The sequence below is a fragment of the Balaenoptera borealis genome (assembly GCF_965194805.1).
Source record: "Balaenoptera borealis genome assembly, chromosome: 8".
In the NCBI taxonomy this organism is placed as follows: domain Eukaryota; kingdom Metazoa; phylum Chordata; class Mammalia; order Artiodactyla; family Balaenopteridae; genus Balaenoptera; species Balaenoptera borealis.
The window spans coordinates 11,575,129-11,647,217 of record NC_138865.1 but is presented as its reverse complement, the minus strand read 5'-3'; the positions used below and the strand labels follow the sequence as shown (position 1 = coordinate 11,647,217).

The window sequence follows — 72,089 nt, the reverse complement described above, 5'->3', positions numbered from 1 at the left end:
CTATAGAGAAAATGCAGTGGACTCTATTGATTTTTTAAGTATGGTTGACTTACAATATTATATTAGTTTCAGGTGTACAATATAGTGATTTGATATTTTTATAGATTATACTCCATATAAAGTTATTATAAAATATTGGCTATATTCACTGTGCTTTACATTACATCCTTGTATCTTATTTTCTACCTAGTAGTTTGTACCTCTTAATCCTCTTCCCCTATCTTGCCCCTCCCCCAACTCCTCTCCCCACTGGTAACCACTAGTTCATTCTCTGTATCTGTGAGTCTGTTTCTGTTTTGTTAAATTCGTTTGTCTGTTTTATTTTTTAGGTTTCACATATAAGTAGTAACATACAGTATTTGTCTTTGATTTATTTCAGGAAGCATAATACCCTCCAGGTCCATCCATGTTGTTGCAAGTGTCAAACTTTCACTCTTTTTATGGCTAAGTAGTATTCCATTGTGTGTATGTGTGTGTGTGTATATATATATATCACATCTTCTTTGTCCATTCATCTGTTGATATTGCTTAAGTTGCTTCCACATCTTGACTGTTGTAAATAACACTGCTATGAACATTGGGGTGCATATATCTTTTTGAATTAGTGTTTTCATTTCCTTTGGATATATACTCAGAAGCGGAATTGCTGGATCATATGGTAGTTCTATTTTTAATTTTTTTGAAGAAACAGAACCAAATTTCAACAATGAAGGTCACGGTATTCAAGAAACAGATCTGGTTATCCTAACTAGAAAAATTAACTCTGCAAAGGATATTTTATCCTTTCTCTTGCTACTTCCCTTGTCTAAATGCCCTTGAACTTTTCTCCCCTAATTCCATCCTGTTTCCAGGCCTGATTTAAATATCCCTCTTTAGTCTCCAGAATAACGCTATTGACATCAGTTCCTCCTCTCTTAAAAGTGACTGGCATTGAGCATCTATGTCAGAGGCTGAGCAGGGATTATCTCCAGTAGAAAACATTATGATCCTACATTGTTGTATCTACAGTAATTTCATGACTGTTGGTTTTGTATATGTATGTTATAACTTCTCCATTTCACTGGAAGCTTCTTAAGAGCAATAGGGAAACAACAGATAAGTTATTGTATTGCACAACTGCTGGCCTGTAAAAGATATTCCAAAAATGTTGTTAAATTTAATGAATGTTAAATGGAGAAATATCTACAGGTTGTCTTTTTGGTGCCCTGAGGTGGCTTCTCATTCATATTATGTCTATTATGAATATTTTAAAATCATCAAATGTCTTTTGATCCCAGACGGTCACTGAATAGACAGGAATAAAAACTCTATCAGCTTTGGGAGGTCAGGGGTGAAGTGGGGTGAGAGGAGGAGGAGAATGAACTCTCAATTGAGTTGAATCTAAAGGTTTAAGCATGTTTGAGAACATTGTTTTCCCTGACTTTCTATACTGTTTTCAACTGCAAGTTATTCCCATCTTAGCCCAACGATTTAACTAGGGATTCCTCAGACTATTTGGCCCATGATCAAATGAGGGCACAGTTCATTGAGAAGAGAAGATTTCAAGGGTATTTATTTCCTGGATGGATAAATTGTTTTCCACAAGCATCTAGCAAAGTGGTTGTGAAATGACCCCCTGCTTTGCTAAGCATCTGCTAACAGACTCAAAGCCAAAAGCACAGTGCTCGATTATATTATTTTGCTTATGTCATTTGAATGGTCAGGCCATAGCAATTTAGAATAGGGACTAGCTCCCCCATCCTACCTTGGGATTCCTAGATTCCTAAGCAACCTTCAAAGGTAGTAGTAGACGTCTTTGAGCCATTTTTAATGTTTTATAAAAACATAATGGATGAGACCCTTGAAAAGCGACATTCTAGAAATATTAATTCCATTGTTATTACAAATGAAGCTACCCCTGTCCCCTTCTTTGTGCCAAAACTGGTCTTTGGAGCCTCAGGAACTATGATTGAGCATGCAAGAAGAGATATGACAAGGTGCCTATACGTAGATGACACTTTTTAACAAACTGATTAAAAGTTTCGAATTATTTGAATTTTTTTAAACCTCAATGGAAACAACACATGTATTGGCAACATGACTCTAAAAGCTAACTCTAACAGTAAGGTTTTGTTGTTTTGGCTGGAATCACTGTCTCCAGCTAATTAGAAGCTGTGATTCTCTGTTCTAAATGTCTTCTTTTAAATATCTTATGTTAATGAAACCTATATTTTTAAATAGAAAAAAGTTACTTAAGATACAACACACAGTCCATTTCGCAGATCAAAACTTTCAAAATAATAGGACCAAAAGGAAAAAATATCATAGGGAGGAATCTTATGTGGTGAAAAGTCTGGAAACTAATGTAGAGTTTGTGTCTGGCATACAGTCAAGATTCAATTCATGTTTGTTGAACGAGAGAACTAAGAGACCAAACTCCTCATTAGGAGATTAAAAGAATGAAGTCCTAAATGTTAACCTACTTACAATCATACAACCAGCAGGAGGCAGGGCAAGTCTCAAAACCAGGTCTTCTATCTCCAGCAAAACACAGTGGATCATTTTTCAAGGAAACCATTAGGCGCGAGAAAGAAGGGACTTAGATAAATTTAGTTCAGCTTAACGTAGAAGTACAAACTCGTCAGCCTACTTTCTCCTTCAATAACAGGATGACAAAGACAATCAGTTTTTCTTCTCTTTTCTTTTTTTTTTACTTTAGGGGATATCTTTGATAGGAAGTGTGACTCTTTACCAAAGCCAAAGCTATTTGAGGGCCATTCCGCTAGATGGAGTCCAAATAATAATAGTAGATATCTTAGTCCATTTGGGCTGTAACAAAAGTAGCATAGACTGGGTGGCTTAAATAACAGAAATTTATTTCTCACAGGTCTGGAGTCAAGTTCTGAGAAGTCTGAGATCAAAACTGGAAGATTCGGTGCCTAATGAGGGCCCTCTTCCTGGTGTACAGACAGCTGTCTTTCTGCTGTGTTCTCCCATTGTGGAAGGGGCAAGGGAGCTCTCTGGGGTCTCTTTTATAAGAGCACTAATCCCATTCATCAGGGCTCCACCTTCATGGTGTAATCACCTCCCAAAGACCCCTCTTCCAAATACCATCACACTGAGGATTAGATTTCAACATATGAATTTGGGGGGAACATTAACATTCAGTCTATACCAGTTGGTTAATAAGCAGGACTAAAAAGAGTCATTCTTCTTATGCTTGTCACTTGGCCTTCGTACCCTGACTATCAGCCATCAGTATCTGCCATGCTGAGGATGAATGGACTGAAAAATGCCATGAGGACATTATCTCCATGAGAGGAACATCATTTTACTGTTCCACTATGCATATATATAATTTGATTAATCCATGACAAACGTGACACCAATGGCACCAAGTTCAAATGAGCCTTGATGAAAATCCAATGACTTATGCAGTGGAATCCTCTGCCAATAACATAAGATGCTGATAACTTCCTGTTGTTCATCAATTCCTCGTCTCCATCTCTGATTACTAATTAATGTGAAGATTGTTGTTCTCCCTGCTGAGAACACAGGATGCACATTTGCTAGAGGCTTCAGAACTATTCTAATAAGTTTCTGCTAATAGACAATAGCTATCTTAACATATTTAATTATATTTGCTATAAAAGCATGAGATGTGCAGTACTTAATGTGCACTATTTTAGCTTTTGCAAGCTTTCCCACGGAAAGCAACCAAAATTAAATGCCTATCACATCAATTAGTAATCACTTGTCAGATCCACCAAAAATGGTCTTTTTCTATAATGGTAGCCTGTTTCAGAACTCCTGCAGAGAGTTCCTATAAGACTATCTCCTTTCCCATCCTTTATTTCCTTCTGCAGAAAAAAGGCTTGTGGGGTTTTTTTTATATATATTTTTTACAGCAAATTAGCTTGCTTTCTCAATAACTGAATACTCATAACTGAGTTCCATAATAAAACAATTCTTGCTGTATGAAAGAACAAAGTCAAGGAAAAGAAAGAAAGAAACAAATGTGAGCAGAAATTAAAAGGAAGAGAGGTTGGATAAAGATCTGAACATTACAAAAGACAGTCCTGTGGATTATGCAATTCCATGTCTCAAATAGAACAGGCTGGAGAAAACCTAGTTAAAAGTAGCACTTTTCATGGGAAGGAGATCAAGATGGCAGAGTAGGAGGTCACTGAGCTCACTTCCCCCCATGAACACATCAAAAAATACATCTACATATGGAGCAATCTTGCTGAAAACTAACTGGAGACTGGCAGAAAGGCTCTTCTACAACCAAGGCTGTAAAGAAAGATACACAGGGACTCCAGTAGGAAGGGAGGAGAAGCAATCAGGTCAGGACCCATGGCCCTAGCAGGAGACGCAGAAGAGGAGGGGGATATCACCGGCTCAGGGATCCTCCCTGGAGAGTGAGGGATTCATGCCCCATATTGGGTACCCCAGCCCTGGGGTCTAACACCTGGAAGACGAGTCACCGTAGCTGGTTTGGAAACCAGTGGGACTTACAGGAGGGCTGTAAGAAACCAAGACTCTGCTTGTGAAGAGTACATACACACACACACACACACACTTGCTTACTCCCAGGAACGAGGCTGAGGAAGCAGATTGAAAACTGCCTGAGGCTCTGGCCACTTTCTTGTGACAGCCCCAGCACACACCCCAGCCTGCACTGGGTGCCTGCTCCAGCCCTCTGGCTCCAGAGAAACTACCCCCTAGGGTGAAGGCTGCCTTTGCCAAGGAAAGTGTGCACATTTTTTTTTTTATAGCATTTTTTTTTTTTAAATGGGGCAGAAGGAAAGAAGCTTTTTTATTTATTTATTTATTTTTGGCTGTGTTGGGTCTTCGTTTCTGTGCGAGGGCTTTCTCTAGTTGTGGCGAGTGGGGGCCACTCGTCATCGCGGTGCGTGGGCCTCTCACTATCAAGGCCTCTCTTGTTGCGGAGCACAGGCTCCAGACGCGCAGGCTCAGTAGTTGTGGCTCACGGGCCCAGTTGCTCCGCGGCATGTGGGATCCTCCCAGACCAGGGCCCGAACCCGTGTCCCCTGCACTAGCAGGCAGACTCTCAACCACTGCGCCACCAGGGAAGCCCAGTGTGCACATTTAAAGAGAACGGAGCCAGCTTGGACACAACCCTGCCTCTGAACAGGGTGAAGGCAGCCATTGCCATAGCACACAGAGCAGTGGATTGGGAGCTGCCTGGGGCTCTGACTGGCTTGCCAGAATCATCCCAGCCCACATCTCAGCCTGCACGGGGCACCCACTCCAGCCCCTCTTGCTCTGGCACAGCACTCCACTAGGGCGGAGGTGCCACTGCAGGGAAGAATGTACACACTTAGAGCAGAACCAACTTGGACCCAACCCTCAGGCCTTCTGCTCCAGCACCTTGGGACCCAACCCCACCCCTGATAGGGCAGTGATGCCACTGAGAGCAGAAGAAACTCCAGCTCACACCTGGCTCTGGCTCTAGTCCCTTCATCTCCAGCTATCCCACCCACCAAGGTGGTAACTGCCAGCACACCCAAGGGGAAGACATAAACCTTGCTCACTTCAGATCCAGCTCTCCCACCAAAGCCACTGGGCACACATAGACTGCACAGAGGTGCTCCCACACAATGATGCCCCTTCAAGACCAGGACAGGTAACTGATTCTCCTAATTTCATAGAGACAGAAATATTTATTTATAAGAAAGGAAAAATCCCACTAATAAAGGCAAATATATAGTGAAGACTGTGATCAACCACTTAAATAAGCTAGTATGAAGATAAAAGACAATAATTAGGGACTTCCTTGGTGGTGCAGTGGTTAAGAATCCACCTGCCAATGCAGGGGACACGGGTTCGATCCCTAGTCCAGGAAGATCCCACATGCTGTGGAGCAACTAAGCCCATGTGCCACAACTACTGAGCCTGCACTCTAGAGCCCACGAGCCACAACTACTGAGCCCGCGTGCCACAACTACTGAAGCCCACATACCTAGAGCCTGTGCTCTGCAACAAGAGAAGCCACCGCGATGAGAAGCCCACGCACCACAACGAAGAGTAGATCCCACTCACTGCAACTAGAGAAAGCCATGCGCAGCAACAAAGACCCAACGTGGCCAAAAAGAAACAAAATAAATAAATTTATTTTAAAAAGACAATACTTATAAAATCAATTATAACTACAATAAATAATTAAAGGATAAACATGAAGATGTAAAGTATGACACAAAACACAAAATGCGGGGGATGGGAGTAAAACATGTAGATCTTTTAGAATGTGTTTGAACTTAAACAACTACCAGTTTAAAACAAGTAGATATAGTTATAGGTCAACATATACGAACTCCATGGTAACCCCAAATAAAAGACCTGTAACAGATACACAAAAGCCAGAGACAAATGAACACAAGCACACTGCTAAAGAAAATCATCAAACCAAAAGGGAAGAAACTAAAAGAAGAAGAAAGAACAGAGAAGAACTACAAAAACAACCAGAAAACAAGTACCAAATGGCAATAAGTACATACCTATCAATAATCATTTTAAATGTCAATGAACTAAATGCCCCAATAAAAAGATATAGGGTGGCTGACTGGATAGAAAAAAAACAAGACCCATCTATACGCTACCTACAAGACACTCACTTCAGAGGTAAAGACAACACAAACTGAAAGTGAGTGAGGGGATGGCAAAAGATATTTTATGCAAATGGAAACAAAAAGAAACTAGGGTAACAATACTCAGAAACAAAGTCTATAACAAAAGACAAAGACGGACATTATATAATGCATTATATAATCATTATATAATGATAAAGGAATCAGTAAGAGGATATAACACTCATTAACATTTATACACCTAATATAGGTGCACCCAAATATATAAAGCAAATATTAACAGGTATAAAGGGAAAAATCGGTCAAAAAAGAGAAATTGACAATAATACTAACACCCCACTTACACCAATGGACAGACCATCAAGACAAAAAAATCAGTAAAGAAACGGTGGCCATGAATGACACATTAGACCAGTTTGACTTAATAGATATCAAACAAATGAATATAACAGAACAGAAACAGACTCACAGATAGAACAAACTAGTGGTTGCCAGGGGAGAGAGCAATGTAGGGAGGGGCAAGATTGGGGTATGGGATTAAGAGGTACAAACTACTGTGTATAAAATAAATAAGCAACAAGGATATATTGCACAGCACAGGAAATGTAGCCAATATTTTATAACTTTAAATGGAGTATAAAGTATAAGTATATTAAGTTATGATGTTTTATACCTGAAACTAATATAATGTTGTAAATAAACTATACTTTAATTAAAAATAAATAAAATTTTTAAAAGCATTTTTCACCAATTTTTTCTCAAAACATATTTTAGAGGCACTCTTATGGCACCTTAAAGTTTTGAGAAAACCCAAAGACAAGTTGAGCAGAAATAAAGTAAATAAGGCACATATATTGCCTTTCATGGACACAGTGAAATCAAATTAAATATATTGTTAACATAGAAATATTAATCCAAAATCAGGGAAATTGCTCTTTTCAGGTCATAAGTTTTATCGCAATATGCAGCAGGCAGTATGTAAAGCATTTAATATGCATTATCTGATTTAATGCTTACAATATCTTCCAATTAAATAAGGAAAGGTGCCCAAGGAGTCCCAGTGTGTAAGAAATGGAAGCAGGATTTGAACTCTGTACTATCTGATTTCCAAGGTTTTAACTTCTATGGTACATGAGCTACACTGATAAGCTTGTTCCCAAAGAAGGAATGAGTTTCCTAAAAGTAACTGACCTCTAAGAGGATGTGACATGATATGTTTACTTAGAAAACTTGGAAAGTATATTGGATAAAATTAAAGAAAACTTTTAAAACTCTAGAGTAATCATCATTCAGAGATAAATGTTAACATTGTTAATATTCTTCCAGTTTTCTATTTTAATGTCTATTGAATTAAAAGAATGGAACCACTGTCTGCTTTTAGACAAGAGCTTGCAAAAAAGAATGGTGCTTTGTCTCAGAGACTAATCAGCTACTTACAAGTGGCAATTTCTAAGCTTTAGCAGAGTTTTTGGATTTGCAAAGGGAAGTTTGGAAATGAGCTTAAGGTAAAAGACTGGAGAGAGTTGAGTTCTTCTGTACAAGAAAAAGAGGGAATTTATTTTGGTTGTTTTTGTTCCTGAGAAAAAGGAGGCAGAAAAGAAAAAAATGAGCAAAAGAGAGCAGAGAGGAACCAACTAATGGTGGAGTAGCCGAAAGACCTTTAAGAGCAGGAATGCTTAATTTTCCATTTTAACTCACCTGTGTTTTGTGATGCAGCTCTCTCCGTCTCCCCAAATTTGATACATAAGGGCTTCTTTGAGTGATTTTGTGTGAACTGCAAGGAAAGGGGCTAAATACCATGTGGGGTCAATGGTAAGGCCAATAAGAAATTGCACCAAAACATGGAGCGAGAATAAATGTTTAGAAGAGGCAACCACAAGCTCAAGGTGACCATGGAGCACAGGTTACCTAGAAATACACAGAAATGTTGTGAAAGGCATCATATTTCAAGAGGATATGAAACAGAATGGAGATTCAAGCTAATCTCATCTAGATTTTAAAATGCAGAATAACTGCTGAGTGTTATTCTTTGGAAAGAATAAACAGTTTTTTATATATCTGATACCATTTTAATCATTGACATTGTCTCTATATTTCACTACTATAAATAAGATTAAAACTACAGTGAGATATCACAACACACTTATCAGAATGGATAAAATGAAAAAGATGAACAATATTGAGTACTTTTTGAGGCTGTAGAAAAATGGAATTCCCAATAAGGGAATTGGTAATGGGTAAATTCCCATGGTAATGGGAATCTAAAATAATTTCTTTGAAAATTGTGATTCTAAATCTCCCCCTGTAACAGCCATTCCACTTCTGAGTACATACCCAAGAAAAAATAGTGCATTTAAAATTTAAAAGACTAGCACATCTATACAGGAATTTCTTCCCAGTATTTCTTGGGAAATGGCTTTTCCAATTCCAAGAAAATCAGTTGAGGGGAGTGACAACATCAAGATGGCAATATCAGAGTTTTCTCTCATCTTCCAACCAAAGAACACCTACTTTGACAATTACCCACAGATGAGTGAGTCTTTGTGGAAATCCAAGAGCCCAACAGAGAAGTTCCAGCACACTGTCAGAGAGGACAAAAGAATCCAAGACTGGACGCACTGAAGAGAGTAAGAGGAACAGTTTTATGTTACCTACATAACCCCTTCCACAAGTGGCACACTTCAGTCCTAGAGAGATTTATTGGCCAGTGATTATTTCCACAGGGGAAAATGAGAGTGTGCGAATGAACACCCAGTTGTGCAGGATGCTTCCAAGGAAGCCCACCTCTTTATCATCCTACTCAGAATACTGAGTCATGAATTGCTCAACTGAGGGGTGGTCAGTGGCTAGAAACAGAGCAGGGCTTGGAACAGAGTGTATCAAGGGGATGCAGATTCTATCAGGAAGCCCATCCATGAGTTGTGGGGGAACTTCACCTGCAGATCCTCCCACCTGGCCCGCAGGCACCCCCAATGCTCCACGTGTCTACCACACACACACATACATTGCCGTGGTCAGTTCCCTGTGTGCTCCTCCACAGTGGTGAGAGCTTAAGTCTTTGTAGAGAGCTAGTGAGCACAGCAGAAAGCCAGCCTGACTCTGCAAGACTGGGAGGAAGTACACAAACCTGAGAACTCAAAACTTCACTACTGAAAACAAACATAAGGCTGTCAGCACTCAGCCTGGCTTTGCACGCATACAACGTTAAGAATTCCCCCTCAAGAGGGAACAAGAAGTGTGGGACAGGTGTATCCATGGAAAAGTTCTGAGAAGGTATCTGAATCCCTAACAGGGATAACAGAAGGTATTTCTCTCCTGAAGCAAATCAATAAAGACTGGAGGAGGTGAGTGTTTCTTCAAATGCAAAGACAGCAATGTGAGACTGATAAGGAACATGAAAAATCAAAGAAACATGACACCAACAAAGCAACATAATAATTTTTCAATAACTGACCCCAAAGAAATGGAGATCTGGAATCTACCTGATAAGGAGTTCAAAATAGTTGTTTGAAGGAAGCTGTGAGCTGCAAGAAAACACAGAAAGATAATTCAAAGAAATCAGGAAAACTATAGGCAAATAAAATGAGGAGTATAACAGAGAGATAAAAATCATTAAAAGGAACCAAACAGAAATTCTAGAGCTGAAGAATACAATAACTGAAATGAAAAATGTAACATTAAACGCACCAACATTCGAATTATAGGGGTCCCAGAAGAAGAAGAGAAAAAGAAAGGGACTGAGAAAATATTTGAAGAGATTATAGGTAAAAACTTCCCTAATATGGGAAAGGAAATAGTCAGTCAAGTCCAGGAAGCTCAGAGAGTCCCATACAGGATCAATCCAAGGAGAAACACGCGAAGACACATATTAATCAAACTATCAAAAAGGATCTCATTCAGATACGATGGAGAAATTATAACCTTTACAGGCAAGCAAAAGCTAAGAGAATTCAGCACCACCAAACCAGCTTTACAACAGATGCTAAAGGAACTTCTCTAGGCAGGAAACACAAGAGAAGGAAAAGACCTACAATAATAAACCCAAAACAATTAAGAAAATGGTAATAGGAATATACATATTGATAACTACCTTAAATGTAAATGGATTAAATGCTGGCTGAATTGATACAAAAATGTAATACAGGACTTCCCTGGTGGCACAGTGGTTTAGAATCTGCCTGCCAATGCAGGGGACACGGGTTCGAGCCCTGGTCCGGGAAGATCCCACATGCCGCAGAGCAACAAAGCCCATGAGCCACAAAACTACTGAAGCCCGTGGGCCTAGAGCCTGTGCTCTGCACCAAGAGAAGTCACCGCAGTGAGAAGCCCATGCACCACAATGAAGAGTAGCCCCCGCTCACCTCAACTAGAGAAAGCCCGCGTGCAACAATGAAGACCCAACACAGCCAAAAGTAAAATTAATTAATTAATTTTTAAAAATGTAATACAGGAACATCAACAACAGACTGAATCAAGCAGAAAAAAAAATATGTGAAGCTGAAGACAGATCATTTGAAACTACCCAGTTAGAGGAGAACAAAGGAAAAGTCAATAAAAACGAGTGAAGTAAGCCTATGTGAATTACAGGACACCATTAGAGAAACAATCTACAGAATTATTGGAGAACCAGATGGGAAAGAGAGGGAGAAAAGGATAGAAAGCTTATTTAAAGAAATAATGAATAAGAACTTCACAAAGCAGGGGAGAGATTTGGATATCCAAGTTTATGAAGCTCATAGGTCCCCCCAAATTTCACAATATTATATGTTAATCACATCATAATAAAGCTTGAAAAAAATTAGTCAAGAAAAATAGGGCAATATATTATAATTCTCCTGCAAAAATTAAAGCTTCACAATAAACATAAACACATTGCTGACTGGAAGGGATTCACTGAATCAGATCTACAACAAGAACAGAAACAGGCAAGAACAGGAGTCAAAAGTTAAGGGCATCATTTCCTGGAACTACTACAGTAGTATGTAGCAGGAAATCTGTCATAATTCAATCAATCAGTCAGGCTTGTAGTTATTGCCATGTTAAAGTGTGTGTTCGTGGCCCTGTCTGCATCCTTGTAAATTAAATAAACATAAGTAAATGTATATTCATAGAATACTTTACAAATCCTATTAGTGGTGTTCCAAGAAACAAAAAATTTTGGAAGCAAAATAAATGCTGATATTGGCAATATTGACATGGAATTCTGTGTAGTGCTGTTAATCTTGCCAGGCCATCTGAATGTTAAACATTTCATATCGGACTTAGCAAAGTGAGGTCAGTGGTGACATTGACAAGAACATTGTTGGTGGGATAGCAGGGGGGGGAAACCTCAAATGGAGGCAGCCTTATTGAGGAATTGTAGCTGTGATTATGGGCAACTTTTTTTTTAGAGTTTGCTGGAAGGAGAGTCTAGAAAATGTATGGTATCTGGAAAGGTATGTGGGGAGAAGAAAATACACAGTATTCGCCTTCATCTCTTTCCTCCTTTCTAACACAATTCTGGTTTTGCTGAGGACCATACTCCTTGCACATCTCCAAAGATGGCCCTCATTAAGCTGACTCAGTCATGATAAGCCCATCATTCCTCTTGCCAGTGACTGGTTTAGGGACAAGAAGTCCTAAGCCATTGGAGGCTCATGAGAGTTGAGAAGAGGTATCCTGGCAGCTTCTGGGACAAAAGCTTCCTTACTCTTATTAAAGATCCACAGACAAGTCTCACACTAAAAAAAGACAAATGTCACAAACATAGCAAATTTATATCCAGAATTAACTAGGAACTTCTATACGTCAGGCAAAAAAAAAGGCAAACAACCCAAAATGTGGACAATCGATAAAAGAGATGAACAGGTAATTCATAGAAGAGGAAACACAAATAGTAAATATGTGAAAATATTCTCAACATCAGGGAATGCACATTAAGATGAAAAAAGACAACTTTCCCACCCTTCAGTCCGGCAAAAACTTTAAGTCTGACAATATCACGTATCACTGAGCAACAGTTACTTATGTTCTCATGTGAGGCTATAAGTAGGTACCATTAGTTTGTAGAAAAATTGGGCATTATCTTGTAAAGTTGAATTTGCATAACATATTACCCAAAATTCCATCCCTATGTAAATACTGAGACACTCTTGCACACATACAAAGGGAGATATATGCAAGAATGATCATAGCATTGTTCTTAGGTGCAATAAAACAAACAAAAGCAACCCAATGTCTATGAATAGAGAATAGATATACATTCTTGTATAATCACTACATAGAATTTGTATATGAGGGTAAGTGAAGGAGATACAGCTGTGTACTTTTATCTCAGATTAATGTTAAATGAAAACAACAAGTTTCTGAGGACAACGTACAGTATAATATCATTTTTATAACACTCAAGAACTAACAAATCTGAGTTACATCTTATTTAGCATATGAATATATGAATATGTAGTAAAAAATAAAAATAAATAAATAGCCAGGAAATGATAAAACAAATATCGATGCAGTATATTCCTCAGAAGGAAGAGGAAGACAGGGGCATTGGGGAGAAGAAGCATACTGATAACTTCAAGATTTCAGAATATTAGTAAATTTGCAGTTCTTATCATGGGCAATGGCATCATGGTTGTTTCTTTTTAATTATCCTGCATGACCTGCATATACATTATACATATTATTTATATATCCAAAATGTTACATAATTTCAAAATGTATTGAGAGAGATGGAAGAGCTGTATAAACATGAATGAATCATGTATCTATGATTGTAATCTGCAGCCTTCCTGAACACCTGGAAACCAGCCTTACATGGGAACTGACATGCTGATAGAATAAAAAGTGAAGGAAAAAATCTGAATGCTCCAGCTTTGAGTCTTAGATCAACCAACTCTAAAGCTCATCCTCCCTCTGGACTTGCATTTGTGTGAGTCAGTCAATTACCTTACAGTTTAAGCCATTTTGAATTTAAGCCAATTTTACATTTTTACAGCTGAAAGCTTCCTGGTACACTGTTCTTTGCCCTTTTTTTTACACTGAGTGTTTGTCTTTTCCTTATAAATAAAAGCATTCTTTTGTGTATCATTGACAGTAACCCTTCATCACAGGCTGTGAATAGGTTTTGGCTTTCACTTTGCTCTTAGTTTTTTGTGACATACTGGAACTTCCCATTTCTTTGCAGCCAAATCTATCAATCCTTACCCTGTGGTTTCTGCCTTTGCTTTTATGCTGAATAAGCTCCTCCCTCATAATCAAGAACCGAAATGTGGTTCTGACGTCAGTTCCTTCTGATTTCATATTTTTATGTTGACTGCTGAATTATTTACTCTATCTGGAATATGTCCTGCTGTATATGAGACAATGGGTGGTCTCATTTTGTGTTTAAAATTGTAAGCCAATGTTCTCAACACCATTTTTAAATAATCCACCATCTTCTCACTGATTAGCTCCTCGTTATGATTTGCAAAACTCTCTCACAAGTGGCTCTGTTTGGGGACTGTATGCTCCTTCCACTGATGTGCCTAATTACTGTACACTAACAACACACCAGTTTAATTATTGCAGATTTGCAGCATCTGTCCCCTGTTCAAATGGATGTCATCAAATCCTCAAGTTTCTTGCCTCAAAATATATTCCATATTTGGCAACCCTTTCCCACACTGCACTGCCATCATTCTAACCCCATTCTGACCTGGAATTCTCCAATCATCTTTTTTTTTTAAATAAATTTATTTATCTTATTTATTCATTATTTTTGGCTGCATTGGGTCTTCGTTGCTGCGTGTGGGCTTTTCTCAAGTTGGGGTGAACGGGTCTACTCTTCATCGTGGTGCACGGGCTTCTCATTGTGGTGGCTTCTCTTGTTGTGGAGCACGGGCTCTAGGCGCGCAGGCTCAGTAGTTGCAGCACACGGGCTCAGTAGCTGTGGCTCGCGGGCTCTAGAGGGCAGGCTCAGTGGTTGTGGTGCACCGGCTTAGTTGCTCCGCGGCATGTGGGATCTTCCTGTACCAGGGCTTGAACCCGTGTCCCCTCCTGCACTGGCAGGTGGATTCCTAGCCACTGCGTCACCAGGGAAGCCCTCCAATCATCTTCTGATTTATCTTTCTTTGTCCACTCTTGCCTTACTTTAGCCTCTCCAGCACGCTTCTTTTTCAAAACCTTAATCAGATGTCTCCCCCGCTATTCAAAACTCTCCAATTGCTTCCCAATGGCTTTCACACTTATGACAAAATCCCAAATCCTCCCTGTGAGTCAGTCAACTACCTTACAGTTTAGTTAGAACCACAAAACACTAACTAACCTGTCCCCTGCAGCCTCTTCAGCTTTCTTTCCTACCATCCTGCCTCTCTCTCTTCTGCATATTGGCCTTGGTGTTGCCACTGTGACCTCACTTTACTCCCTCCTTCAGGCTCGCTGATTCCTCCATCCACAGGGCCTTTCCCCCGATCTCTGCACAGCTCATTCCCTCACTTTATTCATGTCTTTGCTTGGACATATGTCTTCACAGGTACTTGCCTTCTGGAGGAGTGAATAAAAGGGACTCTGTGCTTTAATCCCATACCAGCACAATGTAACTCTGTCCTAGCATAAATCATGGTCTCACCTGCATCAGCCATGGGTGAACATGCCCATGGGATTGTGCATGAGGTCACAGAGTGTGAGTCTTCGTCTCTCTCACAGCAGACACCTTCGGCAGTGTCTGCTCAGCTTCCCCTTCTCTGAGCACGACTTACCCCAACACTTAGCACAACTCTGTTTGTACTACATGACATGGATCCCTGCCTCTAGTCACCTGGGCAAGTGCTGGCCTTATCTGGGAAAACCCAGCTGTTCTTCTAAGACCTAAGAGCCATAGTGAACCTTAGTGGGTCATTTGAATTGAGGACATGGAATCCTGCGAATCAAATGGAACCATCTGCCACCAGAGGAGCAGAGAAAGCCAATCATGCACAGTGCGGGGAGGTAGAGGAGGAGACTGCAAAAGGCAGCAGCTGTGAGAGACCCATTCAGACCTAGAGAAGCCAAGAAAGAGGCTTCCTTGCTTCTTGCTGACCTTTTTCCAGTCCCGTATGCAATAGACTCTGCTGACTTTCTTGTTCCTGGGCTCCAGAAGATACCCCAGAGCCTTTTAATGCAGCATCCCATGACTTTCTTTTTTTGCTTTTACACACTTGAGTGAGTTTCTAGGGTTTCTATTACATAAAGCCAAATGGACCTGGGTGACAAGTATATCTGTCCAGCTCCCTGGAGGAAAAGACAGCAATATCCAAATTGGGTAATTTGAGAAGGATTTCATCAAGGGACTACTTACAAATGCATGTTCAGGTTGTAGGGCAACCACTGGCAATAGTGCAGTACCTGGGGGGTGTATCCACTTCATGACCTCTAGGTCTGGAATAGTGACAGAAAGGAGAAATGGCCCCATGACAGGGGCTGTGACCTTTGATTTAGAGACAGAGCCAACCCTGGAGACGACATCACAGAGACGGAGCCAGAGGATCTGTACGCTGGCCTTCTTCCTCTCCCTCTCTCCCTTTCTCTCTCTCACCTCCTGCAGTTGCTCCCCATTGGCCAGACCCATCCAAAAGCCAAGAGCAAGAGAGCACTTCAGTGCAGGTCAGAGCAGGGTGGGGTGCAGAAGGGTTGGGGTAGGTGGAGGGGCAGAGGGAAATACCCAGTGTAGGGTATCCCCAGGCCAGAGCTCTTTCTATTGCACCATGTGCCTCTCACAATGATGATTGCCATGTTCACAGAATTCATCTTTCATTAACTCAACAAATATTTTTTAGTTGCTTCTACTTGCCCGATATTACACTGGGTGCCAAGAATACATTGACTTCAATGTATTCAGACCTGGTTCCTACTATAGGGTCCACTCTTACTCTGATATAGAACAACTATTTAAAACACAGAGTTTTGCTGCATTTCTGTGTGCTTGTACAAATGTCCTTAGGTCCTTTAGGTCTTACCTATATGTTTAGACACCATCTAAGGGCAATGGGTAGGTTGATACTATTTCTTTTTTTTTTTTTCAGCTTATTGAAGTATATCTGGCAAATCAAACTGTAAAATATTTAAAGCATACATCGTGATGATTTAATATACGTATACATTTTGACAGGATTCCTCCCATCCAGTTAATTAACATACCCAGCACCTCATGTATATATATATGTATATGTGTGTGTATATATATATATATATATATATATATCAGTATATGTATATATATATATATATATCAATAGATTTAAGATATACATTTAAGTTCTACTCTCCTAGCAAATTTCAGGTATACAGTACAGTGTTATCAGCTCTAGCTACCATGTTGTACATTAGATCCTCAGAGCTTATTCATTTTATAGCTGAAAAACTGTACTGTTTTACAAAACTCTCCCTATTTCCCCTGCCCTCCAGTGCCTGGCAACCACTTCTCTACCCTGTTTCTATGACTTTGACATTTTTTTTTAGTGTCCCCATACAAGAGATGTCATGCAGTATTTGCCTTTGTCTGGCTTATTTCACTTACCATGCCCTTAAGTTCCGTTCATGTTCCAAAGAGCAGTATTTCCTTCTTTCTTGTGGCTGAATAATATTTCATTATAGATGTATCTCACATCTTCTTTATCCATTCATCCACTGACAGACACTTAGGTTGTTTCCATATCTTAGCTATTAGGAACAATGCTGTAATGACCATGAGAATACAGATATCTTTTCAATATCTTGTTTTCATTTCCTTTGAATATATACTCAGAAGTGACATTACTGGGTCATATGGTAGTTCTATTTTTAATTTTTTGAGGAATCTCCATACTGTTTTCCATAGTGGTTCCACCAATTTACATTCCCATCAACAGTGCACAAAGATTCCCTTTTCTCCACATCTTCGCCATCACTTGTTATCTCTTGTCTTTTTGATGATAACTGTTCTAACAGGTGTGAGATGATATCCCATTGTGGTTTTGATTTGCGTTTCCCTCATGATTAGTGATGTTGAGCACCTTTCCACGTACATGTTAGCCATTTGTCGATCTTCTTTGGAAAAATGTCTATTCAGTTCCTCGGCTCATTTTTAAATCAGACTGTTTAGGGGTTTTTGTGTTTTTCTGTTTCTGAAATTTTATTACTGTTAATACACATTTTACAAACAGAAACCTTCTCACACCACACACAATTCCATAACCAAGTGTTTGAATTTTATCAAGCTTCTTTAACTATTTACACTGTTTTACCTCAACAAAAGTGCAACTCAAGAAATCTTGACAAGAAATTTTTACTTACAAGAATATATTTTTGAGCTGGCTTTAAAGATGACCATACATTATATTTTTGAGTTGTATATGTTCTTCATACATTTTGGATGTTAACCCTTTATCATATATATGATTTGCAAATGTTTTCTCCCTTTCTGTAGGTTGACTTTTCATTTTGTTAATGGTTTCCTTTGCTGTGCAAAAGATTTTTAGTTTGATATATGTTGACTATATTTCTAAGTCCAGAAAATATAACATGTGGCTAGCTTTTTTAATTAAAGTTTTAATTTCCAGGTGGAAGAGGTAAATAAAAAATTGTACTCTAAATACACACAAAAAGTTAAAATTCAAAAGCATTTGTTCGTATAGAGGTGCACAAAAATTTACATTGAGTTTGTCCAAGAAAAACTAATACTGTGGCAAAGATGTTTTTACTAGGTTGTCTGCAAGTTGTCTTTTACTTGTTTTTATTTTTGTTTCTTAAAACTCCTGAATACCTTCCTTGTATGTTAGGAATTTTCCTGGGTCTTGCATTTTTGCAAGCCAACCAGCCAGGCTTGTTTATGTCAAGGGACCCGGGTTTGCAATAAGAAATCTACCTTCTAACCCCACAAATGAGCTGTGTGACTTTATCCATCCATCTACTTTTCATTCTTTAATTCATCTAACATTAGCTGTTTAACTAATATATTCCAGAAACTGAATGAAGATCTGGAATTAAAAAAAAAAAAATTGAGACATTTCTACCCTCTAGAAGCTTCAATAGGGGAAATGGACATGTTAACCAAGGATAAGAATATAATATTATACGAATCAAAAAGAGCTATGTCGTCAAGCCATGAAAAGACAGGGAGGAACCTTATATGCATATAACTAAGTGAAAGAAGCCAATCTGAAAAGGCTATATACTGTATGATTCCAACTCTATGACATTCTGGAGAAGGCAAAACTATGGAGACAGTAAAAAGATCACTGGTTGTCAGGGGCTGGGGGGAGGGATGAATCACTGGAGCCCAGAGGATTTTTAGGGCAGTGAAACTCTTCTGTTTGATGCTATAATGGTAGATATATGTCATTACATGTTTGTCAAAACCCATAGAATACACAGCACCAAGAGTGAACCCTGATGTAAACTAGGGACTTCGGGTGATAACGACGTGTCAGTGTACTGATTGTAATAAAGGAACCACGCTGGTCAGGGGTGTTGATAAAGGGGGAGGCTGTTTTGGGTGGGAACAGGAAGTACACGCAAACTCTCTGTACCTTCTACTCAATTTTTCTGTGAAGCTAAAACTGCTCTACAAAAAAAAAGTTTTTTTTAAAGAGCTATGTACACAGTGTTGGAGGAACCATGTGAAGGAAAATAATTTATTCTGCCTTAGAAAAATTGGGCAACAATTCATAGATATGGTAAATATTAGCCAAACTGCTAAAGTCTCTGTTTCTCAGTTTCTTTAGTCTCCAAATAGTATAATTATTTACTCATCACTTACTGGAAAGAGCATGAACTTCAGAGTCAGACAATCCTTATTCTAAGCCTTGGTCTTAAGCCCATGTGACTTTAACAAATTATGTAATTATTTGTGCCACAGTTTCCTCATTTGTAAAGGCTAAAATAAATAACTTGAGGGAAAGTATCTATCTCATAGAAGTGTTTTGAGTATGAAATACTCTATTCTTTAATTAAAACTTCTAGCGTAGTACCTACAGAGCAGGCACTAATACAGAGAAGACACAATATTCTCTTTTCCATTTCCAAACTAGCCCTCTCTTTGTATTTTAATGGTACTATTTTGAGAATGAAGTTATTATAAAATTTAGGTTATTTCTTTAAATGTTTTGAAAAGTTAAATCTCTACACAACATTAAAGCATTTTCAATATTTCTCTTGTGGAACTTAACCAAATTGGCCTTATCTTCAGGGTGTGTTTGCTTCCTCGTTAAAACGGTGAGCTCTCTGAGAGAGGGACCAGGGACTATCCATCTGTTCCTGTCAGAATGCCCAGTGCACTGTATCTCAAGGGGCAGATGAACAGAAAGTATCTGTGAATGTGACTTGTATTATGATTATAAGTTTCCAAAGTACGGTTACTGAACCTAATCTGCAGAGGATCTAAGCATTCTCTGAAATGGTGCGCAAAGTTTGTATCTATGAGCGTAAGCTATAAAGGAGGTCCATAGCTTTCATCAAATTTCCAAAACGGCCCATCTCTAAAAATGTTAAGGATTGTAGTCTTGGTTAGTTGAGTATTTACTTAACAAACTGGGAAAATTCTCAGTGCAATGCATGGCATGTGAGCCTTCAAGATGCCTCTGCAGAATAGCCATAATTACTCTTATGTCAGAGGGATGCTCTGTTTTAGAGTGTGGGGATGTCTTTGTTTCCACCTCACGCAGACTTTATGAAATTAGAAAAAGAACAACCATAAATATTTTATTTAAGAGATAATCCCATTCTAGACTCACTTACAGGCAAAAAATTAGGTTTTATGATTGTACTCAATTTTATCACCCAGTTTTACTGTATGTCCTGCTGCTGAGCCCCCAGGGAGAAAGCCTTATGATCATTCAATGTTACAAGAGACATCAGGGGCATAGCGAGGAAGAGAGACTATTAATCATGTCATATTATAGAAAGAGATGGCTTGTTCCCCACCAAGAAGGCACACTGAGCAACAAACGAGCAGAACAGGGATAAAGTACAGGCCTGACGAATATAAACCTCCCACCCCTGTGAACACAGTTGAGCCACAAATTTTCCTTTTCATTGACCTTTTTGGCCGAGACAAGAAGCAGATTAATTAGTAATCTGCTCCAGTTCATCAACCCATCACCACAAGGGTCATCATCACCCTTAGCATCCTGCTGAATGACAAATAGACAGATGACCTACCTGTCAAGTGCATACGATGTAGTGTCCTTTAGTAATGTTACCTCATAAATCAGAACTCTAGGTTTCAAGTGACGTGAGATTAATTATAGTAGTGAGAACTGCAAAAGGTCCTCATGAGGGACTTCTTTCAAACCCTTGCACTAAAAGACTTGACCAAACTTCCCATGGCTTTCAGTAGCCTAGGACCATGTCCCTGGGATGACCTAGCCTCCTCCCCCTTGAGCCAGGTCAGGAAAAGCTCAAGGCGGCCAAAAGAATGTACTGACCTCCTGCCTTTCTTATTTATTTTAAAAGCTTACAATTGTAAACCCTTCCACCGTCCCTTCGAGATGTGTAGGCATCTCCTACGACACAGGAAAGTCTGCCTCAAGGACCTGAAAGCCATTCCTTTGAAATGTAGTCTTTAGAAAGGAAGGGGCCTCTGCCTCCCAGTCTCTACGGGAAGGTAGAAGCCTAACTTCCATAAATGTCAGTTAGCAGAAACACACACACTACCTAATCACACCCACGGTGGCCAGCCCTCTTACTCATTTTTTGTAACTTTTCACTTTCTTGACTGCTCAAGCCTCCTCCCCCTATCACTTCTCCTCCCTTCTCCCTCATTCTCCCTTTAAAATGCCCAGTCACTCCCTGCAAATCAGGATGGAGCTCAGCTCTTCCCCTACTGCAGCAGTTACAGAATGAAATCATTTTTGATCGCCTCTCTAACTAACATCTGGTTTTATTCATCTTTGACGGTGGCTTGTGCAAAATGGGAGCACATTGGATCACAGAATCCGAAGAGGGTGCTACTAGCCCTACACCAGGAAGGATGAGGGTGCAAGACCTCACCTTCAATGGGAACTGCAGTCCTCACATTCTGCCTCTTGTCTCTGCTTTGTCCAGCAGGGGGTTTCAACACTTTCTCACAGCTCACAGTGCCACGGTACCACTGTCCTTCATTTATTTAGCAGACCACGCTGAAAACCTATTTTGTCAAGCACTATGCATCAGGAATAGAAGATTCACTGAACAAGATAGAAAAGGCTCTACCTTCAAGATCATACACCCTAAACCCTCATACACTATTGGTGGGAATATAAGTTGGTGCAGCTACTATGGAAAACAGTATGGAGGTTCCTCAGAAAACTAAAAATAGAATTACTATACGAGGAAACTCCATACTGTTTTCCATAGTAAACAGTTATATTCCCACCACTATTTACAAAGCAGAAATAGAGACACAAACATAGGGAACAAATGTATGGATACCAAGGGGGAAAGAGGGGGTGGGATGAATTGGGAGATTGGGATTGACATATATACCCTATTGATACTATGTATAAAATAGGTAACTAATGAGAACCTACTGTATAGCACAGGGAACTCTACTCAGTGCTCTGCGGTCACCTAAATGGGAAGGAAATCCAAAAAAGAGGGGATATATGTACATGTATAGCTGATTCACTTTGCTGTACAGTAGAAACTAACACAACATTGTAAAGCAACTATACTCCAATAAAATAAAAAATAAATAAATATTACATAAACCAATGATAAAAAAAAAAAAGAATTACTATATGATTCAGCAATCTCACTCCTGGGCATATATCCAGACACAACTCTAATCCAAAAAGATACATGCACCCTTATGTTCCTAGCAGTACTATTCACAATAGCCAAGCATGGAAACAACCTAAATGTCCATCGACAGATGAATGGATAAAGAACATGTAGTACCTATATACAATGGAGTATTACTCAGCTATAAAAAGAAAAATGAAACAACGCCACTTGCAGTAACATGGATGCAACTAGAGATTATCATACTAAGTGAAGTAAGTCAGAAAGAGAAAGACAAATATCATATGATATTACTTACATGTGGAATCTGAAAGATGACACGAATGAACCTATCTACAAAATAGGAACAAACTCACGGACATAGAGAACAGACTGGCGGTTGCCAAGGGAGAGGGGCTTGGGGGAGGGATGGAGTGAGAGGTTGGGGTTAGCAGATGTAAGCTATTATATATAGAATGGATAAACAACAAGGTCCTCCTGTATAGCACAAAGAACTATATTCAGTATCCTATGATAAACCTTAATGGAAAAGAATATTTAAATATATATACCTGAGTCACTTTGCTGTACAGCAGAAATTAACACATTATAAATCAACTATACTTCAATTAAAAAATAATTGTTAAAGAGGAAAAAAATCATACACCCTAGCAGAGGAAACAAATTTTAAATAAGAAAACAGATAACTATAGGGTGTGGTAATTGTCATGAAAGAAATAAGTAGAATCAGATGACAGAGAGAAACTGAGTGAAACGGTGCCTATTACAGCTAGGTCAGGGAAGGTGTCTCTCTTTTTTTTTTATTCTTCTTTTCCTTTAATTAAAACAATTTTTGTTGAAGTATAGTTGATTTAAAATGTTTCAGGTGTACAGAAAGCGATTCAGTTTTAGAGGAAGATGTCTTTTTTGGGGTCCCATGTAGACTGAAGCTTGAAGGAGAGATGCCCAGTAAGATGTGAGCAAGGGGGAAAGCCCTAAGACAAAAACATAGGGACCGCAAGGTGTCTGGAGTGCCTGGAACATGTGAGCAACGGAGATGTATTAGGTGAGCTTGGAGAATAGGCAGGAGCCCCGCTATGGATTCCCAGGAATTTGTTTTTTTATTCTGAATGTAATGAGGAGCCATTGAAGCTTTTTTTCCCATACTAAGTTTTTCAATTGGGGTGAAATTCGCACAACAAAATTCATCATTTTAAAGTCCACAATTCAGTAACATTTAATACATTCACAAGGCAACCACCACCTCTTGCTAGTTTCAAAACATTTTTATAACCCCCAAAGAAAACTCTGTACCCATTGAGCAGTCACTCCAAATTCTCTCCTATCCCCAGCCCCTGGCAACCACCAGTTTGCTTCCCATCTCTATGGATTTACCTATTCTGGATATTTCATAAAAATGGAATCATCCAATACAAGCCATTTGTGTCTGGCTTCTTTTACTTAGCATAAATCTTTCAAAGTTCATCTAGGCTACAGTACGTATCAGTACTTCATTCCTTTTTAAGGCTGAATAATATTCCATTGTGTGGACATAATGTATTTGGCTTATCCATTCATCCATTGATGACATTTGGGTTGTTTCTACTTACTGGGTATTGTGCATAGTGCTGCTATGAACCTTCATGTCTATGTAGGGAGTAGTCATCCCTCAAAGTTCCTGCTTAACTAACTCCAGGAAACGTCTGTCCTGCCACTGTGTTTAATTCCAATAAGAGATTATCTCATGGCGGATAAAAAGTGTTGAAACTGTATGTTGTTCCTAGTTGAACCCAAGCAGCCTCTGAGAATTTTTAGTTATTTATGGAAATTTGGAAGTACTTGGGCTTTTATAGCAAAACCAGCTTTATAGCTTTCTAGTATTTATTTGATTTTTTTTTTTAGAGAGCTTTACTAAAAAGAGCTTTTATGAACGTTCTCTGTGAAATGCTGTTCACAGGTTTAGGGGGGGAAATTTCATTCTCTCAGTGACAGATTGTGGACACAATGGAGCTTTCTTTATTTCCCTATAAAGTTCTTACTTAAGAAACTTGTCTTCTAATTATGCTCATTATTGTTTCTCAAATCAGTTCTTCTATAAACTCTTTTATAAAAGAATATTTAAATATTTTATAGAAGTCATTTAAAAATTAAAAGATAAAATGGAAAAGATGAAGCCATAAAAATCGTGGGTTAAATATAAGCAAGTCACTTTATTTCTTTAGGTTCTAGAGAGATTGCTCTAGTTTTCTAAAATAAGGGGCTGGATTTCCTATGAGCAAAGGATTGCTGCCTAAATGTTATGGCTTTTCTTAATCTATAACTGGCTTTTCTGGGCAGACGGGATCAAAATGTGGATGTTCTACCTGCTCCTCACTGGAACCAACCTTGTGGAATTAGGACCTCGTTCCTAGCTAAGACCAATCTAGCACCATCCCTTTGGGCTTCTCAAGGATCTTTCCAGCAGTTATTCCTTCTTTCTTTGCCATCATATTCCCCTCTATGTGGAATCCTTGAATCTACTCTAAACTTCTATTTGTTCTATCTGAAAAACCACCCTAACTTTCACTTCCCTTCACCCTTTGGGTACCACCCTATTTATCACCTTCTCTTAGCGCTTAACACCTTGAAAGTGACTGCTATCTCCAATTTTTCTCTTTCCATTCTCTCTTGAAACTATTCTCATCAGATTTTTGCACTCCACTCAACTCTATCAAAATTGCTGTTATCAAGTCCACGGATGACCTTCATGCTGCTACATTCAGTAATCAATTCTCAATCTGCACCTTATTTGACAGAATTCACCACTTCCAACCCTTTGAAACACTTTCTTCACTTGGCTTCCAAGACAATACACACTCCTGGTTTCCCTTCTACTTCAATAGTCATGAATTCTTAGCATTTTTTTTTTTTTTTTTGGTTCCTTTTCATCTCCCTGACCTTTCAATGTTGGAGAATTCTAGGAACCAGTTCTTGGTCTTCATCTCTGTATACTCCCTATTTTGATGTTTGCATCTACTCTCATGACCTATATGCTGACAACTCCAAAATTTGTATCCTCAGCCTAGACCTCTTCCCAAAACTCTTTTGTATGTCCAACTGCTTCCTCAAACTTACTATAAAATTATCGAATAGGCATCTCAACACATACAAAATTGATGTCTAATCTTTCTTCTCTAAACTACCAGCAGCTCTCCCCATCTCATAAATTATAACTGCATCCTTCTAATGGCTCTGGCCAAAAAGAACTTGGAGTTATCCTTCCTTCCTCTCTTTTGCTCACATCCCACATTCAGCCCTCCAGCAAATCTTTGGGCTTACCTTCAAATTATATCCAAAAGCTGGCCTCCTCTTAACACCACCACAGCTTCCACCTTGATCTAAGCCACCTTCGTCCTTGCCTGGATTGTTGTAAAGACTTCCTAACTCATTTCCCACATCCAACCTTGTCCTCCTATAGTCTGCTCTTGACACAATAGCCAGAGTGAGTTTGTTAAACTATGTGAGACCTGTTTTTTTTTTTAGCCTGCTCAAAAATGCTCCAATTTCTTCCTGTCTTACATTAAGTAAAAGCCTAGGGTGTCACACTGGCAGCAAATTCTCTACATGATTGAGTCACCCAATTAACCTTCCAGATCTCATCTCCGACTATGCTTCACACATGCACGCTGGGCTCCAGCAGTACCAGTCCCCGTGAAATTAGAAATTGCTCTTAGAAATGCTGATGTGGGTGATAAAATATGGCCACAAATTCTTTGAGACTGTTCTGAAATGGCCCCTGAAAGATGTCCACATACTAGTCTACGAATGAATATTATCGTCCACAGCAAAATGGATTTTTCAGATGTAATTACGATCTTGAGATGGAGAGAATATTCAGGATTATCCCAATGGGTCCAATGTAATCACAGGGGTCCTTATAAGAGGGATGCAAGTCAGAGTGAGAGAAGAAAATGTGACAACCCTCATACACCTCTAGTGGGAAGGAAAATGGTCCAGCCAATTTGGAAAAGTGTTTGGACCTTTCTTAAAGTTAAATCCACACCTACCATATGACCCAGACATTCCACTTCATGTTACTCACCCAAGAGAAAATAAATATTATTTTCATAAAAATGTTTATTTAAAAATGTTCATAGCAGATGTATTCATTCACAATACCTAAAAACTTGAATCTAACCAAATATTCCTCAATAGGCAAAAGGATAAATAACTATTGATATATACAAAGCCATGAATGAATCTCAAAATCATTTTTTAAAAATGTAATCTGACATATAGTGACCAAAAAGCATATTAGTGGATACCTGGGGCCAGGTGTGGAGAAAGGACATATGGCAGAGGGACCTAGGGGGACTTTTGAGGGTAACAGGTATATTCTGTCTTGATCGTGGCAGTGGTTTTCTGAGTGTGTGCATCTGTCAGAGCTCACTGAATTACATTTTAAATTGATGAAGTTGATTGTACATAAATCATAGCTCAATAAAGTTGATTTTTGAAATATTCATAGGAAGGAAGGAATGCAGAATGTGACAAAACAATCTAACTACATTACAAATGTATGAAACAACCTCACTGAAAGGAATGGGGGGAAAAGTGCTGATTTAAATAACTTTGAAAATGAGTGTACTTCATAAGACTAAAGGTAAAAGAAACTGCACATAAGCACTGCAGTCTAGTTGGTAAAGTTATTTCTCACAAGGGTATGGGTTAATATTTCTACTACTGCTATACATGTATACCAGAATTGAACAATTAAATAAATGAATGACAGTTGCTCGGAGCTGGCTTTCTCACTGTTGGAATAGAAGGTTACAGGTAAGCTAGGATAAAAGGCTAGAATGATCTACGTGATAATGGATTAAAGTTGGTGACATCAGTAGGAATTCATGTTTAGCTTAATGTAATTACAGATGGTTACACATAGAAATACTCATAGATATGTGTATGCATGTGGCTAGTGTACACACATATATTTTCTTGCTCTATCAGCTGAGAGAAACTAGAAGGAATGACGCTCGGTATAGTGTTCAGATTTTGGTTTCTAATATTCTCCAATAAAAGGAACCAGGATTCTTTGAAATGACTAATACTATGGCTGTAGCAGAAGATATCCATGATAAGCCTGGAGCATCTTGTAATGGCAGAAAGTGAGGAAGTGCTAAAACAAACAAACAAACAAAAGCCTACATTGAAGGGGGTACGTCAAAGGGACACAAGAGCCAACTGAAAGGGCTCCCAATCACCAAAGGGGGAACATTTTGAGCAACATAGAGTTACTTTTTTTTCTTTTGGCCACGTCACCTGGCATGTGGGTTCTTAGTTCCCTGACCAGGGATCAAACCCACACCCCCTGCATTGGAAGCACAGAGTCTTAACTACTAGACAGCCAGGGAAGTCCCTAGAGTTACACTTTAATCCAATGTATAAAATAATGAGTCCATACGGATATAAATACATCAAATAATTGAATAAATAAATAAATGGGGATGAATAGACAAACTTCCTGTGCAGAAGAATTTCAAATAATTTATGTAGATACTTTGCCCTCAAGGGGATGCAGCATAACTCTCCTTAAGTGTGGGCTGCACATAGTGACTTCCTCCCAGAGAGTCCAGTATCAAAAGAGGAGAAAAAGAGTAACTTTAAAAAGAAAACTGACAACACTACCTCAGCCAGGTGATCAAGCTTAACATCAATGTGGTTAAGTCACACTCATAGTATGAAGCCTTGATATGATGAGAATGGCACTTTACCTCTGTGATTTTCCTCCCAAAAACCCATAGCCCAGTCTAATCATGAGAAAAGCATCAGACAAATTCCAGTTGAGGGACCTTCTATAAAACACCTGACAAGTGCTCCTCAAAATTGTCAAGGTCATTGGGACTTCCCTGGTGGTCCAGCAGTTAAGAATCCGCCTTCCAATGCAGGGGAGACAGGTTCAATCCCTGGTCTGGGAACTAAGATCCCACATGCCACAGGGCAACTAAGCCCTCATGCTCTGGAGCCCATGTGCCACAACTAGAGAGAAGCCCGCACACCACAAGAAAGAGCCTGTGTGTCACAATGAAAAATCCCGCGTGCTGCAACTAAGACCTGATGCAGCCAAATAAATAAATTTTAAAAAAAATTGTCAAGGTCATCAAAACAAGGAACATCTGAGAAACTGCCACAGCCAAGAGGAGCCTCGGGGGATATGGTGACTAAATGAGATGTGGTGTCCTGAAGGGGATTCTGGACCAGAAAAAGGACATTCAGTAAAAACTAGGGAAGTCTGAATTAAGTATGGAACTTTAGTTAAAAGTAATTTATTAATATCAGTTCATTAGTCATAACAAATGTACCATAAAAATGTAAGATGTTATTAGTAGAGACATCTACTAGGTGTAGGGGATATGTATGAGAATTCTGTACTATCTTCCCCATTTTTTCATAAATCTAAAACTGTTGAAAAACAAAAAGTATATTTTTAAAAAATTCCCAGAAAAATATTAAAAGTGATAAGAGGGACACTACATAATAATAAGAGAACACGCCGTCAAAAAGATAATCATAAAGTTTTGTGATCATGTACATAACCTTGAAACACACATAGCAAATCCCACCCAGTTGCAAGGAAATATTGACATGATCCAAATTCAAGTGGGTGATTACAGTGCATCTCAAACAGAAACAGAGAGAGTAGGCAGATGGAGTGACCTGAATGCTCGTGCAGAACTGTCTGGAAATGAGCTAGCTGAGCCAGATGGGATCTGCACCTGAACTCAATTTCCTTGGGAACTAATGGCTTTCTCATGGCCTGCCATGAGTTGGGGTCAGTGACAAGCTCTCCAGGTGCCTGGCAGCTGACACTGCTGATGGCACTGCCCCAAATCCAGACAGCCTGGCATCCAGCATCCTGTTTGTTTCCCCACCGAAAAGCTGCTTTCCCTCCTTCACCTGATAACCGGGGAGACCATGGCCAGAGGAGGTCCGTCCACTGGAGAGGAAGACGCTTGCTGCAGGCCAGGAGCAGCTCACCCACAGACCTCTCTCTGGTTCATGGAGGGGAACCCCTGCCTTTTCTCCTGTTGATTCACCTTGACCTCTATAAGTTTTCTCAGTGAAGCCTATTCCTGAATCCGCGTCTTCTAGCGGTGCTGTGGAATTCATCCCACACCCCGGTGATGACAGGTGGAAACCCAGATAGGGACCCACTTGGTCTGACAGTATGGAATATACAGGGGATTCACCTTGCAGGACATTCACCAAAACCAAAAGTCAGTACTTAGAGAACAAACTAATAAAATAGATAAGACTAGTCAGGAAAAACAGAGAAAAGACACAAAAATATATCAAAAATGAAAAAGAGATCACAGAGATATTAACAATAAATTTATACCATGAAATTTTAAAGTTAGATGGAATGGATTTTTTCTGAAATATAAAAAAATTTAAATTGACTCAGTGATGGAGAGGAAACATGAGTAAATCAACAACCATTTAAAAAATTCAATCATTGCTCAAGTCTACCCCACACTCATCCACCCACCAGACATCAGGCCCAGATGGGCTTATAAATTATTTTATCCAAACCCTTCAAGGAACAGATAAATAATCCATCTCTTATTAAACTGCTTCACACACAAGAAAAAGATAAACATCTACCCAACTAATTTTAAGCGCTAATTGATAAGGTAGTTCTGTGCCCAAACTGCATGATTATAGAAAAGTAAATTTTACAGAAATCTCAGTTATATTCATAGATGCAAAATCTTAAATAAGATATTTACCTTTTTATCCCTTCCTGTATCTTACCCTATTATCCCAAGAGTCTTCCCTAGAAAGGCTCCTACTAGCTGCGTGGCGGGATCGGTAACATCTGGTCCCAAGGTCGGGTGCTGGGAATAAGAAAAGCACGAGAAGATCTTTCATCTTTAGTTTGTTCCTAAATTTCCTTGTTGTGCTAATAACTCATTCACCTTCTTCCTGGACCTGTTCTTGTAGCAAGAGACCCCTGTATTAACATTAAATGAACCTTTCTGAGCCATATAGACAAATGACTCCACCAGTGTGTACTTTTGCTTTCTCTATGAATTTTCCCTCTGAAAGCAGGGAATTTCAGTTCATCATGCTGAATTCAAAGTATTGGCCTTGTACTTCATAAAGAGACAGTATGTGGTCTATAAACCTACAAAGGTAGGTTTTAGGGACTTGGTCAAGCACCATTTAAAGTGTATTGCTTTGCCATGTGACTCCTCAAGAGATAGTATTTATTTTACGAAGATAATTCCCTCCCATAGGAGGGCAGCTGAGAAGTGTAGGGAAGGGAAACCCGGCTGAGCTGGGTGACGTATTCACCGGCAACTTTATAAAGTTTGTGTATGTGCAGAAACTCACCTAGAAGATAAGCTCACGGCTTGAGACTCTGAAAGTCAGCCACCCAAATATAAATTTGTTGAATATGCTATATATATATTCTAGTCTGATAAACGTGTTTACCTATGTCCTTTTAGGCTTATTAGGACTGCTGTTGCCTAGAAGGTCAAATTTTTGGGTGGCTAAGGATACCTGGAAATAAGAGGACAGAGTACCTGGAAGAGGAGTTTCTGGTCCTGAAGACCCAAGAGAGAATGAAGAACTTTGTTAAAACCTCTGTGCTGCCTCACTATGTTTTCTGAACTAAGTAAACTAAAACCAGAAACCACGAACTGTGTCCTACACTGTGAAACTGCAACCCTCCTGGGAGCTTATCATCATCCTGCAACCCATTGATCAAGACCCCAACATCTCTATTTGAGGACACGGGGTAGACTTGTCTGCACTAGAGTTCTAACCACTGTCCTAATCCGCTCAGCCCCAGCCCAGCTTTAGACATATAATTTCCGATAATGCCTCTCTTTCTACGTGTGTTGCGTTTTACTTATTTACTTTGGCAAGGCAGGCTGAGATCTCAGCAACTCTGGACTAACAGAGAGACGAAAAAATCTGAACCAAATGGAGCAATAGTGGTGGAAAATGGTCTAGCTTTGAGGTTGGCTCGGAAAAGTCACTTAGTCCAGACACATTTTCCCAAAACCAAAGGATATGAACTCCATGATAGCAGGGCTTTTTATCTCCTCTTTCCTTCACTGCTGCATCCTCAGAGTCTAGAACTGTTCCTGACGCACAGTAGTCATTTGTTAATGTTTGTTATGTGAATTACAGTTCTAATTCTGGAAGCAAACAAGACTGGGGTGTCCAGATGTGCGAGATGTGGGAGAACAACACTGATGAAAGAGTGCTGTAGGCTAATGATTAGGAGTCAGACCAATTTGCAGGTTTTCATCAGGGATCTTCTTCATCAGTGGTGGGAACCAACCACTGAATCTCTCCTGTGCCAAGGAAAACCTTGAATCTGCCAGGTTAAAAAACTACATTTAGACTTAGCCTTATGAAATTCTGTTACATTTCAAGTATAAACTTTCTAAAATCTCACAAATTCTATCAACACCTCTAGAATTTTTTTTTAAAAGCCAGATTGACCTCAGACATCTCCTCATTGTTAATTGTCATTAAGGCAGTGACAGCAATGAGGCAATGTCTAGAGCAGGGTTTCTTGACTTCAGCACTATGGGCATTTGGGGCCAATGGGGAGGGGGTGTTCTGTACATCCTGGGATGTTTAGCAGAGCACCTGGCCTCTACCCTCTAGATGTCAGGAACATTGCCCCCCAAATTATAACAACCAAAACTGTCTCCAAACGTTGTCAAGGGTCCCCAGGGGTAGGGGAAGGGTACTCGTCCCCTGTAGGGAACCACTGGTCTATAGATTTGAGAACAAAAAAGATACCATCAGCCAAGTTGCCACTTACCTGTGAAGGCAACTGCCATTTTCAGACTTCAAGTCATATAAAGGATACCACTCTTGAAAGAAAAAGAAAATGACTTAAGGATATATTACAGGCAACTGAGTCATGAACCAAAATTGAATATCAAGCATAGACAAAAGAAAAGGGAGGCTGTGAGTCATAAAACTAATAAAAATGACCTTCATTTTCACTATAATGAGTCTAAGTGTGGATTTATTTTTATTTGTTTTGTGTAGGATTCAGAATTCCAAACATTTTCAATTTGAATATTCATGTCTTTCATTAATTCTGGAGAATTCTCAGCTAACATCTCTTCAAGTATCACTTCTTCACCACCACTTCTTTCTCCTGGACACACAGACTACATCTCTCAGCCTTGCTTGCCATTAGGTGCTGATATATGACTGGGCTCAGGCCAAAGGAACAAAATCTCCTACAGGCAATCCTCTCTGCTCTGCCTGCAGGCTGGAAGCAAAATACGTAAAGACCCTAAAGGACAGCAAAATCATGGGACGAAGGGAGTCTGTGTACTCTTTTTTTTTTTTTAATTTACCATCTCTTTTTTTTTTTTTACATAAAAGACTTCATTTATTTATTCTGGCCACACCACACAGCATGTGGGATCTTAGTTCCCCAACCAGGGGTCAAACCCATGCCCCCTGCATTGGAAGCACAGAATCTTAACCCCTGGACCACCAGGGAAGTCCTCAAAATAAACTTCTATTACTTTAAGCCAACAACTTTTGAGGTATGTTTGTTATAGCAGCAAGCATCATCTTAAATGATAAAACAAGGAATAAAGAAAATAAGGGATCCAATGCAGGGGATGGGGCAATGGGAATTTCTAGGGGAACTGCAAAGAGTGTTCCCAGAATTACAGCTGGGCAGTGGCTGAGAGTACAAACCTGGTCCAGATAAGAAACAGGCACAGAGGGCTCCAGGAGGGATGGTGGGGGATTAGTTTGATTGTGTGGAACATTGATTGGTGGGTATTTTGATGTGCAAACAACAAGAAATTCTAAGGAAGCCCCAGAAAAGAAACATCTGAGGAAATGTACTTTGGGAAATTAGAGGTTGACACAGAAATGCAAACATAATAAACTACCTGGCTCATCAGGGAACAATATTTATTTGCATACAGCCAATACTGCACACACTTGGTAGGAATATAACCAAAAAAAGAGAATTCTGTGATGATACATGTGTGAAACAAAGTAAGAATGCTAAATTCTTGGCTTCCATAGTGAGACGTCACCAGGTAATACTGATAAGATACAAAACCAAAAAGTCAAGAAATAGTAATTTAAGTATCTATGTAGAATAATCAAAGTAAATAGCAAGTGAAAAGAATGTACGGTGGTTACCTCTAGGAAGTAAAAATCTGGGATGGAAAAGGGTAGTTCTTTGTCATTATAAATATTATACCACATTCGACTGAAAGTATGTACATATATCTATCACTTTGATAAACATGAATATATATATATTTTAAAAATCTGCTTACATCAGGAATTTCTAACCTTCAGTCTGGCTGCACCACACTTTTTAAATGGCTTATAATCAGGACAGAGATAAATTTACCTTGATGGCAGGGGATAAAAATCAATGTGCCCTCACATTGCCTTTCGCATAGTCAAATGATTCTTTGAGGACTTTTAATTCTTTCCTTAAAAAGAAAATACTGCCAATATAATAAAAAGGGATTATTGGCTAAATGTTGGCTAAAATCATTTAAGATGGGATTTAGCGTCTAACAGCATGCATTCTTGTCAGGGAAATAATGCTTCAGAGTTATAATATAGAGCAACTAGATGGGTCTGTGATGCAACAATGTGATGCTTATTTCAGCCTATATTTTGAGGTGTGAAAAACCTTTCTATAGTGACCTCTTCAGTGGGCACATTTTAGCTGATGCCAAATCCACATCTATAGTGAAAACCATAAATAGTCTACACACACCTCATCCCGCATTATGAAGAGAGTAGAGAACAGGAGAGCATGAATAGGAGAGTCAGAAGCATGGCAAGAATATACCCCCTATTTCCAAAAGATGCCCAAACAAAACATTCTCTTCCACTGTCAGACTATGGATTTGACTTTGTGGCCAAATTGTCAGCTCAGAAAACATGACAATGAAGAGCCTATCACAGAGAAAGGAGAGAATAGAAAAATCAGAATTAGTAGGGCTTTGATGGTATCTTCAGCCGGTCCTGCCTTGACTGAATGCTCCCCTATACCGTTCTTTCCTACCTCCTTGGCTGTCCATCCTCTTCCCCCTCTTACAGCCTCCTCCCAGCTCCAATCCTCCGGCAAGGGAGCTCTGAGAAGGCTAAAGGTCATTCTGGACTCCCTCCTCCTCCCTCCTTCCTCTACCTATAGAGCTCCTGGAAGAAAATTTTGTGAATCTTATGTGAAGGTGAATACCCTCATTGCTTTCAACAAACGGTTGACCCCAGGCAATGCTTGGCAAATGCGCAATGCTGATTTTGAAACTGCACTGTGCTGGCACCCAAGCTAAGCAAAGTCAGTGGGGAGAGAGAGAGAGTTTTCACCAGCCTTTCATGAGGTGCTGACTGTGCTTTGCATGGGTTACCTCAAGGTCAAGAAGAAAATAGCAGCGTTCCATCCCAGCCTGGGCCAGCACACCCTGGGAGAGAGATGTCATCACCTGCCAGACAGGTGCTTGCCCATCAGAAATTTGTCCCCACTGAAACCTGAGAAGCTGCATTAATCCAGAGACACTGGCCTTCTGCTTGGGCTGTTTGTGTTTTTGCTGGCATTGCTGTTGCCAATTTTCTCCTTTTAATCTATAACAGTGAGTTAGTAAGAGGAATGTGAGGGCAACAGTGTTCCTAGAATCACAGAGGGAGATTCTGTGAAATCTTGGGAGGCGGGGGTAGGAGAAATGATTGAAAGGAAGAGTGGAAATAGCTGACCCTGAGGGAAGAGGACAAGTCCCAGACAGGAAAGAGCCTTCATATAGGATCTATTCAATTTGCCTGCCCAGACACCTCTCCCCTCCTTTGGGGGAAGCATGGCCGAATGGAGAAGAGCACGTGTTCTGGAGCCAGGCAGGGTGTGTTGGGATTTGGGCCCCCTACTTACTAGCTGTGTGACTTTAGGCAAGTTATTAAATCTTGGGGCCTCAGGTGCTTCATCTGTAAAATGGAGTAATAGTACCTGTGTAGTTGAAAGGATTTAATGAGCTAATACCTGTAAATGCTTAGAACACTGCCTGGTAGTGTAATAGTAGGTAATCAAATATTGGCTTTTTTTTTTTTCAAGTCTACATATTAATTTTATTACACAGAAAAATAAATACAAGATTCAAAAACTGAAATCCATTTCACCTGGTAATTAAAATATCATTCTAAAAGGAAGGCAGTTTCCCAGGATTGAAAGTCACCAAGTGAAATGAAGTCGTCTAATAAAATTCATCATTCTCAGATTCCCACTGAGGGAAAGAAGAAATTCTTTTCTCTGTGATAAGTTACTTTCCTAAGTGACTTCTTTTAATTTAAAAAAAAGGGGGGGGGAAGAGGGCAATTTTCCATGAGTTTTGATTATACAAATGCCACAAACAGCTTCTGAGGCTGAAGCTATGACAATGAACTTCCATGTCACAAAGAGGAAGAGGAGAAAGTGGAAGGGAACAGTGCAGAGGAAACACAGTGACATTGCATTACAGTAGGTGTTTACATCTGCTATCCTCATCCAATGTAAGGTCAACAACTTCTGCAGGTGACGCCCAAGTCTGACTGTGTTTGCCGGGTGCTAACATACTGCGTGCCAGAGCCATGCTTCCATGAAGAAACACTCTGAGTCACACCTCCTTGAGAATGAACCCACCTTGCATGTTCCTGAACTCCCACGATCTCCACTCCACTATCTGAAGAGGCAATATTAATTTCTTCATTGAGTGGTGCCTTGCCAGCAGATGTTTTGTCACTTGCTAGGAATCCTGGATCCAAATGACCTGGTATCTCTGCAGTGATTGTCTCGCTGCTCCCTGAAACCTCTTCAGCATCATCTGATGAGCTCGTGCTTGAGTCACAAGTCAGGTCACTATCACTGGTACTACTGCCCTGCAACAGGTTGTATTTCTTTCATGCAGCAGCCGCCCGTTTCTGCCTCAGTAGCCTGATTCTCTGCTTGTGCTTTTGGCTCCGATGACCTTTAACCTTGGCAAATGGGCCATTCTGTTTATCACTGGATTGCTGGTTTTCTCGGCAGCCATGGTGGTGGATGTTTCACTTTCAGATCAGGACCGGTGAGACTTGCGCCAAACTGTGGCACCAGACACTCCGGAAGGATCTCCTTCTACCGCTGTTTCTGCCTGGGAGGGTTCATTCTCCTCTGCAGAAGACAGTGTATGTGAATCGGCCAGGTGACCAGTAGAGAAAGTGGAAAGCATGCAGGGGTTAGAGGAGTCTCTCTCATAAACTCGGCCAGTTGTCGGCTTGTCACCCTCCGTGGATGCTGACACTCCAAAGAGTCCCTTCTCAGTTCCATCAACAAGCAGGGCTTTGAAGAAAGAACTGTACAATCCACCACACCATCTTTCAGAAATTGAGATTCCAGTTCCACAGATCCATCTTCCTCCTTAGCTGACTCTTGTTCAGATGTTTTTGGTGGGACTTCAGACTCAATGAGTTCTTCAACTTTTCCCACTGCTTCCTCCAGCTTCATTTCAGACTTTCAAGTTAAATCATGGAGCAGAGTCTAGGAAACTACGTCAAAGATGCAACGGGAAAGCAACCCCTCCTGAAGCCTTCCCGAATGAAGCTCGTGGTGTTTGAATCCTTGAGTCACTCCAGGAGGGAGTCCGATCCCTTCTCTCCCTACAGTTTTGCAGAGGCCAGCAGCTCGGCTCAGGGAGATTTGGCTGTGCTCCTCTCATGCAGTGGTGTCAACACCCCATTCAAGTTTCTGGATGAATCTTGCACGCCTCGCAGACAGAGCCCCACCTCCAAATATTGGCTTTTTTTAATGGCTTCCTGATACCCGTTAGGGAGCTACTCCTAGGCTCTGTGTCTGGGATGGAGCTGAATTTGCCTCTTCCAGCAGCACATAAATAACCCAGGACTGACCAATTAAAGCACCACCCACTTGAGCATAATAATTACTTCCTAGAATGTGGAGAGCCTCTTAAGAAATATTACTCATGGGAACATAAAATTGTGCAGCAACTCTGTACAGTTTTGACAGTTTCTTTAAACACTGAACATGCCATGACCATATGACCCAGAAATTGCACTCTTGGACATTTTCTCAGAGAACTGAAAACTTATGTTCACATAAAAACCTGTACATGAATGTTTATAACAGTTTTATTCATAAATAACCCCAAACTGGAAACAACCCGTAAGTTCTTCAGTGGGTCAATAAACTGTGGTACCTCCATATCAACTATTACTTAGCGATAAAAGGGGACAAACTACTGATATATGCAACAAATCAGATGATTCTCCAGGGAATTATGCTGAGTGAAAAAGCCAATCACAAAACTGTACTATTCTGTTTATAGAGCATTATTAAAATGACAGAATTATAGAAATGGAAATTAATGATTTTCAGGGGTCAAGGAGGCAGCAAGGAAATGAGTGTGACTATAAAAGGGCAACTTGAGGGGTTTCTGAGGTGATAAAAATGCCCTGTATTTTAACTGCATCAGTGGTGATAACCTAGTTGTGATACTGTACTACAGTTTTGCAAGATGTTACCACTGGGGGGAACTGGGTGAAGGGTACACAGGATCTGTCTGTATTATTCCAAACAATTGTATGTGAATCTACAATTATCTCAAAATACAATGTTTAATTTAAAAAAACCTCCCCCAGGTGATTTTAAATGTAGCCAAGTTTGCAAACAACTTTCCTGGGTCTTCAGCTTGCAGATGGCAGATCATGGGACTTCTCAGCCTCCATAAACACATAAGCCAATTCCTTAAAATAGATGTCTTATAATGTGTGTATATACATACACATATATAATGTCATATATATATATATATATATATATATATACACACACACAGACACACATCTTATTGGTATTGGTTCTGCTTCTCTGGGTAAGTCTGGCTAATATACTCTGTTTACTACCATCTCAACTTTTTGTGCTATCGATGTCATGTTTTTATCTTACATATATTTCAATCTCACAAGGAATTATTTTCATTGTCTTATAAGCAAATATTCATTTATATATACTTACGTGTATACTCACATATTTTATTGCTATTTATTTCTCCCTTAATTTCCACGCTTCCTGGAAAGCATTAAGACAACTTTTAGTTTTCCTTTCAGTGCAATCCTGCTAGTGACAAATTCTTCTAGTCTTTGCTCATTTGAAATGTCTTATTTTTCCTTCATTTTTGAAGGGTATTTTTCCTGCATATGTAATTCCATGTAGGTCACTGATTTCTTTCAGCACTTTAAGATGTTATTTCATTGTCTTTTGACTTGAATTGTTTGTATTGAAAAATCACCTGCTCCTTTGAAGTATACATATCATTTTTCTCTGTCTCTTTTAAAGATTTCATCTGTCTTTGGACTTCAGCAGTTCACTGTTTGAGACCCAGGTGTGGATTTCTTTTATTCACAACTCTTTGGATTTGTTGCACTCATCAAATCTGTGATTTGAGTCTTTTATCAATTTTGGGAACATCTCTGCTAATATATCTTCAAATACTGCTTCTGCCATATTCTCTCTCTCCTCTCCATCTGGTTATCAAATTACATGTTAACCTTTTCTCCATGTTCCATATGTTTCTTACACCTTTTTTTCCTATTTTCTATCCTTTTGCTTCTGTCAAGGTTTTGGTCTGTATATTTTCTATTGATTTACCTTCCATTTCTGTAGATCTCTTTTTAGATATATCTAATCTGCTTTTAAACTCACTGCTGACTTTCTACTGGTTATAATATTTTTAAATTCTAGGTTCTTTTATAAGTTCCAGTTCTCTGGTGAAATTTTTGATCTTGTTATTTTTTTTGAATATATTAATCATGATCGTTATAATGATCAATATATGATCATTCCAATATTTGGGTTATTTGTGGGCTTGTATCTACTGTCTTTGTTCTCCTAGTTTTCAAATACATCATCCTGTGTCCCGTGTCTTTGTGTGCCTAGTAAGTTTTTTATTGCATGCTGGGCATTGTGCGTGAAAAACCGTAGAGACTGTGAATGATATTATCTTACTTCAGTGAAGACTTACTTTTCTTCTGGCAGGTGGGTAGGGCAAGGGGGTGGAGGTGTCATCTTAATCCAATCAGGGATTGAGAGGATGCCAGCCTGTTTTCAGTTTTTGTGAGGGCTGATCTGTTTCCACTCTGCCCCTACTTCCGGGGCATAACCCATCCTAGGCATGTCCTGAATGTTCAGTGTCTTTGTCTTTTGGAGGAGACCCCTGGCTCCATGCCGCTCCCACAGAAGCCCAGACCCTTCAGGGTGTGGCCCTTCACCTGGGCCTGTCCTCTCTGACCATTTTGTTTTCTGGACTTCAATGCCCTTGTCAGAACTATTTGTTCCAGCCCATCCTTCATGAGAAGCTCTCTCTTGGGTAGTTAAGTTAGTTTACTTTGAAAAACTAATATTTCAGTGGCTGAATGTAGTTTACTTTTAAAATTTCCATATTTTACTAGAGATCTTTGCACTTCCAACCAAAAAAGACCTATCTTCTGCCTCTACTTTGCTGTGCGATGCTGGGCAAATCACTGTACTATGGGATTGAGAAAAGGGCTAGGTTTCCTCTAGCTCAGGCATTTTATAGCTCCCTGACCCTAATGGTACACACCAAAGGACAGTTTTGTTGTGATAACTAAGATTGGACAGAGCATAAAAGGGTTAGCATCAGCAAACAGATTCATATTTTTTCAAGGGATTTAAAAAAAATTCTATAAATGTTTATTATCTGATAGTTATGAGCATAACTGAAAGTAGAGAGTGAGAGGAGCTTGACCCAATCATACCTGCTATAGAGGATTAGGTTCTGAAGTCTAAGGCAAAAAAATGACTTGTAGGTTGGTAAGTTGTAAAAAAAAGAAGAAGAAAAGGAAAAAAATCCTTGTAAAACTCTTAAGTAGCCCACAAAGCAGAATAAACTTATTCATATCTCAAGCCACACAGAGGACTGACATTCCAACTCTCCATAGGTCCAAAAAAAGTCAGTTTTCCCTTCAACACTAAAAGTATTTCTTCAGTTGACAACCAAAGTATTTGGTTTCTATTTAGAGATCATATCATATTTTTTAATGTTTATTTAAACACTAAAATCACATTGATGCTGCAAGAAGCAAATGGGAACTGAGATCTGCTAGGAAAGAGTAGATCACATCTTCCAGTGTATATTTTTGGGGCGAGTGGGCATCAGGTCATAAAGGAGGCATGACTGTGACAATTACCAACAGGGCTCCCTCCCACCCCACCTGTGTACAATTACGTTCCCATGAGTTAAACATTCATGTTATGTAATTTTATTATAACAGATTATGGGAGAAGTTAGGAAAATATTTGAGGTTAAGTTAAGGGACAAATAATGGTCCACAAATTAAGTTAGCCAGGGCACAGAAGTTACTAGCTATGCCACTATGTGCACAAGAGATGAGGGGAAACCTTAGAGTCACATAATAATGCTATGAAGAGTTGAAAAAGAAGTAATATATTTTGTGCACCTGTTAGTATGACATATCTTTAATATGCAATCACACTTACATTCTTTTAACAATTAAAAGGTTTTTACCAATGAGGAAATAGAGGATCTAAGAGGGAACCCTGCTCATCTATGTGGACCTATTCTCTTAACCTAAGACAGCCCAGCTCCAAAGCACACATCTCCCATATGCTGAAAAGCTGTTAACTGTCTTAAATTTAGGGATCCCGATGATTATGAGCTCTTCATGGAGCTTTGCCCTCCACTTGGGCTTGAAGGAACAAATTAATTAATGAAATATGCAATAATAATAGAAGCATTACTTGCTGGCTGTGAAGATTTATGTATACATAAAACCATGATCCAGACATGATTTTTGTGAAAAGTTCTTTACTTAAGGAAATGAGAGTGTAACCCATCACCTTTACTACACTTCAGGCAAGGGCAGGTGTAATTAAATTGGAAATATGCTCTTGAGTGATTTCTAAGCAGCTCTGTCAAATGGAGCTGTGATTCTGAACACTGATCAACAGTCATGCAATCAATAGAGCGATGAAGCAGGGACATGAGCCACCAGGAAGAGACCATCCTGCAAGGGATGATAACCGCTTCTCACTGAATCAGTGGAGGGGAATTTAGACACGTAATTATTGACAAGATCATATCTGAAGGCGACTGTGCTGTTTACACAGTGAATGCTTAAATGGAAGTAATTACACTTCACTGGAAGGCATCCAGACTGTCACTTCACTAGCCTTCACCCTGGCCCACCTGGACAGATGTGTTTACGCCTTGCTTAGCTTCATCTAAATTAGACTCCATTGTAGGAAACAAGATTTGAAAGCAGCAATGAGAAACAGAAGCAGTTACATTTTTTTATTGACGGGAAATATTAGTACAAGTAACAAAGTATAAAAATGTATATCCAGTGACTAATCTCTTGTGGGAACATTTCCATGGATAAACTTCCCACATTCTTTCTTTGAAACAGAGACTTCAGCATCTTTCCCAGGAATCTTTTCCTGGGGGATTATGGTTGCTGAATCTATTTCCATATCATCATTTCGCAATAAGAAGGGTCTAAAGAAAGACTTTGAAGGATAACTACAAACCCACCAGGAGTGTCAGGTGGCCTGTATTAGTAGCACTTAATATTGTCGAATGATCATTAAATTAATGAACTTAAAGCACAAGACAGAGGTAGTGGTGTTAAGGAGAAGCACATTCCTCTCATTACTTCCTCTTTAATTTTTCATTTATTCATTCTGTTGACCAAAGGTTGGCATGGTTACACTCAATCATACCATGATTGCATCACACACACAAAAAAACATGTGAATGATACTCTACTACACCCATCTTTTTGGCTCCTACCTTCCCTTTAAACATATATTATAGACTTTTTACTTCAATTAAATTCCAATTTATAAAAGTTCGCTCTAACACTTCCCACTTGAAGTGCAGACATAACTGGGGAAGAAAAATTCACACTAGGATGTGGTCAGTTTGGCTCACTCACAGGCCAGCTTCACCTCACTCAGGATTTAGATCCCCACCTCTGCATGATGACAAGTCATGCTACGCACCACGCACTGCAGTAACTGTTATACGTAGAATGCCTCAGATCTACTGTACCTGTGCGCTGGATTAGGATTGAAGACAAAAATAAAAGCCACACGATGTGCCTTCTGATACCCCTTGAAGGGAAAAGACAAAGGTCTCCTCTTCGTGCTGTGCTGGACGTAAGTGCAGAGACAGAGGTCCACGGTGTGCTGTGGCTCCTTCCCCAGCGGTGGGAAGGGAGGGGGTGAGCAGAGACTGAAGGAGAGCCAACCTTGCCTGAGAGCATTTTCTCTCTTTTTTCTTTCCCTGTTTCTCCCAAGTCAACCAATCCTTCTTTCTCCCACTTTCTTTTTTCTTTTCTTCTCCATCTTCATCCACATCTTCTTTTACTTTCTTTGGTCTCTTCTTATCATCTTTCCTTTCCTCCCCTGCTTAGACCTCGGTTTTACTACCTGCCCCCACTACTCAAATAGACAATGCTGAACGAGGTTGCGTTTCTTGTTATTCCTACAAAATACCATGCCTTGTCATGTCTATGGGCTCCTGCACAGATGTCGCCAAGCACACCACATGTTCTGAAAATGCTAAAATATGATCACACTGGGATGCTCACCAACTAAACATCAATCCAATCAATCCCCAGTCTGAGGTTCAGTAAGAAATGAAATATGAGGAAGAGAAAAGAAGTCCACTTAAATCTGAGCTATTCACTGCTGAGGAATATAAGCAAAGTCTTATATAGGACATTAAGGGAGAGGAAAGGACAAAATAGGCTTTTATGGATTTAAAGATTTTTAGTAAGCATCAAGACTCTTGGTTTGAGACCAATATAAACCAACTGCCTTTTAGCCTGACCTTTGGCAGTGCTCATGTTATTGGCATGCTGGTGGAATAGTTTATCGTGCAAAGACGGTTTTCACATCATCAAAATTAAACACATTTGTGCTTTAAAGGACATCATCTGGAAAGTGACAAAACAACCCACAGAATGGGAGAAACAACTTGGTAAGCCATATGATAAGCCATATATGGTAAGCCATATAATTAATAAGGGACTTGTATCTAGAATATATAAAATTGTATATAAAATATATACAATTCAACAATAAAAAGACAAAGAAGCCAATTTTAAAAATGAGCAAAGGACCTTAACAGACATTTCTCCAAAGAATGCATACAAATGGCCAATACGCACATGAAAAGATGTTTAACATCACTAGCCAACAGGGAAATGCAAATCAAAACCCACAGTGAGATATTACTTTACACACACTAGTATAGCAATAGTCAAATAGGCAGATAATAACAAGTGTTGGCTAAGGTGGAGAAATTGGAACCCTCATGCACTGCTGGAGGACAGGTAAAGTGGTGGACCCACTTTAAAAAACAGTCTAGTAGTTCCTCAAAATATCAAACATAAAATTACAAAATGACCCAGCAATTGTACTCCTAAGTATATGCCCAAGAGAAGTAAAACCATGCGTCCACACAAAAACTTGTACACAAATATTCATAGCAGACATAATCTTTATGCTAGCTAAAAAGTAGAAACTACCCAAAAGTTCATTACCCAAAGGATGGATTTAAAAATGTGGTATATACATATGATAAAATATTATTCTGCAATAAAAAGAAATGAACATGCTTCAACATGGAAGAACTTTGAAAACATTATGTTAAGGGAAAGAAGCCAGTCACAAAGGACCACATGGTGTACGACTCCATTTATATGAAATGTACACATAAGGCAAATTTATAGACACAGAAAGTAGATTTGTGGTGGCCTAGAGCTGGGGCATGGGGGTGGTTGGGAAGTGACTGATAATGAGTACAGGGAATCTTTTCTTCGTAATAAAAATGTTCTAAAATTGATTGTGGTGGTGGTCTCACAACTCTGTGAATTTGTACACTTTAAACAGGTGATGTAAAGTATGTGGATTATGTCTCAATGCAGTTTTAAAAAACATAAAAGACTTCCTGGGCATTACAGAACTGGCTCCACAACCAACCACCCCAGCTCTAAATGCTACTCGTACATAGTCTGTCATTGTGACAAACCACAAAATCCCCACAGAAGTGTCTAAATTCCCCCTGATGGGGAAAATGTAACAACCCAACCTATTGAGAACCATTGAGAAAGAATAATGCTGGAGGATGCAATTGAGCATTCACTCTGGAGATTTCCAATGCTCTTGACAACAGGTACTCATGCAATCTAAATCTTCTCAAACAACCCAAGTGTTCTCTGTCCTTTTGCTAACCTACATCAGATTCAAAAATCAGGAAAAATAAGAGCAACTTTCTTTTACGATGTTCCTTTCAAAATGCATTGGCACTGTGCCATTGAAAACAATCTCCAACACAATTTTGCTGAAGTTACTTTTGTTTACAAAATAGCCAACCATTTTAATCTCTGAAATGGGCTATTTTCAAACACGTGGTCTAGATAGGAAACGATTTTTGATGGTCTATGAGAGTGTCAGTGACATGGTACTTTGATGGTTCTTCAATAAATTGTCTAACTGAGAGGAGATGGAGGAGAGAGTGAGCATGTAAGATGAGAAGGAATGATTTCATCTTAACATCATCAATGTTTTTGTAATAAAAAAAATCGTGTTAAATAAGAAAAGTTAAAACAGTGAATTATTTGATGAGATGGTGAAAGCCAGAAGCTACTTAATGTGAATGTATTAATTTACTGGCCTCTTGGAATGACAGTTAATTCCTTTGTTAGGCTTTGGAGTTAGATTTTTTCTATCACACACCCCTCCCCCCCAAAAAAAAAAAAAAAAAAAAAACTCTATATCTTAAAGAGATAGCCTCCCTCCATCCAAAATTGAATGCTGCAGTTGAGGGGGGGGGGGGTAAAGTGAGAGCTATCCCTACAGCAAGGCCAATGGCTAATTCTCCATCCCAAATGACAACATTTCTGTGCCATAGATGATGTGTGCATTACACGTGAGGACAGAACGACACCAGTCACTCATGGGCTGTGATGTGGGCAGGGCAGAGAGATAATCTCGGGAAGACATTCAAACAGGACACTCATGTACAAGGGCTAGGCATAGAAGGAGATTCTGAATATGACATGAAAGCAAAGGTGACTTGGGAAGATAGATGAGAAACCAGAGATTGGGAGGGTGGTGGTTAAGTGTCTAGACTCAGAAGCTAGATTGCTTTGCTTTGCATCCTAGTTCTGCTTCCCAGTTGTTGTGTAATCTTGGACAAGTTCCTTAATTGCTCTGTGCCACATTTTTCCCATCTGTAAAATAGGGGTGACAGATAGTATCTACCTCAAAGTCTTGATGTGAAACTTAAATGAATTAGTCACTTAAAGTACTTAGAAGAGTTCTGGAAGTCCTCAACAAACATACTGTTATTCTACCCAGGCAAATCTGCTGCTGACCAATCTCTACGTGTATTCCAACACTTTGTCCCCTTAGATTCCCATGTAGGGGACTGCGGGAGTACCTCTTTTCCTTCTTCGTAGGAAAATACACCAGGACAAGGGTTGTTGAGGAAGGCATGAAAGTGATTGCTTGTGCTTCTTTGTTCTCTTGAGGACCATTCCTGGCTGTAGCTGGGAGACAGTCTCATGAATGCCTAAGCCAGAAGGGATGTTAGTGATCTGAGCCCAAGTCACTCATTTGCAGATGAGGACAATGTACTCAGAGAGGTTCAATGAGTTGGCCAAAACACACAGCTATTAGGGCAGAAATGGGGGAAGAACCTAGCTACTACTTTAATACTCTATCATCATGATCTAGGGCTAGATCTGGATGATTCGACCTTCGACACAGAGGCCTTGTGGCACAAAGCTGGAGGGCAGGATGTGCAGTCTGAGGGAGTACAGGATTGTTCTACAGCCTGGTCAATTCGCCCCCTATATGCGCATTCATCAGCTCGAGATCTCCAGGAATGGCCCATCCATCACTGGGTACCTGAACGACTCAAGAATACTCTGTAGCCTGCTTCTGCCCAAGATGTGAGTTTGGGGACACCCGTGCATCTCTGGGTTCAGGGTAAGCCCAATGAACCCCATCACCCATGTTTTCAGGAAAGCTCCAGCAACTCCAAGAATAGCACTAATGCACGTAAGAAAGGGAAATTACCCAGCAACAAAGAGATTTATACTCAAAGCAGCACTGCCTGCAGTGAGCCCCCGAGAGCTTCGTGGTCAAGTCCCCCTCTCTTTGCTATTTCCCAGAAAGGATTCCACCCTCATAGTTCCATCTGTCACCTTGGCTACCACTGCATAGCAGGGCAAGCATGACTGCTTTTTTTCCAGCCCTCAGGAGGTACATTACACTTCTCTTTGGGGACTATCAAGTGACAGGACAATCTGAAAATACTTCTTTGCCAACTTCACAAGTGAGAGTCTACAGAAAGGCATGTCAGTAAGTGCCTGGGGATATTGTACTTTGGAAGTTTTTTAGGTGCCCTCTGGACTTAGAGTGAGTGGATTTCACGAACATTTGACAGATCGTCAAGCCAAGATAGAGGGTCAAGTTTAAATTCAGAGCTTGCCATCTGATTTTTTAAAGGCACTTTCATAGCAACAAAAGTTTTCCTTTTGTTAAAACAATTAGATACAGGAATTAAATGTTTCAATCCAATTCACATATCAAATTTAGCCCTAATTCCAGCTCTTCATCAGAAGGAACCATCTTCAGCCTGTAAATACATTTTATTTCAGGTCCTTTGGTTCAGGCACCCATGAGGGTATTGACAGTATCCCTGATTATAAAAAGAGCAAGTGATTGAGCACCAGCTAAATTCCCACACAGTTGTGGCAGACTGTGATTTATCTGGTGACCAACAGATGCTTCTGAATTTAAGACCCATGTCTCTTAAATAGAGGCTTGAAAGGTCATGAAATATTTTGGTGCCTCCAAATTGGCATTTATTGACACTTCTTACACACAGAGGAGACATTATAAATGAAGAAATATTTTATTACTAGTTAGCGCTTTGGACCCAAACTGGACCCACACAATTTATGTAGCCTAGACCAATGGTTCTCTAACTTTTTGGTCTCCAGACTTCTTTATATTTTTTAAAATGACTCATGGCTCCAAAAAGCTTTTGTTTATGTGAGCTACTTTCCAGGATATTTACCAAACTAGAAACTGAGACTGAGAAAATTCTAAAATACTTGCTAATTCATTTTTGAAAGAATAACAATAAACCTATCACATATAAACATATATAACATATTTTTATGAAATATGACTATAGTTTCTAAAACAAAGACAACTAGTGGCATTATTTTACATTCTTGCAAATTTCTTTAATATCTGTCTAGAAGACAGCTGGATTCTCATATCTACTTCTGCATTCAATTGCAACTTCTGTTGCAATACGTTGTTTTAGTTAAACTGTATGAAAAATATTCTCACCTCAAACAGATGTTTACTTGGAAATGGAAGGAGTATTTTAATGGTCTTTTCAGATAATTGTGGATATTCTTCTTAATACTACACAAAAATTCAACAAATCGTAGTTTCCTAAAGCAAAGTAAGATCTTGAAATTTCGTTAATACACTTTTTCTTCATTGATATGATTTAAAATCCATGGATTTCTCTTACATTGCCAATGGATCTTTTACTCGTGCATGATTTTGTAACATCATGAAACGGTCATTTGGAAAAAACTGGTTCACTATTGTCTGCATATCTTCCAAATGTTGACATGTTTCAATATTACAGTAACAAAAAATCACATTTATCAATATCACCACTTATCTCATTATAAATGCCTTTAAGGTTGAAGACTGTCCAGCTAACAAGTTGAATGCAAGTTTTTCAAAATTCTAATTTCCTAATGTTTAATATTTTTTAAGGGTTTGAAGTTTAATCATAGGCCAAAAATCCACTCAGTTGTTTTCCTTGAAGTGACCTGAGTGACTCATTTTCAAGAAAATGCCTGTAAATACCCAAATCTGGGTAATCATAGTTTGTCTGTTAGTCAATCTTTCAAGTATAAATGATGTCCCATGAAATAAAGCAGTCAGTTCATTATGCAAAGATCTGCACAAGTGCCTTTCCTCAATACAATCATCATACTTCAGTATTCAGCAGAAGTGCTTTATACGTATTTCCCATTTCACCACACAGAATATTAAAAAGACGTATATTCAAGAGTCAATTTTTAATAAAATTCGTAATTTTTGCTGCCTCATCAAGGACATTCTTAATTAAAACTGGCTTTTCTTTTTCCTAGAGTATATGTAGTAAAGAATCCATATCTGTGAGTACAGTTTGGTGCCACTGTTTCAATTTGTGTTAAAGCCCCAGAATTTTACCCCCCACTATTTTTGTAACATCTGTGCAAATGTCAACACAGTGGAAAAGATAAAAAATATCTTGGTATTAAAATGAAAATAGTTTTGATCAGACAGCCTCCCCTGAAATGATTTGGGGATGACCAGTGTTCAGTGGACCACACTTTGAAAACCACTGACATTTTAAAGGCAGATCTAAGGGCTTCCCAATGACCCTCCTAACTTTTGTCCCACCTTGGTTCCCAAGTGGTTTAAATGGAGAAAGTGAAATGCTTCCTCCATGACGAAAAATGTCCCAGACTGTCCTATTACTTAACCATATGAAACAAATTTCAATAAAAGAAATAGCAATCCAAATGGGCAAAGAAATTCTAAAAGCCAAGAAAAAAAGTCATATGGAAGAAAGAACATTTAACCTCTTGGCTTCTCTCATGGAATACCCAACCAGGAGCATGGTGTCCCCAGACTCCTGACTGGTACAACCAAATCCTCCTGGGAGTGGAGTGAATTAGAGAGCCCCCAAGGTCAACCAATGGTGCTACCTTTACTGTTCAGTGAGTAATCAGCAAAGTTTCAGAAAATCTCTGCACATAAATGAGGCTATTTTCAATGTTTTTCCTTTGTCCTAAGACCAATATCTCAAGATAGTTTTCAAATGTCTCTTCAATGCTTTCCCCAGAAGTTGTTTTAATATTTTATTTTCCAAAGTAATCTTTTGGTTTTAAAATTATATTATGTATTTTTAAAACATACTTAGAAGTTTAGAAAACAATGTAAAGAACGTCCATATACCTTTTACTTGGATCAACAATTATTAAGATTTTTGCCACACTTGGTTCATCTATTACTTTTTCTTTCTTTCTTTTTTTTGCCACACCGCGCAGGTTTCGGGATCTTAGTTCCCCAACGAGGGGTCAAACCCAGGCCCTCAGCAGTAAAAGCAGAGAGTCTTAACCACTGGACCATCAGGGAAGTCTCTTTGCTGAAGTATTTTAAAGCAAACTCCTCACGTGATGTCATTTTGCCATACATAATTCAAAAGGTATCTCTAAAAATACAACAATTACGCAAACATGATGCTATTATCACACCTAATAAATTTAACAATCATTTTTTTTGTTTCATATTATACCCTTTCATAAAAAAATATTCCAATTGTCTCCAAAAAGTTGTTTTTACATTTGGTTGGTTCAAAACAGAATCCAAATAATATCCATTCATTATCTTTGGTCATTATGTCTTAAATCTCTTCTGAGAATTTTCCTTCCCTGCTTTTTCCTCCCCAGGCATTTACATGTTGCAGAAACCAAGTCGGCCACCTATAAAAAGTCCTACATTCTGAATTTGCCTCCTTGGGGTCTTAACTTGTTTCTTTCTATTTTCCTGTAAATGGGAGTTAAATCTGTAAGTTTGATTAGAATTAGTTTCACCTTTTTTTTTTTTTCTTTTGCCAGAATGCTTTGTCAGTGGTCTTGTGAGCAAGCATCTGGATGTCCCATGTTTGGTGATGTGTGATTGATGAATGGCTTCAGAAGGTGGCAGTCTGATCCTTCCCTGCTCCCCATTATGAAGGTCCCATCAAACTGTCACCTAGTACTTCATCTATTGGGCAACCTTAACAGTTGCAAGATAGAGTTTACAATTCCATCATTTCTTCCACACTTTTAACTGGAATTCTTCCGTAATAAAAAGAAAAAAAATATTTTTCAGATTGTCTAAGGTTTTCTGATAACCCTGAAATACAGCTCATAAGGAAAGACAGACTAAATGTCTAATTCTTTCCTTTTAATTTCCAGTTTTTGCTGTAAGTTGTTTTTGCTCCAGTTACTTCCAGTGGTGTCCAGTGATTTTTTTCCAAATTAAGTATCATTTTGAACTCCAGGGTTTTTATATAGTCAGCGTTTTCAACCAATAACATTCATAATCATTTTTAACATTCCAAGACTCCCATCTTTGATCTATGAGAACCCCTTTTTTATTGGCCCCTGTGTCTTTTGAACATGTATTATTATTAGTCTTTTATAATGAAACATTCTTACTAGTTAGCATAATGAAACATTCTAGCATACTTTCTAGCATAATGAAACATTCCAGGGTCAGGAATGTAGTTACTTCCTCATATCTGGGTATATGTTGCAGAAACCAAGTCAGCCACCTATAAGAAGTCCAGAATCCCTCTTTCTTTTTAGCAGGAATGATATTTTGAGATCTGAATCTCAATCAATGGGGTACACCCATTGATTACAGGCTGTCAATTCTCTTAAGCATTTGTGAGGACAAATCTAGGAAATGTATAATTTTGAAATAAAAAATTCAAAAGTTCATACTAATATTTCCTATTCAGATATTAATAAAATTTTTCTTACATTCTTTGATTTTTTATACTTGTGCCTCCTGTATCTTACACTGAAAATGTTGCTTTCAATATTCTTAACATAATTATTTATTTCCATTATCTTATCATTTGCATAAGAGATTCAAAATAATAATTCCAATTATACCACTAACAAAACATGGAATGGAGTTTAACAGATTTTTGCTTCTTTATGTCTCCTTACTATATATCCACTAAAAATGTATAGTCAAAATACATATGGTTTCCTTTGCTGTGCAAAAGCTTTTAACTTTCATTAGGTCCCATTTGCTTATTTTTGTTTTTATTTCCATTTCTCTAGGAGGTGGGTCAAAAAAGATCTTGCTGTGATTTATGTCAAAGAGTGTTCTTTCTATGTTTTCCTCTAAGAGTTTTATAGTGTCCAGTCTTACATTTAGGTCTTTAATGCATTTTGAGTTTATTTGTGTGTGTGGCATTAGGGGGTGTTCTAATTTCATTCTTTTACATGTAGCTGTCCAGTTTTCCCAGCACCACTTATTGAAGAGACTGTCTTTTCTCCATAGTATCTCCTTGCCTCCTTTGTTATAGATTAGTTGACCATAGGTGCGTGGGTTTATCTCTGAGCTTTCTATCCTGTTCCACTGATTTATATTTCTGCTTTTGTGCCAGTACCATATTGTCTTGATTACTGTAGCTTTGTAGTATAGTTGGAAGCCAGGGAGTCTGATTCCTCCAGCTCCATGGTTTTTGGTTTTTGGTTTTTGGTTTTTTCTCAAGATTGCTTTGGCTATTTGGAGTCTTTTGTGTCTCCATACAAATTTTAAAGTGTTATTGTTCTAGTTTTGAATGGATAAAGAAGATGTGGTACATATATACAATGGACTATTACTCAGCCACAAAAAGGAATGAAATTGGGTCATTTGTAGAGATGTGGATGGACCTAGAGACTGTCATACAGAGTGAAGTAAGTCAGAAAGAGAAAAACAAATATTGTATATTAACGCCTGTATGTGGAATCTAGAAAAATGGTACAGATGAACCAGTTTGCAAGGCAGAAATAGAAACACAGATGTAGGGAACAAATGTATGGACACCGGGGGGAAGGGGGGGATGAATTGGGAGATTGGGATTGACATATATACACTAATTTGTATAAATTAGATAACTAATGAAAACTTGCTGTATAGCACAGGGAACTCCACTTCACCATACAGTAGAAACTAACAAAACATTGTAAAACAATTATACCCCAATTTTTAAAAAAGTCATTAAAAAAAATAAAGATATACTCACCTTATTAAAAAAATACTAAGTTTTAAAATAACTTGAAATAATTCTTTTTTCTCTATGGTTTATTTAAATAACTACTTGTTAGATATTCACTTTAGTTTTTTTAATTTTCTTCCTTTTAATTTTTAAATTATGTAATACATTTATGTTTCAAAGTGAAAACTATATAATAAAGGATATGTGCATTGATGTTTCACCTCCAATTCTATTGCACACGTTTTTCTCCTTCACCTATAGGTTTCTTACTTAGTATTTTGTTTATCTTTTCAGTGTTTCTTTATCTTTTCATAAACAAATGAATCTATATTTTTATCTCCCTTCTTTTCTAACTTGAAAGATATATTATATATATATATAATAAATTATATTATATTCTGCATCTTACTTAATGTACTTGTCTACAAATCCTGGAGATCACTTTATATTCTTGTATGGAAGTCATCTTTTGCATAGTATTTCATTTTTTTGAATGTGCCATTCTCTTTTTCTTAGCTTTATTGAGATACAAGTAACATACAACAATGTATAAATTTGAGGTATACAATGTGATGATTTGATGCACATATATATTGTGAAATGATTAATGTAGTAAAGTTAGTGAGTACCTTCATCACCTTACATAATTACCATTGTGTGTGTGTGTGTGTGTGTGTATGGTGAGAGCACATAAGAGCTACTGTTTTAGCAGGGGGTCAACCGTGAGGTGGTGAGGTGGGTTGGGGGGTAATGTGGGTGAGGAGTGTGGGGTGCTGAGATGCTCATGGGCCAGTTAGGGGGGTTCACAGGTGAGGAATCACCAGCAGCTCATGCATGGCCCTCCAGATGGAGTCTGTGACACAGTTGGTAGGAGGCTCATCCCTCTTCTGGGCTCCTGCTGCTGTTTTCCCAGTCACTTCCTGTCCCCTGTCATGGAGCTCAGAGCTCAGCACTCTGGATGGAGAAGGAGAGAAATCTTGGGCAGCATCTTACCCAGCTAAGGAAGCTGGAAACTCGCTCATGCTCTCACTTTCCCACAGGAGAAATCATGGACTGAGAATAGTTCTCTTGGCACTGAGCTGTGCTGTCTTACGGGAATGCTGATGCAGGTAATGTCAAACCATCTTCCTTACTCTCTCCAATGCATACAGAACCGGAGTTTTTCGCTCCAGTGGTGTGCTGGAACTTCTCTGCCGGACTCCTCGTCTTCCACAAAGGTTCTGTGGTCCATGGGTGACCATCACCTGCTTTATTATTGTTTTAAACTTCATTTGATAGTTTCTAACTTTTAAAATATTTTGTATCTATTTTCCCAACTAGATTATAAGCAATATGAGGTGGCATTTTATATACACCATTGTTCAGTTCCATCCATTACGGGTATTTTTTTTACTTTTTTATTGAAGTATGGTGATTTACAATGTTGTGTTAGTTTCAGGTGTACAGCAAAGTGATCCAGTTTTATATATGTATGCATATGTATATATATATATATTTTTCAGATTCTTTTCCATTGTAGGTTATTACAAGATATTGAAAATAGTTCTCTGTACTATAGAGTAGGTCCTTGTTGTCTATCTGTTTTACATATGGTAGTGCGTATCTGCTAATCTCAACCATTAAGTTTAAACTCTCCATAAAGTATAGACATATATTTCTCTATAGATGGATATTGATATTCTGTTTCTTCTATTAAGCCTGTATATTTATATATATGTGTGTGTGTCTGCATAACTAAGGAATGGTGCATGCATAGAATAGTGAGTAAGCCAGATATATTCAAAATATTTAGAACTATAGCTGAAAGAACTATACAGAAAGGCTAGCTGATCAGCATTCATCCAGTATGGGGAGTGAGTTTCAAAACGTTAGATTAGGCAAATATCCCAAGACTGGAGTTGACAGTTCAAATTAGATCACACAACTCAGATCAGATGAAGCCTCTGGAAACCCTACTGATTTTGAGAATGCATAAAAGGGATATGATAAACTAAGGTAAGACACCCTGTGATCCCAATATGCAGTATTAGGGTATATGGGGGAGGGGTATCACTGAGAGAGTGCATCAGAAGAGTGAAAAGGGAGAGAAGAACAAGAGCATATTGTACGTGTCTTTGAGTCTAGGCCAAACTAGGAATAGTTACAGGCACCACTGACATGCAAGTGTCCAGAATGAGGTAAAACTGAAAGTAATTTCTGCTCTAACAAAAATCATAATCATGAGACAGATAGATATAAATATATACAATATCTTCAAAATGTACAACTCCAATTTATATGCTTATTTATATTATTGGAGGAAAGGGGGCATTTAACTGACCTTAACTTCTTGCCTTTGAAAGGGTGGGGTGCTCAAAGATACCATGTTACTCAACTCTGACAAATAACAAAAGATTTGCAGAAATTAAAAGTAGACAGTTAAATTCTATCAGAAATAAAATCCAACTGTAATGTTGTTTAAGGGGCACATTTGAAACATAATGGTACAAAAAGTTTAAAAGTTAAGGGCCTTGTAACAGTCATATGGTACAAGATAAGGTAGAAGAAAACAAACTTGCATTTTTTAAAAATTCTTTTTATTTTTATTGAAGTATAGTTGATTTACAATGTTGTGTTAATTACTGCTGTACAGCAAAGTGATTCAGTTATACAATATAGGCATTCTTTTTTTTAATATTCTTTTCCATTATGGTTTATCATGGGATATTGAATACAGTTCTCTGTGCTATACAGCAGGACCTTGTTGTTTATCCATTCTATATATAAAAAATTACATCTGCTCACCCCCACCTCCCACTCCTCCTTGGCAAACACCAGTCTGTTCTCTATGTCCATGATTCTGTTTCTGTTTCATAGATAGGTTCATTTGTGTCATGTTTTAGATTCCACATATAAGTGATATCATATGGTATTTGTCTTTCTCTTTCTGACTTACTTCACTTAGTATGATAATCTCTAGTTGCATCCATGTTGCTGCAAATGGCATTACTTCATTCTTTTTTATGGCTGAGAAATATTCCATTGTATATATGTACCACGTCTTCTTTATCCATTTCTCTGTTGATGGACATTTAGGTTGCTTCTGTGTCTTGGCTATTGTGAATAGTGCTGCTGTGAACATTGGGGTGCATGTATCTTTTGAATTATAGTTTTGTCTGGATGTATGCCCAGGAGTGGGATTGCTGGATCATATGTTAATTCTATTTTTAGTTTTCTGAGGAACATCCATATTGTTTTCCACAGTGGCTACTACACCAACTTACATTCCCACCAACAGTGTAGGAGAGTTCCCTTTTCTCCAGAAAGTTGCATTATTAATATCAAAGTGAAATTTGATGTAAACAATACTGAATGAACTAAGAAGACCACTTTAAATTGGAAAAAGGTATAATTCACAATGAACACATGACATTACTCTCTCCCTAGCTTCATCCACCACAAGCACATTGGCTTACTTCTTTTGAATACAACAAGCGTGCGTCTGTCTCAGGGGCTTTGCAGATGCTATTCCTTCTGCCTGGAATGCATTTCCCTCACCTCTTCAGATCTTTGCTCAGCTATCTCCTGATAGTGAGCTCTTCCCTGGCCACCCAACCCCAAATTTCAACTCCCTCCCCTGGACCACAGTTTGTTCTCCTTCCCTGCTTTATTTTTCCTGAAAACACTTATCCCCATACTATTTGTTTAACTTATTTACCTTATTTATTGTCTCTCTCTGTCTACTAGAATACAAGTCCCAAGACAGCAGAGATTCTTACCTATTTTTTTACTAGACTAGTAGAGTTCCTTGCATCAAGTAGGGACTCAATAAAATGTCGTGAATGAATGAATGATGAGTGAGTAAATCACATCACATTGCAAATGCAAAGAGAAATCTAAAGAAAACAGTAATAAGGGGAAATTTAACATAGCAAAAAAGGAAACTGAAAAAGATTACAGAAACTAAGTAATATAATTGATTATGTTGATTCAGTAGCTATAGTGTATGGTGAACTTTAAATCATCCAGTAGAAACTGTCTCATTTTCAGGCAACCTTGAAACATTTATATTAACTGGCCATATATTAGGCCACAAAATAATTTTAATAAATTCAAAAATGGAAAGCTTGTATAGGATGTATTAGTAAAAATATCATAATAAAAATAGCAATTAATAGCCAACATATAAATAAAAATATCCTCTCAAAATAATTACTAGATCAAAGAGTACATCAAAACTACAATTACCAATTATTTACAAAATGCAGCAATGAGATTATGACACATCAAAACTAATACATTTCCACCAAAGACATACTCCTTAGGAAAACTGAATGCTTTAAATAGTGTCATTACTAAACAAGAAAGAATAGAAATAAAAGAACTGAAAATTCAACTCAAGAAGTTAGAAAGTGGAATACACAACAAACCTCAATAAGGCAAGATGAAGTTGATAAATATAAAAATGAAAATTATTAAATTGATGAGTTAGAATCTATAAATATATAAATAAATCCAAGGTCTGATTCTGTGAAAAAGAGAACAATATAGACAAATTTCTAGCATGTCTACTCAGGAGAAAAAGTAAAAACAAAAAACAAAAAAATCCACGAATGTATAACTAAGGAAGGGGAAAGTGGATATATCCATAGAAGAGAGTTAAACATTGTGATAAAATATAATACTTAGTGCTTTTGTATGCTAACATTTACTGAAGGCTTTCTATCGCCAGACACTTTCCTTCCTTATCTCGCTTAATTCTCTCTGTGGCCCAATGGTGTTGCAGATGGGATTGGAGATACAAGAGATTTGTTGGGAGAAAACACTTGTAGAGGCAAATGGGGAGGGAATTGTAGGAGGCTAGGAAAGTCACCAGGACAGGAGGCAGGGCTGACCCCATGGAAGAGAGGGAAGGAAAGAAGGAAGTTTGGGAAGAATGAGTCTTAGACTGCAGTGAATTCTAAGATAGTCTGGGCAAGGGAAGGAAGGGAATCCATTAGAGGAGCTCCGTGCATCTCAGTATCCCAGCTGCCTCAGTCACTGGCTGGGAGCATCTGGTGGGAAGCATGGCCTCAGCTGAACACTAGTAGGTTCAGAACATACCAACTGGTCCATCAGTCAATTACCTTCCCGTTCCACCTCCTAAGCAGGAGATCTGAGAAACACAATTGTATGGCTGCCACAGATTTTTATAGACGTTTGATAATATTGAGCATCTATTCTTGATTCTGTTAAACTTTCAGTGACCTGGAATGTGGATATTTCCTTAAATATGATAAGTATACCTATACATTTCTTAATCATATGACCAATATTGCACTTAATGTTGAAAAACTGGAGGCAGTCCTATTGCAGTCTGGTTCAAGGCTAGGATGCCCACTGTAATTGCTCTTGGTAAGTATTTTTCTGAAGGTTCTAGCTAGTGCAATGTACAGGAAAAAGGAATATGATGTAAAAACGTTGGAGCAGGGAGCAACTTATCATTACAGCCATCCCTCGGTACCCGCGGGGGATTGCTTCCAGTACCCCCGTGGGTACCAAAATCCATGGGTGCTCAAGTCCCTTACATAAAATGGCATAATACTGTCACTGGCCTTCCGTATCTAGGGGTTCCACATGGCAATTGGTTGCCATGGTCGATCCATGGTTGGTTGAATCCACAGATATGGAACCTAGGATACTAAGGGTCCACTGTGTTTGCAAACAATATGATTGTCTAACTGGATACACCCACCTCCCTAACCAAATTAACTAAACATATTTAAGAATTAGTGAGAGTTTATATTCAATTACAAAACAAATGTACAAAGATTTTTTTTCAAAGCACTATTAATAAGCTAGAAAAATAATAGTTACATAAAATATAAACTACTAAGCATTACATTAACTATATACCTATAAACCTATTTGAAGAAGACTATAAAACTTCGTCAAGGGACATAAGAGAGTCTTGAATAATTGGAGGAAAAAAAGCCATTCTATTTCCAGACAAAAATACTTCATGAGTCAAGAATTCAGTTCTCCCAAATTTGGACTATAAATTTTATCAAATTCCAATAAAATCTCCAATATAATTTTTAGGAACCTGGAAAATTGTTTCTAAAGCTTTTTTTTTTTTTTTTGGAAGAAAAACTTCATGGAGTGGCCATAATAAATTTGAACCAAAAGAAAAATTATTTTAGTAGGCTTATTCTATTTTATTTTAAAGCATAAAAGTAACACCTATTAAAATAGTACATGGGCATATATACACTACCAAATGCAAAATAGATAGCTAGTGGGAAGCAGCCGCATAGCACAGGGAGATCATCTCGGTGCTTTGTGACCACCTAGAGGGGTGGGATAGGGAGGGTCGGAGGGAGGGAGACGCAAGAGGGAAGAGATATGGGAACATATGTATATGTATAACTGATTCACTTTGTTATAAAGCAGAAACTTAACACACCATTGTAAAGCAATTATACTCCAATAAAGATGTTAAAAAAAAAAAAAAAAAGTACTGGAGACTTCCCTGGTGGTCCAGCGGTTAAGACTCCCGCTCCCAGTGCAGAGGGCCCGGGTTTGATCCCTGATCAGGGAACTAGATTCCACATGCCACAACTAAAAGATCCCATGTGCTACAGCTAAGAGCTGGCACAGCCGAATAAATAAATTAAATAAATAAAATAGTACTGGAACATGGATAAAAATATAGATTGATGAAACAGAAAAGGAAATCCCAGAAGAACAGTATATGAACAAGAACGCATCATATGTTAAAGACATTTCGGAACATTCAATATGGAAGGAATGGATTACTCAAAAATAGTATTAAAACAACTGGTTGGAAATAATTTAAAATTAGAACCTTACCTCAATCCATACATCCAAATGAATGGAGTAGTTAAATGGAGGGCATGGAATAAAATACAAAAGAATCAGAAGAAAGAACAGATACATACTTTTATAACTTTGTGGTAGGGGAAAATTTTCTCAACATTTAAGCCAGAGGTAGAGACCCTGAAGAAAAACATACTAGATTTAACTAAATAAAAATTTTAAATATTTGTGCATTAGAAAACAACAAAACAAAAATAAAATAATACAAGTTCGAAGAAATATTTCCAAATGATTTCAAAGAAAAAATAGCCTCACAATATTAAGAGCAAGTGTAAATTAATTAGGAAAGGATCAAAATTCCAGTAAACAAATAAGTAAGGGACATTAACAGGCAATTCACAAAATAAGAACTGTTATGCAAAAAAAAAAACAAAACATTTTTAATGTGCTCAGCTTTGCTAATAATGAAATACGAATTAAACCAATGAAATTCATTTGTTGGAATCCATGTTTGAGAAGATGATACCACCCCAGGAAGGTAAGGATAGAGAAAAGGGCATGCATATTGCACTAGTGTGAGTGTAAAGTGGATTAACCTTTATGAAAGGTAGTTTGGCAATATATTTCAAAAGTTTAAAAGTTTTACATTTTCTTTGAGTGAACAATTCTTTTTCCAGGAATTCATCCTAAGGGATTAATCATGAGCATATGCAAAAACACTGTACTTTAAGTAAACATACCATCATTGTTTTTGTATCAGATGTAAATTAATAAATCTGTACATACATTTTTTTCATTATTTAACAAGATTTATTAAAAGCCTAGTAGGTAATAGACCCTGTGCTAGGTATTGGGGTACAATTTTAAATGTACATACATTTTTAAAAGAATGAAACAACCAAAATATTAATTAAAAAGTAATCAAAGTAATTATGATGGATGCTTAATGTTGAATACTAATGCATCCATTAAAATTTTTGTTGTAGGGCTTCCCTGGTGGCACAGTGGTTAAGAACCCACCTGCCAATGCAGGGGACATGGGTTTGAGCTCTGGTCCGGGAAGATCTCACATGCCATGGAGCAACTAAGCCCGTGCGCCACAACTACTGAGCCTGCATGCCACAACTACTGAAGCCCACGCGCCTAGAGCCCTTGTTCCACAAAAAGAGAAGCCACCACAATGAGAAGCCCGCACACCGCAACGAAGAGTAGCCCCCGCTCGCCCCAACTAGAGAAAGCCCACGCGCTGCAGCAAACACCCAACGCAGCCAAAAATAAAAATAATAAATAAATAAGTTTATTGAAAAAAAAAATTTGTTGTAGAAGAAAATTTAATGTTAATGATACACTTTCAGATGGAAAAAGCAGATTAAACAATAGTAGAAATATATATGCAAAAATAAGTATGTACACATAGAACAAAGATTGGAAAGACATGCAACCAAATGTTAATTTTAATCTGAGTGGCAAGATTATTTTTAGTTACTTTTTTTTTTTGGTTATCTTTACTTGTCAGATTTCATATAATAAATATGTGTTACTTTTCTTAAAAGTCTGGAAAAGGCACTTTTAACTTTTTAATTCAATGGAAAAATCTCTTTCCCAAAGATATTATCTGTGGCAAGAATAGTCTCATAGCAGGAGGAAAGAGGGGTAAAGTCCTCCGCTTGTCCAAACTGATTTCTCTTAGAATAAGGAATTTACAACATTTGTGTTTCCTGGGAAACCTTAGACATTTTCAAAAAAAAAAAAAGGGATCTCCAGCCTCCAGGTCTTTTTTTGTTCAACACACACTCCCACTTCTATATTTTCAACTCTTGATTTTCCTTCAGATTTATCCTGGGGTCCCTGTGTTCCAAGCATAAATTGAATATGAGTCTTGTCTGCAGTTCTGTCTTGCTGGTCTGACATACATGCCTGTAAAAATGTAACTTTCCAAGGGAATTGTTGACCATGCATTCCTACCCCACTCTCAAGCCCCAAAGATCATCACCTGCAGTTCTCCACCCCGAGGCTCTCTCGTCCTGTAAGGCTACTGTTGATGCCTCTGAAGCTCCTAAGAAGTGTTTCCTCTCAACTGCCCTCCCTGTAACTGTCCTGCATCCTCCAGAGTTTGAAAGCCTTCCCTCCTCTTACTGCAGTACAAACATCCTTTTAGGATCCCTTTTATCCAGCCACAGTTGTACATACCTGGATTTCCCCTAGAGTATCATGTCAGTCCCTTAAACCTACGTGATAATTTGGAGAAAGGACCAACATCATCAAATCAAAACACTTCAGATCAAATTCGGTTCATTTAGGGGTGACCCCACCATAGACTTAGAAAAGAATCAGCCAGTACTGGCTCGTACATTCACTTCCTAGGATGGTCTACTCCAGACCCACCGTTATGCTTGCACCTTGAAGTTTTGGAGTGAGCCTGCTCTGGTCTCATTTTCACTTATTCATTCAACAAATTCTTATTGAGCACTTCTTTGGCTCTGTACTATGCTAGGCACTGGGTATACACTACTAGAAAAACAAAACAGTTGCAAACCACTATATATAGAATGGGTAAACAACAAGGTCCTACTGTACAACACAGGGAACTATATTCAATATCCTGTGATAAGCCATAATAGAAAATAATTTTAAAAAGAATGTAAATATATATGTATAACTGAATCACATTTCTGTACAGCAGAAATTAACACAACACTGTAAATCAACTATACTTCAATAAGAAAAAACAGTAAAGGAATTCCCTGGCGGCCCAGCGGTTAGGACTCGGCACTTTCCCTGCCAAGGGCGTGGGTTCAATCCCTGGTTGGGGAACTAAGATCCTGCAAGCTGCGCCCACAGCCAAAAAAAGAAAAAAAAGAAAAAACAGCAGTAGTAAAAAGCAGATGAGGTCTTTGTTTTGCAGAATGCATAACCTATTGAAAGAGATACAATAACCAAACAGGCAAACAAATAAATTCTTAAAATTACTTTAAGTTTATAACATCTATAAATGCTAGTATAGCTAATAGAATGATAAAACACAGTAGAGAAAGGAATATATCTAGACAGAAAAATAGGGGATGCCTCTCTGAGGAGGTAGCTTTTGAGCTGAGACTTGAAAGATGGGGAAGAATATTACCCGTGATGAGAAGGGGTAGAGGGTCCAAGCTGGGCTGGCGTTGGCAAGGGCACAGCCCGCACGGTCATTTCCATTTATAGCCAGACACACGTTCTGATTCATGAGAGTCCATGACAGATGGGAGGGCCTCTGTCATCTTAGAGGTAAACATGTTTGCCTATCATTTCTGAACACAAATAAACAGAACAGCATAAGCAAAATTCTACAGCAAAAAACTGCTCAACGTGTTTGTGAAGTTGAAATCCAGCTATTATGACTGATAGATAAATAGTGAACGAGAGGGAGGGATAAAGCTGAGGTTAGAGAAGTTTGCAGGGATGAGACCACGGTAAAGGATACAGTCTTCCATGTTCTATGCGAAGCTACTAAAAAGTCTAAACTCAAAAGGATGGCACAATATGACTTAAGGTTGTTACAAAGTTCTATGGCTACTGTATGAAGAATGAATTGGAGGCAGGTCAGAAAAACTGGTTGCAGTGGTCTAACTGGAAAGTGATAGTTTAGCTGGGATACATGGGAGACAGAAGGTTGGCAGTGAAAATGAAGAAAATTGAAGGAATTAAAGATGTACATCTCAGGGATACAAACTAGAGAACTTGCTGATGTAGGTGCTGAGGGCATGAGAGGAATCAGAGGTTCACTCAGCTCTCTGACTTGAACCTCTAGTTGAGGATGTTTCTTTTTACTCACTGAGATGAGGGAGATTGAGAAAAACTGGGATTTTAGGACGATGGAGAGGGAATTGAACATTTGATTTCGTAATAGGTTAAGTTTGAGGTGCATGTTTGAGATGTGCAACAGGAGATAAAAACCCAATGTGATCTGCGACCCTCCTGGAGTCTCTCTGAAATGCTCTGTGATTTCAACGGGGTCTGTTCACTCTATCTCAAGGGAATGTGAATGATTCCCGGCTCTGCATGAGCTCAGGAAAGTATTCTCCTTACAGCTCTCTGGCACCAGAGCTGCAGCCGAGGCTGCCAAGGAGCATGGCATACCGAATTTAGGGAGCAGAGCCTGAGGGCCAGGGAACGTAGCTCCCTCCTTCAAAATTGCTCAGCTCCGCGGGCCCTTGCACTCTGGCCTGTTATGATAGGAAGGGCAGCCCCTCCCTGACCCATGGTCTCCGAAATGACCCGGGGTTATTCCTCCGTTGTCGCAGACAACAGGCTTCCATCAAGATGGCTGACTATCCTCAGCAAACAGTGGTTTGGCCTCACCCTTCTCTCTGGAAAACATTTTACTTCTTTCAGTATGGCTGGGCTAACACTTTTCCAAACTTTTAAGTTCTGCTTCCTTTTCGATTCACAATTGCACCTTTATTTTTTTATTTTGTAAAATAAATTTATTTATTTATTTATTTTTGGCTGCATTGGGTCTTCATTGCTGCGCGCGGGCTTTCTCTGGTTGCGGCAAGCGGGGGCTACTCTTCGTTGCAGTGCGCAGGCTTCTCATGGCAGTGGCTTCTCTTGTTGCGGTGCACGTGCTCTAGGCACGCCGGCTTCAGTAGTTGTGGCACGTGGGCTCCGTAGTTGTGGCTCGCGGGCTCTAGAGCGCAGGCTCAGTAGTTGTGGCGCACCAGCTTAGTTGTCCCGCGGCATGTGGGATCTTCCCGGACCAGGGCTCGAGCCCGTGTCCCCTGCATTGGCAGGCGGATTCTTAACCACTGCGCCACCAGGGAAGCCCCACAATTGCACCTTTAAATCATTTCTCTCATCTGGCCTTTTACCATAAGTATTCAAGAGAAAACAGACCTCTCCTTTAACACTTGTGCTTAGAAATTTCCTCAGCCAGATCCTGTGTCATTGCTCACAGGTTCTCCCACAAAACACTCAGATGAGAACACAATTCTGCCAAGTTCCTTGCCACTTTGTACCAAGGATCGCCTTTCTCTAGTTTCCAGTAACACGTTCCTCATTTCCATCTGAGCCCTCATCAGAACGACCTTTACTATCCATATTTCTACCAACATTCTGTTCACTACCGCTCAGTCATACTCTGAGAAAACTGAGGCTTTCTCTGAAGCTGCGTCCTCTCCTTCCAAACACTCAAGAGACTCACCCTTTACAGTTAATTCATGGCAACGGAGGCTTTTCCCAACATGCGCCCCTGAACTCTTCTAGACTCTCCACATCACCCAGTTCCAAAGCCACTTCCACATTTTTAGGTATTTATTGCAGCAACATACCACTCTTGGCACCAATTTTTTTTGTCTTAGTCCATTCAGACTGCTATAATAAAATACCACAGGCTGAGTGGCAAAAACAGAAATTTATTTCTCACAGTTCTGGAGATTGGAAGTCCACGACCAGGGTGCCAGCCAGCATGGTCAGATTCTGGTGAGAGTCTGCTTCCGGGCTGCAGACTGCTGACTAGACTTCTCGCCGTGTCCTCACATGGTGGAAGGGATGAGCTAGCCTTGTGGGGCCTCATTTATAAGAGTACTAATCCCATTTATGAGATCTCTGCCCGCATGACCTAATCGCCTGGGAAGGTCTCACCCCCTAATACTGTCACCTTGGCATTAGATTTTCAACATATAAATTTTGGGGAGGAACACAAACATTCAGAGCATTGTTGTATCTTCTGCCATTACTCTATCCCCACCCCGTATCCTCAGATTCCATCATTTTTTATTGCCAGTGCTAAGAAATGGAAAAAGTAAGAAGGCAATGGGAGAAGTGACATTTACTGAGTGCCTGCCTATATGAGACACTTAGCTGCTTCATTACATACATTATCACATTTGATTCTCAAAGTAACCCATTTGGTGGGGTTTGTTACCCACATTTCAGAGATAAGAAAACGAAGCCTCCAAGGTACCCCTCTCCCCACTCTGGCACAGCTTGTAAGAATAGAAAAAGTTTATTGAGCCTGGATATATTTAAATCCAGAGTCAAGAAGAGGCTACACTATTTGCAAAAGAACCCCTTTCAATGGATGCAGCATAGAATTACTCAAAGGAAAGGAGTCAGGGAGTCTTCTGTTTGGAGTCCTGATACAGGTTTCAACAAAGAGCATCCCCCCTTGTGTGCCCAGGGCTATTGTTCTTTTTATGCTAGTGGGAGTTCAGACATGCACAACACTTCCAAAAAAGGCAAGAGACACAGGGACATGCACACAATAAAATGTTAGGGAGGACGACTCCCCGGGGACACAAAGGACGTATGAGGAAATGTTCAGTGTTTTTGCATTTTTGTGGGGTTTTTTTATGGGTTATGTTTTATGATCAATCACAAATGATTATTCACAGGGGAAAGGGTGTCCCTCTGAAAAATTGCTAGCAACGTATTGATCTTAAAACGATGAGAAAAATGCAATAAGATGAAAAACAAAACAAAAGCAAAAGTGCTTCAGTCCTTTGTCCTTCCACGAGGACATGGTAATGATTTGGTACTAAGTTACAAATGACTTATCATTAATGGTGTTGGCTATGTCTTGATGTTGGAATCCCACTGAAACTTATGGATAAGTCTAAAAAAAACTGATACAAATGAATTTATTTACAAAACAGCCACAGACTCAAAGACTTCAAATACAAATTTATGGTTACCAAAGGGAAGGGGGGGAGGGATAAATTAGGAGTTTGGGATTAACATATACACACTACTACATCTAAAATAGATAATTAACAAGGACCTACTGTGTAGCACAGGAAACTCTACTCATATTCTGTAATGACCTAGATGGGAAAAGAATCTGAAAAAGTATGGATATATGTATAACTGAATCACTTTGCCATACACCTGAAACTAATACACCATTGTAAGTCAACTATACTCCAATATAAAATAAAAATTAAATTAAAAATTAAGGGACTTCCCTGGTGGCACAGTGGTTAAGAATCTACCTGCCAATACAGGGGACACGGGTTCGAGCCCTGCTCCGGGAATATCCCACATGCCGCAAAGCAACTAAGCCCGTCCGCCACAACTACTGAGCCTGTGCTCTAGAGCCCACGAGCCACAATTACTGAGCCCGCGAGCCACAACTACTGAAGCCCACGTGCCTAAAGCCCATGCTCTGCAACAAGAGAAGCCACCGCAATGAGAAGCCTGCGCACCACAATGAAAAGTAGCCCCCGCTCGCCGCAACAAGAGAGAGAAAGCCTGCGCAATGAAGACCCAATGCAGCCAAAAATAAATAAATAAATAAATTTACTTAAAAATTAAAAAAAGATCGTTTATAAAGACTAATTGCAACCAATAGTATTCATGGATAGATAATTCAATTCAAAAATATTTTTTAGGAGCCTGTAAACACCAACGTACATTTATTGAGCATCCACTAGACACTAAACCTGGGGAGACCCATATAAACATAATAAATTACTACAATTGAACCCATTTTTAACGGAATATTTATTAACATCTTAGGGACAAAATGACGGAAGAATCCCTAAGTGTTGATGAATATTCCACTAAGATGGGTTCAATTGTCACGTGACCTTTTGGAAATGGAACAGGACTTCACATGGATTTTAATACGCTGGTAGGTATTGTGATCTCCAAGAGCAATTAACGTACAGTCTTTCCAGAACATGTTTCTTCATGGAGTGTTTTTATGAAAAAAAAAATTGAGAAATGCTAGTGATGGGGAAAAAACAAATATGGAAAATGTCAAAAATCCAAAGTGGAATAAGATAAACATGTTAAAACAAGTACATTCTGTCACTCTTGACACCCCAAGTTATAGCCCACAAATCACAGAAGAACATAGAAAGAATAGCGACCATTGCCATGTGCACGATCTTAAAGGATTTTCATGACCTTGCTATGACAGCCATTATCATCAAAGGAAGCAACCTGATTGCTTATAGGCATTGGCTCATACAAAGCCATAAACATCCCAAGATGCCCCCCACCATCACCATAGCAACCCTATCCCTAATTACCAATTGTGCCAGCTCTGGTGTAGCAACCTCTTTTGTTCAAGTCTATGTTTTTGCAGAACTACTGCTCAAGCTCCCAGAATGAAAGCAGTGAGAACCGAGAGCACCCCCTGGTGGCTACCACTCTTTCCTGCACGCTCCAGCCGTTTTTGAGGTGCAATGCCAGGCAATCAGAACGACCAAGTCAGCTCAACTGCATGAATCCTCCTGATTTCCAGAAAGAAATGCATCGTGATCACACAGAATTTGCACAGTAATAAACTTCCACTCTTGGGACTTCCCTGGTGGCGCAGTGGTTAAGAATCTGCCTGCCAATGCAGGGCACACAGGTTCGAGCCCTGCTCCAGGAAGATCCCACATGCCACGGAGCAACTAAGCCCATGCACCACAACTACTGAGCCTGCGCTATAGCGCCCGCGAGCCACAACTACTGAGCCCATGTGCCACAACTACAGAAGCCCACACGTCTAGAGCCCATGCTCCACAACAAGAGAAGCCACCGCAATGAGAAGCCTGCGCACCACAACGAAGAGTAGCCCCCGATCGCCGCAATGAGAGAAAGACTGTGCGAAGCAATGAAGACCCAATGCCGCCATAAATAAATAAATCTATTTTAAAAACTTCCATCCTTATGTCAATGAAGTAAGAAGTCCCAAACCCAGGGCAAACTCTCAAAACATAATAGGAAAGTAGGAACTAGAATGTGGAAATAGAATCACGTTTGGTCTTTAAGTTAATTTATAGAAAATAAGCCTCCCCATAGACTCTTTTCTGAGATCTACTGTAACAGCATTCACTATTGTCAGTAAATAATGCATAAATAAGTAAATAAATATTCCCATTTAAATGAATAGTTAGCCCAATGCCATAAAGGAAAAAAAAAGGGGTGAAAGGGACTCTAGAACATTTTAGGATAGACAGTTACGGAACAGCAGCCTAGAGACACTCTTGAAGCCAAAAACCCTCTGAGACCTCCTGGTTACATGAGCCCGCAAATTCCCTTTGATGCCGAAATTTGTCTGAGATGAATTTCTATTATCTGTACCAAGAGAATGCATATTAATACAGTGTACCTTCTATTCATTTGTTCACTTTAAATTTTTTATTTCTCTTTTTCCCTCTGTATTCTGGGAGAAATCTTTAAGTTTGTATTACACTTGGCTTAAATAATCTGTTTGTGATGAGTGATTTATTTATTTATTTTCCTATTCTAATACATGTCTTAATTCTGGCACGCATCTTTATTTTCCTTCAATACCTCCCAATATTGTATGCATCCGCATATTTCTTTCTCTTTCTTCTCAGTCCATTTCATATGAATGTGTTTCCTTATCATCTTTTAGCTTTGATTTGACCTGTAGCTTCTTGAATTTTATTGAAAGACAAAGCAGGTGCTATTTAAAATTTCTTTCTCTGTTCCATGATAGTAAATATTTCTCAAAACAATACCAAGTATTCTTATACAACTTGAGTGCTATGAAAGCCTTTTTTTGCACTTTCATCTCTTTTCACAGTCTCAGATTGGTTTTTCCCTGTTTACACATCCTTGAGCAAGGGCAGTTCTAACTGGCCGAATCAGTAGATTCTATCTGTGCCCCTTCCATGTCCCTCTAATTTATGTAGAGTCCTTATCACAGATCATAAACTAAAAGACAGGTTGACAATAATCTACATTACCACTCAGGGGTATAGTAGCCTAACATGACAGAAGAGAAAAATCCATGGGGGACCCCAGGGGGCAAAATTATTCCTGTGCAGGTTCTTCTGCTTGCTATGGTGAAGCTGCAGCATTAAGAAGCAGCTTTCTCCAGGAAATTTTATCTTTGGTTTGACAGCACCCTAAGGTTCCCAGTTGGCTGCTCCTGGCTTTTTTCCTGGAGCACTTGTCCCCTGGGTCAGTCCTAGGGCCCCTTGTCCTAGGGCCCCTCTGGCTTTCTGCCTAGTAGAACAGTGCAGGGACACTGGCCTCCCAGTTCCTCCCACTGTACTCTATTGTTTTTCATAGCAACAGCAATCCCAAGATTCATCTATCCCTTGACCCTTTAAATTAGTGTGGGTGGTAGGCAGAATTCTAAAGATGGATCCTGATATTCCCATGCCCTGGGAATGGGGTTCTTCAAAGACTGTGTAGGTGCTGCTGCAAAGGCATTTTGCAGATATTTTTAAAGTCCCAGATCCATTGACCTTAAGATATGGAGATGATCCAGCTAGGTCTGACCTAATGGTCTGAGCCTTTTAAAGAAAAAAAAAAAAAAAGAAGTCAGAGGGACTTGAGGCATAAGAAGGATTTGCTGTGCTCTTATCAGCTTGAAGATAGAGGGGCCATGTGAGCAGGAATGTGGGTAGCCTTTAGGAGCAGAGAGCAGACCCCAGATGCAGCCAGCAAGGAAGTGGGGACCTCAGATCTCCAACAAGGAGCAACTGGATTTTGACAACCTGAATAAGCTTGGAAGTGGATTTTTCCCCATAACCTCCAGATCAGAGTCCAGCCTAGCCAACACCTTGATTTCAGTACTGTGAGACCCTGAACAGAGAACCCAGCAGAGCCCAGGCTGTACTTCTGACCCATAGAACTATGAACTAGTAAATGGGCACTGTTTGAAGCTGCTAAATCCAACAGCGATAGAAAATGAACACAGGGTATATTAGTGAGTTTCTTCTAGAATTTCCTCTGCTCTCTTCTTGAGATTCTGCCACTTTCCTAGGAAAAGAGCTTCAAGTCAGCCCTCAGCATCTACCTTCAAACTGGATGTAGCCCTAGATGTAGCAAGAATTCTTGAGATAATGTTTTCTACTTTACATATGAGTAAAGCTCAGAAATATTAATTTGCACGATATTATACAGTTATTCATTATAGAGCTAAGATTTGAAAACAAGTCCAAAGGTCATCATTTTTAAATAATACCAAGTTTCAGTGATATGTTTTGCCTAAACAAGGAATGTCAAATATATGGCAAGCATTTCACTACTTCCTTCTCCTCCACCCATGTCAGACATCTCCAATCAATCACAGAACTCTGTTGCTGTCAGTCTAGATAGAGCTTCAGAATCCTTCTTAAAATAGGATGCCAGAGCCTGAGGTTAGCTCCACTGATTGAAGTTAGTAGAAGAAATGAACACATTGTGTTCATGAACTGGAAGAACTCATGCTGTTAAAATGTCCATACTATGCAAAGTGATCTATAGAATTAATGCAATCCCTATCAAAATTCCAATGGCATTCTTTACAAAAATGGAAAAAGCAATCCTTTTGTATGGAATCACAAAAGACCTCAAGTAGCCAAAGACATCTTGAGCAAGAAGAACAAAGCTAGAGGCATCACAATTCCTGATTTCAAAATATATTACAGTGCTCCAGTAATTAAAACAGCCTGGTACTGGCATAAAAACAGACATACAGATCAATGAAACAGAAAAGAAAGCCTAGAAATAAAACCCCACATGTACAATCAACTGACCTTCCCCAAGAATGCCAAGAACACGAAATGAGGAAAGGATAGCCTCTTCAATATGTGGTATTGGAAAAGCTGGATATCTACATGCAGAAGAATTAAATTGGACCCTTATCTCACACCATATACAGAAATCATCTCAAAATGGATTACAGACTTAACATAAGACCAGAAATTGTAAACTACTGAAACCATAAAACTACTAAAAGGAAATAGAGGAGAAAAACTTTCTGATATTGGTCTGGGCGATGATTTTTTGGATATAATATCAGATACATAGTCAACAAAAGCAGAACTAGAAAAGTGGAATTACATCAAACTAAAAAGCTCTGCACAGCAAAGGAAACAATCAACAGAGTGGAAAGACAACCTACAGAATGGGAGACAATATTTGCAAATCATATATCTGATAAAAGGTTAATATCCAGAGTACATAAAGAACTCATACAACTCAACAAAAATTAAAAATAAATAACCTGATTAAAAAATGGGTAAAGGACTTGAATAGACATTTCTCCAAAAATGATATCCAAGTGGCCAACAAGCTTATGAAAAGATGCTTAACATCATTAATCATTATAAAAATGCAAGTCAAACCGCAAAAGATATCACTTCACATGCATTAGGATAGCTTAGATCAAAATAATAATAATAATAGCAGGCTTCCCTGGTGGCGCAGTGGTTGAGAGTCTGCCTGCCAATGCAGGGGACATGGGTTCAAGCCCTGGTCTGGGAAGATCCCACATGCCACAGAGCAATTAGGCCCGTGAGCCACAATTACTAAGCCTGCGCGTCTGGAGCCTGTGCTCCGCAACAAGAGAGGCTGCGATAGTGAGAGGCCCGCGCACCACGATGAAGAGTGGCCCCCGCTTGCCGCAACTAGAGAAAGCCCTTGCACAGAAACGAAGACCCAACACAGCCATAAATAAATAAATAAATAATTAAAAAAAAATAATAGCAAGTATTGGCAAAGATGTGGAAAAATTGGAATCCTTGTACACTTTTGGTAGGATAATAAAATGGTGCAACCACTTTGGAAAACAATGTGGCAGTTTAAAAAAAGGTAAAAATGTAACTACCATATGATCTAGCAATCCCATTCTGGGTGTATATCCAAAAGAACCGGATAAGAGTCTTAAAGATGTATTTTCATATTCATGGTAATAGCATTATTCACAGTTGCCAAGAGGTAAAAGCCTACCAAAGGCCCATTGACAGATGAATGGATAAACAAAATAGAATAGATATCTATACAAGGAAACAGTATTCAACCTTAAAAAGGAAGGAAATTCTTTCACATGCTACAACATAGATGAACCTTGGGAACATTATGCTGAGTGAAATAAGCTACTCAAAGAAGGACAAATATTGTCCAGTTCCACTTATACAAGGTATCTAAAGTAGTCAAAGTCATAGAAATAGAAAGTAGAATGGTGGTCTTAGCAAGGGCTGGGAGGAGGAGGAAATCGGGAGTTGATGTTCAACAGGTATAGCGGTTCCATTTTGCCAAATGACAAAGTTCTGGAGACCTGTTACTCAACAATGTCACTATACTGAACACTACTGGGCTATGCACTTAAAAATGGTTATGATGATAAATTCTATGTTATGCATTTTTACCACAATTAAAA

General features: G+C 39.0%; 1 pseudogene across 1 annotated transcript; it reads right to left on the bottom strand.

Moving 5' to 3' along the window:
- Positions 1 to 32,653: 32,653 nt before the first annotated feature.
- On the bottom strand, positions 32,654 to 47,635 carry LOC309633460 (protein ARK2N pseudogene; annotated as a pseudogene). The gene has a single exon. The product of its transcript is annotated as a protein ARK2N pseudogene (transcript).
- Between the last annotated feature and the right edge of the window lie 24,454 nt (positions 47,636 to 72,089).